Raw genomic sequence first — 54,706 nt, 5'->3', positions numbered from 1 at the left:
TTAATTGTCACAATAATTTATTCGGTTTGGAATGACGTTCCTACCGAGACCAGCAAGAAACTCGGCGGTTGCTCTTTTCAAATGGCAATTGGAGCCGCGCATATTGTTGGAACGAGTAAAATCCACGCTTTTATATCGTGCAACTGAAACTTTCATGCCTTATTTATTCCTCTTGGGGCTGGAATTTTCAAAAATCATGAAACGCGTATTCGTTAATTTTTAACTCACAAATGAAGTTAGGGAGTTATGATGAAAGAGATCAACACACATACAACAGCTCCAACCATAAAACCCGACTGCGATCGTCTTAATAAACGCTGAAATGTTAGAGTAAAATTGTTTTTCTGTCGCTTGGTATATTTTAATATTGCAGTACATATACATTTATGAGCTTAGAATTTTATCCTCTTTCATTTGACATCCCACTCGATACAATAGCAAAAAAAATTGTTTGGAGACCCCCACTTTTTTAATGTAACATCCGTTAGGTCAATTTTTTTCGTATAAAGTGTAGCCTATGTGGTCTTTACGACGAATCGATTGACACCTCATTCATCAAAAACCCGCCCAGTAGTTTAGGCGCTACGGCGGAACACACACAATCTGGATACATACATACATACCCACATGCATACATGCATACGTTTCCTTTTGGCTTTGCCGCAGTCGGGTAAAAATTGAGCCCGGCTATCGCAATACAGATTCAGATGTACAATTATCCATTTTGCTTAATGTACGCGCTGAATGGCGTAGACTTGAAGAGGCTTTTACCTGCTGTACCTACCTGACAAAGGGGTACCATTTTACCACCAATCCCTGGTAGATTTTACCTTTCAGTCTATATACGTTTGTTTGTTACCTTATGATCAACCCATTTCCGCCCCACTACTGAATACGGGTCTCCTCTCAGAATGAGAAGGGTTTAGGCCATAGTCTGCCACGCTGGCCCAATGCGGATTGGCAGACTTCACACACCTTTGAGAACATGGAGAACTCTCAGGCATGCAGGTTTCCTCACGATGTTTTCCTTCGCCGTTAAAGCAAGTGATATTTAATTGCTTGAAACGCACATAACTGAAAAGTTAGTGGTGCGTGCCCGGGATCGAACCCCCGACCTCCGATTAGGAGGCGGACGTTCTAACCACTAGGCTATCACAGACGCGGACGTTCTTGTTGTTACCTCGTAACTTGTAAACTACTCAAACTACAACTTCCTGACAAAGAGGTACAATTGTAACACCTATATGACGAACGGGTATCATTTTTAACCCCCGACCCAAAAAGAGGAGTGTTATAAGTTTGACGTATGTATCTGTGTATCTGTCTGTGGCATTGTAGCTCCTAATTTATCAACACTATATATTTTACAATTCTGACCATCGAAAGGAGTACAATAGTATCTACTTTGAATAAATGGTTTAAAGAGTTTGAATACAAATTATAAAACGTCCACACATTAGACCCAGCAAAGCAAACGAGTATGCACTCAGAATTTGATACTTTCAAAGAAAAATTTGGAATGGCCAAATTGGAATTTAAAAAAGCAAACCATTCCAATTCCAGGAAGTTGGCTCCGTTGAACAAGCGGGAACGAATTTGACTTGCAAATTCTGATAGATTCCAAGCGCTTTTTCTTATTTCTATTAGTTCAAAGAGGTTGAGTTCAAAGTTTAAAAAAAAAAAGTAGGACAGCCTCCAATCTCACTTAAAAGTGAGAAACTATCAAGTGCTATGAAGATAAAAGACATGTTCCGAGTTAAAACTGCACCCCTTCTTTGACTCGATGACTAGCGTGCGCCCGCGACTTCGCCCGCGTGAACTACACGAAATTTCAAATCCCTATTTTACCCCCTTAGGGTTTAAATTTTCAAATATCCTTTCTCAATGGACGTGCATGTCATAATAGTTAGCCGTATCCCAAATTATAATCCGATCCATCCAGTAGTTTGAGTTGTGCGTTGATCTATTAGTTAGCTTTTCGTTTTATATATTAGGGAAGAAACAGAGTAACGAGTGTAAATTTAAAATTTATAACACCCCCGACAAGTGAAGGTTACAGTAACTAGAAAAGAGCTGATAACTTTCAAACGGCTGAACCGATTTTCTTGGACTATAGCTAAGAACACTCTCGATCGAGCCACCTTTCCAACAACAAAAAACTAAATTATAATCAGTTCATTAGTTTAGGAGTTACAATGCCACAGATAGATACACAGATACACACGTCAAACTTATAACACCCCTCTTTTTGGGTCGGGGGTTAAAATGGTATGTTTTTATTCTCCTTATCCGGGATCTAGGATCTACATCCGCGTGGATCTAGGTTTTTAAAAATTCCGTGACAACTCTGGGATATAAATAAGCCTATATTCATATAGGAGACAGACAGATAGAAAGACAGGTCGAAAGACAGATAAACTTTTACATTTATAACATTAGTAAGAACCATCGTTTACAGAGATTAAATATTCATTATTTCAGTCCAATATGATATTAACATGAGCAAATATAGGTATATGTATAAAGAAAACCAATTTTCTTATGATAACATAATTTGTATGCTTCAAAAACAAACATAGCCGCGGGTGACTCAGCGACATTCCTTTTCTCTCGATTTTTATCACAAAATTGGAGTTATGTTTATATTATATTTCTTAATCAAGTTGAGAAAAAGTTTGTCAGTCAGTCAGTTTATCCGTACTTATCCATATCACACTAATATTATAAAGGCGAAAGTTTGTATGTGTGTGTGTGTGTGTGTGTGTGTGTGTGTGTGTGTATGTTTGTTACTCCTTCACGCAAAAACCACTGGACGGATTTTGCTGAAATTCGGAATGGAGATAGATAATATCCTGGATTAGCACATAGGCTACTTTTTATCCCGGAAAACCAAAGAGTTCTCCCGGGATTTTGAAAAACCTAAATCCACGCGGACGAAGTCGTGGGCGTCAGCTAGTTAATATTATAAATGAGACAGTGTGTTTGTTTGTCTGTCTGTCTACTAGCTTTTCACGGCCTAACAGTTTAACCGATTTCGATGAAATTTTGGTACGGAGTTAGCTTACGGGACGGACATAGGCTATTCCGGTAAATCAAAGAGTTGCCACGGGATTCTTAAAGACCCATTCATATGAAAGGAATTGAGGCAACTTGTGTTCTGAATATCAACATAGACTACTTTTTATCTCGAAAAATCAAAGGGATCTCATAGGATTTTTAAAAACGTTAACAACGGGAACGAGGTCGCGGGCATCAGTTAGTTATATAAAAAGGAAAAACTGACTGACTGACTGATCTATCAACGCACAGCTCAAACTACTTGACTGGATGGATAAAGGTGTAATTTAGCACGCAGATAGCTATTATGGCGTATACATCCACTGAGGAAGATTTTTTGAAAATTCAACCCCTAAGCGGATAAAATAGGGGTTTGAAATTTCTGTAGTGCTGCGCGAACGAAGTCGTGGGCATAAGGTAGTATTTTTATGTTACTAGATCTTATCCGCGACTTCGTTCTACGAAGTCTTTACTTATAAAGAGCGATCGTAGCATTACTCTACGAAGTGTCTAAGCCATTCTCAGGGTGAGATCTATAGAGCGCGCTCTGCCTTTGCTTAGACTTAAGACAGAGTTAAAACGAGACAGAGCTATATCTCTCACATAAAGCTGTCTCGTTTTAACTCAATCTTAAGTCAGAGCAAAGTCAAAGTGCGCTTTATAGATTTCAGCCTTATAGAGCGCCTGTAGCATTATTCTACGAAGTCTCTACTCTTATATGACAATCGTAGCATTACTCTACGAGGCCTACAGTAATCTTAGCTTTACTTTACGAAGCTGCTACGCTTGTAGAGCGTCCGTAGCATTGCTCTACAAAGTCTATTACTCATATAAAGTGATCGTAGCATTACGAAGCCTCAGTCCACCCTTATAAAGTGATCTTAGCTTTTTACTTTACGAAGCCTCTACGCTTGTAGAGTGTGCGTAGCATTTCTCTACGGAGCATCTACGCTCAGATGGATGCTGTTATTAAAGACGCAAGAGCTCCTATTTAGACGTAATCGCAGCTGTAGACGCTTAGACGACAATATCCTTTGTTCGCCAAGCTATAACGAATGTGATAATCCATCTGAATCGTCCGTTTAAAATCGCTTAAAAGCCTACTTTTCACACAAAGATATCGCTGGCTCATCAAAAATGATAGAGAATTGATCATAAAGTCCAACACAGACGACCGATATAATAGTTGAGACGATAAAAGTGTGGAAAATAGGACACAGGTCACAGACCACACAAAAATTCTGCGAAATTTAAAAAAAAATTAACCCAAATATAGCTCTTTAAACTAAAACAAATTACTAAATAGGTTTAAAGACCTGCCTTACCTAACTAGGTAAAATTTGAAAAAATAACAATTTGTTCAAATTTTGCCAATATTTAGGGTTCAGTACCTCAAAAAGAAAAAGGAACCTTTGTAAGATCACTTCGTTGTCTGTCTGTCTGTCTGTCTGTCAAGAAACCTGTAGGGTACTTCCCGTTGAGCTAGAATCACGAAGTTTGGCATAAAGGTAGGTTTTAAACTGGCTGACTGACTGACTATAGTAGATTTTATGAAATTGTAAAATAGTAATAAGGAAGTATATTTATTTAATAACTAGCGACCCGCCCCGGCTTCGCACGGGTGGACATTTATTTTTTCTATTTTCGGGGATAAAATATAGCCTATACGGATTCGGAAGAATCCCTCTAAGTAATGGTAAAAGAAATTTTGAAATCGGTCCAGTAGTTTTTGAGCCTATTCAATACAAACATACAAAAATACAAAAATACAAAGGTTTCCTCTTTATAATATTAGTATAGTAATTAATGTTACAGATTAGGCTTAGAATAAAAGTGTAGAGCGCTAAGTAGAGCGAGATATATTGCATAAGGTTTTTTTTGTACTTTAAATAAATAAATTAAAAAAAAAACACTAGTAAAGAGAAAAATCCGAAAACAAAAAAAATGTCACGAAAACATTAATTTCTAAACCATATATAAATGGCGCAGTACGTCACTAACTAGTACTTAGGTAGTACTTAAGTTTTAGGCATATCCGGGTCACAGCTGAAAATCAGAGTCCTGCATTTCACACTATAATATGATAAAGGAGAAAGTTTGTATGTGTGTGTGTGTGTGTGTGTGTGTGTGTGTGTGTGTGTGTGTGTGTGTGTGTGTGTGTGTGTGTGTGTGTGTGTGTGTGTGTGTGTGTGTGTGTATGTTTGTTACTCCTTCACGCAAAAACTACTGGACAGATTGGGCTGAAATTTAGATTGGAGATAGATTATACCCTGGATTAGCACATAGGCTACTTCTTATCCCGGAAAATCAAAGAGTTCCCACGGGACTTTTAACAACCTACATCCACGCGAACGAAGTCGCGGGTATCAGCTAGTAATGCATATGATGCAGGATATAATGCTGAGCTGTACACCCATTTGTGGTGGTGTCACAGATGAAAATGTACATTTGTATACCAACAACAAATAAATGCATTTTCTTTCTTTCTTTCTTTTTTTTTTTCTATATCTTGTACGATAACTCGCACTTGACCGGGTTTTTTATGTACTTACCAACAATAATCTGCCGTCTGCGATTGGCGTAACAAGTGCCATTCAAATATGACATAATTAATATGAGTGAATGTCACCCATTCAAGTTATCAGGTCAACATTATCATTATCATCATTTTCAACCGATGGACTGTTGGACATAGGCCTCTTAACAGGGCTCTCTCCGTCACTCGCTTCATACAATCGTTGTTCCAATTTCATTTGAATATTAAGCAACCAAAGTCCATGAAATTTTGCAGACATATTCTAGAAACTAATATCTGTGTCTGTGGTGTTTTAGATTTTTCTAAAAATATGCAGTTTTAAAATTACAGGGGCTCAAAAATTTGTATGTAAATTTTTAAGACCGCGTAACTTTGAAACCGAATATTTTAAGAGAAACCTGGAAAACCACAGACATAGATATTAGTTTCTAGAATATGTCTGCCTTTCATGGACTTTGGTTGCTTAATATTCAAATGAAATTGGAACTACGTTTGTATGAAGCGAGTGACGGAGAGACCTCTCTTAAAGGGACTTTCACACGCCACGGGCTTACGCCGCCACCATTCAGCGGCTCCCGTAAACTTTTAAGGGATCCGTAACTCAAAACGAAAAACGGAACCCTTATATGATCACTTCGTTGTCTGTCTATCTATCTGTCTGTCTGTCAAGAAACCTAGGGCCTAGGCTTTAGGGTCCCGTTGACCTATAATCATGAAATTAGGCAAATAGGTAGATCTTATAGCACAAATAAAAGGAATAAATTCGAAAACCGTGATTTTGTGGTTACATCCTTAGAAAAAATTAAAATGTGTTTCAATTCTCAAAGTAAGATAACTATACCAAGTGGGGTATTATATGAAAGGGCTTTACCTGAAAAGTTGTTTATGTTAGTTTCAGGGATAAAGGCTATAAAATTTCATATAAATCAGTTTAACAGATGGGTCTTTGAGAATCCCGTGGGAACTCTTTGATTTTCAGGGATAAAAGTAGTCTATGTCCGTCCCCAGGATGTAAGCTAACTCTGTACCTTTCACTGTTGGGCCGTAAAAAACTAGCAGACAGACAGACAGACACACTTTAGCATTATAATATTAGTACGGATAGTAGATATAAACTCTACAACAGCTATCCTACTTCTGATAAACTCTCCCATTCATCTCATTCTCTTGGAGATTTGTTTTCTAAAGGATTCACTTCAACAGCGTCTTATACAAGATTTTCTTAGTGAATTTCCCTGAAATAAACGTAGTGTAAACCTGAAAACATCATAACGTAAAACCCACGTAAACATCCACGCTAAAATGGCGTACGGCGCACGTTAAATACTGAAAATGGACTTACTACCTTTTGACATGGACGGTCCCTCCGATACAGTGCACCGAACAAAGGAAATCGCTATACACGAACTTATGTCCTCTCCCAGTCACAAAAACCATTAAACCCAACCAAAAAAACCTCAAAACATACAAAAAAACACTAATCCAAACAGTTTTATGAACCACCAAACAAAAAATACGTGATTTCGTGCAAAAAACGCCACACTATGAAAAGACCACAATCTAATTTTAATTCTTAATTTAAATCGATTCGTTTTTTTTTTTTTAATTTAGATACAGGTGTTTTAGTGTTGAATTATAAACTCTTTTTTTTTTTTAATTGCAGGGCTTTGTTTTTTTTTTAATAATTAATAGAGACATACGCACCGTCTCTTATGGACTTTCGCGATACACTGAAAGCCTCTGCAGGCAAAGGCTATATGCATTGATTAGGCGTAGCTCACACAATCGCTTCGTCTCTTTCCAGCACACGGAGCTTCTATCCCTTTCGCTCAGCAGCCTATTCACTAGAGGAGCGAATTTTGGCTTCGCGAAAGCTCAATGGTCCTCAAATATTTGTGAATTTTATTACTACTAGATATTTTTGCGTTAAATCGATTTTTTAAGTGAATAACGTCGATTCCTACGATCTACAGTAAATATTGGCGTTTTAAATTGGTTTTTAAACTAGGTTACTATAAGTATCTGTACTGTATTTACTTCTAAATATATCAAAGTACAAGTGTAAATTAAAATTTTATAACACCCCCGACAAGTGAAGGTTACAGTAACTAGAAAAGAGCTGATAACTTTCAAACGGCTGAACCGATTTTCTGAGCTTATAGCTAAGAACACTCTCGATCAAGCCACCTTTCAAACAAAAAAAAACTAAATTAAAACGGTTCATAAGTTTAGGAGCTACGATGCCACAGACAGATACACAGATATACACGTCTATATAACATCCCTCTTTTTCGGTCGGGGATTAAAAATGCATGTATGGAATTTATAATTTGCTAACCAATTATTTATTAAAGATGAATAAAAGTCTTTTTATTTTTATTTTAGCTAATACAATAACTTTGGAAACCTCTGCCCCATGCACTGATTACTGTATAACATATTTTAATGACCGTCTACAAATCAGGCAAAGCCTGTATCCTACACTTGCATAGATATAATATATTATACTAACTGATGCCCGCCACTTCATCCGCGTGGATTTGGTTTATAAAAATAAATAAATACATAAAACTTTATTCAGCACAACAAAATCACAAACAAAAAATAAAATACAATTCATAAAAATTATCAACTAAACTTAAAATCAAAAATCTCGTGGGAATTCTTTTATTAATCCCCGACCCAAAAAGAGGGGTGTTATAAATTTGACGTGTGTATCTGTGTATCTGTCTGTGGCATTGTAGCGAATAAACGAATGAACCGATTTTAATTTAGTTTTTTTTTGTTTGAAAGGTGACTTGATCGAGAGTGTTCTTAGCTATCATCTAAGAAAATCGGTTCAGCCGTTTGAAAGTTATCAGCTTTTTTCTAGTTACTGTAACCTTCACTTGTTATAAATTTTTAATTTACACTTGTCTTCCGTGATAAAAAGTTACCTATGTCAGTTTCAGGGTCGCAGAGGAGGTAAACATACAAATCGGTTAAACGGATAGGTTTTTTAAAAATTCTTTTATTTTCCGGGATAAAAAGTAGCATATGTCCATCCCCAGAATGTAAGCTAACTCTGTTCCAAATCTCATCAAACTCGGTTAGACTATTGGGCCGTGAAAAGCTAGCAGACAGACAGACAGAGAGACAGACAGACACACTTTCGCATTTATAATATTAAGAATGGAAGTAAATGGAAGTATGGATTACTTTTATTGGGTACTAACTTTTACCCGCGACATCGTTCACATAATGACATTAATTTTTTTATTGAAAATATTACAATAAAACTCAAAGACTTATCTAATTACTATATAAATCATGCCCGCGTAGAATGGTGCCAAGAATACTGGCTGCATTTCCACGCTGGACAGCCAGGCTGATCCGTTGCGCAAAAAATGAAAATGAGGCTATTAAACCCGTTGAAATGACTCATAAATTTTTCATTATTCATGGCATATAACATTTGGGGATAATGTAGCTATCTTTCACTCAAAGAAATTTCAAAATTGGATCATTAGTTCCAGAGATTCCCTCCTACATCCAAACTTACAGACTTTTACTTCTTTATAATATACTATCTTATGCCCTTGACTTCGTCCACATGGACTAAACAAATTTCGAAACCTTATTTTACCCCCTAGGGGTTGAATTTTCAAAAATCGAAAGAAATACCATCATGTTTCAGTCACTTTGGTTCTCCTACGGGTCTCCTCTTAACTGAATTGATCACGTAGAGAAACGCCAAATTCAAATTCAAATTCAAATTCAAATTATTTTTATTCAATTAAACTTTTACAAGTGCTTTTGAATCGTCAAAATAATCTACCACTGGTTCGGAATGCTGTCTCCATTGCTCTCTCCATCGTCCGAGTGTCTCTGAATTTTTTTATGAGGCCCATAGTTAGCGAACATGTCTCGGATCCATATGTCATCGCTGACAACACGCACTGTTCGATACACTACGTTAATCCATCTGTTGGTGACGGAGGTTAACAAAAGGGACCTCTGCGTAGCAAATTCGTAGCATAGTGCTACGTACGCACTACGGCTACGACTACGCTACGCTGTTGCTACGATCACAGTAGCATACACGAAACCAACCATATTATATTGTATAGTTGATGCCCGCGACTTTGATTTCACCATCACCATCATTATTAACCGATAAACAAATACGTACGTACGTTTCTACGTTTCTTGTAAGGACATCCACAATCCACATGCCACGGCCTTATGTCGTATGAATCTAGCAATTGTTTTTTAAATACATGTACAAGTTAGTCCTTAACTGCTATCTCACCTGGTGGTAAGTGATGATGCAGTCTAAGATGGGAGCTGTCTGTGACTCGTTTAATGTTGTTAGTCCACCTCGTGGGTAGTCTTCCAACGCTGCATTTTCCGGTGCGAGTTCAACATTCTAGTATATTTGGACCGGTTAATATCGGTTAATAATGATGATGATGGTGAAATCCACGCGAACAAAGTCGCGGGCATCAGGTAGTATGTACATAGTTAAAGTTTGCGGAATTTTTCAAAGTGCCGTCCCAACCCAGTTTGCTCCAAAAGGCTGTATGTAATAGCCAAAGTTGTACAGTAATAGACTTGGCGAAGTTACTCCAAAGTGTCATTCTGGCTTAAGGGACAGCTGGCTTTCGGAGGAATTACGGAGCATGCATATGTACTCACAGTATATAAGTTTCGATACATCAGTGGTTTAGTTTATTTATTTATTTATTTATTATTATTATAAGGTACGCCCACAGCATGTTCACAAAACACTTAAAAATACAATAGTATAATAGTCTTATTCAGTGTGACACACCACTTACGGGCACACACAACTCATGCAGGTAACACAATGTATACATGACCGATCGCATAATATTAGTACACAATAAATTTGGAAAAAGTATATAGCTCCGAAGGATAATAAAACAAAAAAGTTACATAATTAATCTTTAACCCCCGACCCAAAAAGAAGGTTGTTATAAGTTTGACGTGTGTATGTGTGTATCTGTCTGTGGCATCGTAGATCCTTAACTAATGAACCGATTTTAGTTCAGTTTTTTTTTTTGTTTGAAAGGTGGTTTGATCGAGAGTGTTCTTAGCTATGATTCAAGAAAATCGGTTGAGCCGTTTGAAAGTTATCAGTTCTTTTCTAGTTACTGTAACCTTCACTTGTCGGGGGTGTTATAAATTTTTAATTTACACTTGTATAACTCACATAACTTTGAAGGGATCTTAAAAGATAGAGTTCGTAAACAAAATCATACAGAAGTACGCAGAAGCTCACTAAAATCGACTTTGGAGGCTGTGAAGTTACTAGATACAAGTGTAAATTAAAAATTTATAACACCCCCAACTAGTGAAGGTTAGTAACTAGAAAAGAGCTGATAACTTTCAAACGGATGAACCGATTTTCTTCGATTATATCAAAGAACACTCTCGATCAAGCCACCTTTCCAACAAAAAAAAAACTAAATAATTAAAATCGGTTCATTAGTGTAGGAGCTACGATGCCACAGACAGATACACACACGTCAAACTTATAACACCCCTCTTTTTGGGTCGGGGGTTAAAAAATAGACTAAGATAAGGTCCATAATTTCATACTTTCTTCGTCTAAGTAGTTACTGAATCTAGGTGAGTATAAGCTTAGATCAATTATTCCGTTTTGGTGTACGCGCGAAGATATTAGCGCACCGAACTAACTAATTGCTACATTAAATATTCAGTGGGAACCATAGACTCGGAATAGCTAGATGCCCCATGCTTGAAACAAGCTAATAATTTTTACCCGACTGCGGCGAAGCCAAAAGGAAGGGTTATGATTTTAGCAGTCTAAGTATGTATGTATATGTGTATGGTTGTATCTAGATTCTGTGTGTTCCACCTTGCCACCTGTCTGCCACCTCTTCACGGCCCAACAGTTTAACCAATTCTGACAAAATTTGGTACAAAGTTAGCTTATATCCCGGGGATGGACATAGGCTACTTTTTATCCCGGAAAATCAAAGAGTTCCCACGGGATTTCTACAGACCCATCCGCTCAACCGATTTGTATGAAATTTGTTACCGAGGTAGCTTGCGTCCATGTTAATGACATAGACAACTTTTTATGCCGGAAAACCAAGCAGTTCCCACGGGATCTTCAAAACCTAAATCCACGCGGACGAAGTCGCGGGCATCCTCTAGTTTAAATATAATTCGAAACTGGTTTGTGATTGATTGGTAACTCAAAATGGTTACCACCCACTGTGATTTTTGTCTCTATCATTTGTATAGCATTACGCGACAGAGAGAACGCTTTATTAACTTCTTTCCGTGGATAGAGTATAGGCTATTAAACGGGTGCGGTATCTAGCTACTCTAAATCCGTGGTAGGAACCTATTCTATGCTTATTATTAAACTACAACTATTTAATTTTGTACTCTAAAACTTTTAACTTAGAGTTGAAAATACTTTGACAAATAGATCGGTTGTTTAGGCTCGAAATTGTATGTAATTTTGAGTGTATAATGTTATGTAATTATTTTCATACTTAATTGAGTTATAATAAGATCTATTTATAATAATGACTAGCTGATGCCCGCGACTTCGTCCGCGTGGATTTAGGTTTTTAAAAACTCGTAGGAGCTCTTTGATTTTTGACAAAAAGTAGCCTATGTATGCCCTTCTGTGGGCATATGGGTAGTGATGTGGTGTAACTACAAGTGTAAATTAAAAATTTATAACACCCACGACAAGTGAAGGTTACAGTAACTAGAAAAGAGCTGGCAACTTTCAAACGGCTGAACCGATTTTCTTAGATTATAGCGAAGAACACTCGCAATCAAGCCACCTTTCAAACAAAAAAACTAAATTGAAATCGGTTCATTAGTTTAGGAGCTACGATGCCACAGACAGATACACAGTTACACAGATACACACGTCAAACTTATAACACCCCTCTTTTTGGGTCGGGGGTTAAAAACCGGTCAAGTGCGAGTCAGACTCGCCAACCGAGGGTTCCGTACTCAGGTAATTTTTCCGACATTTTGCACGATAAATCAAAAACTATTAGGCAAAAAAAAAAAAAAAAATATTTTTTTATTCTTTTGTTTGTAAAAAATGGAAATATAGGCTTAACTCGTAAAATCATAAAATAAATCGGCTTTTTTAATCGTAAAATCATAAAATAAATTAATCTTTTTTTCTTTTTGTCAGCCCTAGCACAGACTACGGTCTATTTGGGCTGCAAAATTCCAAACACCAGTCTGTTTTTTATCTAGTGCTTTGGTCTATAAAAAATGGTGAAAAATGTTTCTCTTTAAATTAAGTCTATTACTAAATTAAAAAAAAAAAAAAAAAAAAAAAAAAAAAAAAAACTGTTTTACAATGTGCAGGTAAAGCCCTTTCATATGATACCCCACTTAGTATAGTTATCTTACATTGAAAATTGAAACACATTTTAATTTTTTTTAATGACGTAACCACAAATTCACGGTTTTCGGATTTTTTCCGTTGCTTGTGCTATAAGACCTATCTGCCAAACATGATTCTAGGTCAACGCGAAGTACCCTATAGGATTTCTTGACAGACACGACAGACGGACAGACGGACAGACAGACAATGAAGTGATCCTATAAGGGTTCCGTTTTTCCTTTTGAGGCACGGAGCCCTATAACATTATTTTTCTTTCGTTTCCGCCATTCTATTATACCCGGGCTGTTAAATTAACCATTGTTATTTTTTAGCCATACTGTGTAATACACCTGGATTTACTTTTCATTATTTCCCGGGCGTGGTTATTGCGATAACTGTTTGGTTTTTATTAACTGACTTAAAAAGAACAGGAAAGTTCTCAAGAGACGGTTAAAATTCAAATTTAACAGGGCTCTCTCCGTCACTCGCTTCATACAATCGTAGACCTTAGTCTAGATAATTAGAATAAGCCATTCAAGTTTTCACAATAAACAGGATTCATAACATACTATTACATTTCCCGATCGAAACGTGCGTTAACAGAGCTCTCTCCGTCACTCGTTTCATACAATCGTAGTTCCAATTAAATTTGAATATTAAGCAACCAAAGTTCATGAAATTTTGCAGACATATTCTAGAAACTAATATCTGTGCCTGTGGTGTTTTAGATTTTTCTAAAAATATGTACTTAGTTTTAAAATTACAGGGGCTCAAAGATTTGTAAGTATGTAAATTTTTAAGACCGCGTAACTTTGAAACCGAATATTTTAACAGAAATCTGGAAAACCACAGACATAGATATTAGTTTCTAGAATATGTCTGCAAAATTTCATGGACTTTGGTTGCTTAATATTGAAATGAAATTGGAACTACGTTTGAATGAAGCGAGTGACGGAGAGACCCCTCTTAATTTGGTTTTTCGCAATTTGTAAACTAATAGTAAAAATAGTAAAAAGTAGGCTTATGGTATTATCTTCAAAGGTTTATACAAAAATCTTTACTTGAAACTGTTCAGTTTTTAACCCCCGACCCAAAAAGAGGGGTGTTATGAGTTTGACGTGTGTATCTGTGTATCTGTGTACGCAGATGTGTATCTGTCTGTGGCATCGTAGCTCCTAAACTAATGAACCGTTTTAATTTGTTTTTTTTTTTAAATCGGTTCAGCCGTTTGAAAGTTATCAGCTCTTTTCTAGTTATTACTGTAACCTTCACTTGTCGGGGGTGTTATACATTTTTAATTTACACTTGTAGAAAAAAATAATGAGTTTCACGTGTTCACAAGTTAGTCGATATTATAACTTTGGATTTCGCGGGCAGACCCGTCTCATGCACCTTAAGTAGGTATAGTATGTACCAGCTATACTTACGTATCGATATTGTACGGTCCATTATGTAAGCCCTTAGCCTAGCCCTTCTCAATTTTTAGGGTTCCGTACTTCAAAAGGTACCTGTACATTCTAAAACAGATTTTTATTTATTTTTATGCCTAATAGTTCGTGCAAAATGGCCCAAAAAAGATACCCGAGTACGGAACCCTCGGTGCGCGAGTCTGACACGCACTTGGTCGGTTATTTTTCATTCCATTACAAGTCAGCCCTTGTCTGCGATATCATCTGGTGGTAAGTGATGATGCAGTCTAAGATTGAAACGGGCTAACCCGTGAACGGGTATGGCAGTTTTATTAAACCCGTATCGGAATCGTACTGGAACGCTAAATCGCTCGGGTACATGGCTTTGCCGCTAAGGTGGTAACTAGCCACGGCCGTAGCCTACCACCGAACCAGACTAGAGACAATATAGAATTTCTAAACATACTTTCGCATTATTATACTATGGGTCACAGACAGATGAACAGACGGAATGCATGTAACTATGAAGGTTTTTTGTTTTACTACGGAACCCTAAAAACACAAATTGTCCCAGTTAAAAATCAAACCCGGGACCTCTAACTTTAAAAACAGCTCGCTTCGTCAGAGAGGTGCTTACAGAATCCCTTAACGCAACCACGTGTAAAAATCACTATATAATTATTTTGTTAAGGTGTAGTTCCCTGAGATAGTGCTGCCGTCATATAGCGGCCGTATAGTTATACTACCACACTTATACGAGTAAGTCGCATCGGCAGCATCGACAAAATTCGTTTGAGCAGAAAAGCGCTAAAACCGAATGTACACCAATAAAAAATGTGAGTGTGGGTGTAGATGTTTGTGTGTGTGTGTGTGTATTTTCGCGCCATTACATCGCAGGTACATCGGCATAACTTAGAAAAGTGTTCGTACCTTAACTCCCAACATACAACGGGCTCATACTATGCTCATGTGTGCGTGTATATGTATCACCATCATAATACGGCCGCTATGTGGCGGCTCCACTCTCCTAGGAAACTGTACCTTAACTCCCAACATACTATGCTCATGTGTGCGTGTATGTGTATCAACGTCATAATACGGCCGCTATGTGACGGCTCCACTCTCCTAGGAAACTGTACCTTAACTCCCAACATACGAAGGCCTCATACTATGCTCATGTCTGCGTATATGTGTATAACCGTCATAATACGGCCGCTAGGTGGCGGCTCCACTCTCCTAGGAAACTGCAGAGATGTGCTACCTGGAAACTGTACCTTAACTCCCAACATATTATGCTCATGTGTGCGTGTATGTGTATCAACGTCATAATACGGCCGCTATGTGACGGCTCCACTCTCCTAGGAAACTGTACCTTAACTCACAACATACAAAGGGCTCATACTATGCTCATGTGTGCGTGTCTGTGTATGTATGTAAACACACCTTGATTTCCCAAATGAATTGCTCAGTGCTAAACTTTGGTATGCTAGGACGGTTTCATACCATATAGAAACAAGTGTAAATTAAAAATTTATAACACCCCCGACAAGTGAAGTTACAGTAACTAGAAAAGACCGAAAATACCTGATAACTTTCAAACGGCTGAACCGATTTTCTTGGACTATTCCGCGCCTACGATCCAAAGTATCAGAGTTTTCCAAAACATCATTTTCAAATAAATAATTATGTATCAAGGCAACGTCCATCTTGACAGCATGACACTTGTCAATTGACATAATATTATGAACCTAACGGTTATGTAACCTTCTTTTCTACAAGAAAACTAGAAAAGAGCTGATAACTCTTAAACGGCTGAACCAATTTTTTTGGATTATAGCTAAGAACACTCTCGATCAAGCCACCTTTCAAACAAAAAAAACTAAATTAAAATCGGTTCATTCGTTTAGGCGCTACGATGCCACAGACAGATACACAGATACACAGATACACAGATACACAGATACACAGATACACAGACACACAGATACACAGATACACAGATACACACGTCAAACTTATAACACCCCTCTTTTTGGGTCGGGGGTTAAAAATACAAAAAATGAAAAACTTTTTTTAGAATTGAATGGAATTTTATCGTTTGTTTAAATCATTTAAAAGTAAACACTGCATGCAAATGCCGTACAAATACCAGAGTTACAAAGGGGATAATAATTAAAGAAAAGATTCCATAAAATGGCTAAATGTAGTATAGTGTAATAAAAATATTTTTTATCATAATCGCTCATCTGTGCAAACTATGAAATCAACTCGGTTATGAAAAATGGTGTTCCCACTAGATTACGACATGGGGTTATTCAAGGGGCGGACCAACTTCCTGAAAGGCCGGCAACGCATCGGCGGCTCCTCTTGTGCTGCAAATGTTTATGGGCGGCGGTAATCACTTAACATCAAGTGACCCATCCGCCCATTTGCCCGTTATTTTTCTTTAAAAAAAATCATAGTCATTTATTTATTTTACATATTACTTACATACATATTATTTATTACATACATACAAATACATACATACTTATTATTGCGGGAATTACATAATCACATATCCTGCCAAGTCATTTTTCAAGTATTATCCACAAAAATTGGTATTCAGATTCTCGTTAAAAATTTGATATAGTTACGTGTTTCAGGATTTTCGGAAGTTCCCCACATCCACCAATTTTTGAAAAATCAACCTGAGTGAAGCCGGAGCGTCACTCGCTCCATACAAACGTAGTTCGTCTCTCATTGGAATACTAACCAATCATAATCAATGGAATTTTGTAGAAACGTTCCGGGAACTAATATCTATGCCTGTGGATTTCCAGATTTCCGTTAAAATATTCGGTTTCAAAGTTATGCGGTCTTAAAAATTCACATACAAATCTTTGAGCCCCTGTAATTTTAAAACTACATATTTTCAGAAAAATCTAAAACACCACAGGCACAGACATTAGTTTCTAGAATATGTCTGCAAAATTTCGTGGACTTTGGTTGCTTAATATTCGGGATTACGATTGTATGTAGTAAGTGACGGAGAGAGCCCTGTTAAGTTGAAACTTGGATTGCTCCTGAAATTAACTTTAAAATTAATTTGTACTACAATTGTTCGTGGGATAAGTAATTATGACAGTCAAGATGGGAGTCTTAATAGACGGTTTAATGCTTTGTGAAGATGTTTAGATTGTCAGTTAATTACCAAGACAACTACAGACTAAAATTCAAGAGGTTTAATTATTGAAAACTAGCTGATGCCCGCAGCTTCGCCCGCGTGGATTGGTCAGATCCCCTGCAGCATCAGGATTGAGGAGTTGGACTCCAAATTTTTATGAAACAATGTCACAAAGTTCCTCTATCAATTAAAAAAGAAATGACGCAAATCGGTTCAGAAATCTCGGAGATTTCGGTGTACATAGGTAGAAAAACACAACTCCCTTTTCGAAAGTCGGTTAAAAAAGTAGCCTATGTTACTTCCTGGTCAATTCTCTACTTGTCTGTGAAAATCCCGTCAAAATCGGTTCAGCCGTTCCCAAGATTAGCCTTTTCAAACAGACAGACAGACAGACAGACAAAAATTTTAAAAACGTGTGATTCAGTCATAGTATCGTTCAAATAACCATATGACCTTAATATGCGGTAGTTATTTCGAAATTACAGACAGACACTCCAATTTTATTTATTAGTATAGATTAGAAAACGTGGTAAGTACATGTTTTAGAACCTCTATAAAGAACAACTTTGTCCGCGTGGACTACACAAATCTCAAACCCCTATTTGACCCCTTACGGATTGAATTTTCAAAAATCCTTACTTAGCTGGACATCCGCTACCTTAATAGCTACCTGCATACCTCAACCCGATCCGCCAAGTAGTTTCAGCTGTGCGTTGATAGCTCAGTCAGTCAGTCAGCTTATCTTTTATATATGTACTATAGTGCCCGCGACTTCGTCCGCGTGGATTTAGGTTTTTAAAGATCCCGTGGGAACTGTTTGATTTTCCAGGATAAAAGTTGTCTATGTCAATTACAGAGACGCAAGCTACCTCGGTAACAAATTTCATACAAATCGGTTAAGTGGATGGGTCTTTAGAACCCATAAGTCCCGCGGGAACTCTTTGATTTTCCGAAATAAAAAGTAGCCTATTTCCGTCCCCGGGATATAAGCTAACCCTGTACCAAATTTCGTCAGAATCGGTTACACTGTTGGGCCGTGAAATGGTAGCAGGCAGACAGACAGACAGACACACTTTCGCATTTATAATATTAGTATGTATATAGATAAGCTGACGCCCGCGACTTCATTCCGGTTAGGAACTCTTATTTTCCGGGATAAAAAGTAGCCTATGTGTTAATCCAGGGTATAATCTATCCTCATTCCGAATTTCAGCCAAATCCGTTCAGTAGTTTTTGCATGAAAGAGTAACAAACATACACACATACATACACACAAACTTTCACCTTTATACATAGAAAAAAATAGAATAGAATAGATTTTAATTCAAATAGACTTTTACAAGTGCTTTTGAATCGTCAAATGATTTACCACTGGTTCGGAATGCCGTTCCTACCGGGAAGAACCAGCAAGAAACTCGGCGGTTGCTCTTTGGGTATGGATTAGGGTAATCATTGTTCAGTAACGCATAGAGTCGTCCCAGCGTTACATGCGCCCACAAAGGCGTTACATATCGCGAAGTTACCGAATGCTCTGGAATTTAATGCGTTTATCGCTGTACTAGCTGATACCCGCGACTTCGTTCGCGTGGATGTAGGTTTTTTAAAATTCCCGTGGGAATTCTTTAATTTTCCGGGATAAAAAGTAGCCTATGTGCTAATCCAGGGTATAATCTATCTCTATTCTAAATTTCAGCCCAATCCGTCCAGTAGTTTTTGCGTGAAAGAGTAACAAACATACACACACACACACACATATACAAACTTTCTCCTTTATAATATTAGTGTGATTATGGTACCTACTTACTAATAACATTGTTCTAGAAACAGGTAAGTATCTAAACCCATACTTATAATATCACAATTGCGAAAGTGTGTCTGTCTGTCTGATAGCTTTTCACGGCCCAACAGTTTAACCGATTTTGATGAATTGTGGTACAGGGATGAATGCATCCCAGGTAAAGATATAAGCTACTTTTTATCCCGGAAAATCTAAGAGTTCCCACGGGATTTTTTAAAAACCTAAATCCATGCAGACGAAGTTGCGCGAATAAGCTAGTAACATATAAAAACAAAAGCTGTTCGTAGCGTTAGTTAACGCAATGAAGTATATATCACCACTACATCATTGTTTGACAATCAGAAAGTGTACAATTGTATCCAATTTGAGTAAATGACTTTGACTTTGACTGCCTGATCTATCAACGCACAGCTCAAACTACTGGACGGATCAGTAGTGAGCCGACGATGGGTTGATCATAGAGCTGCCACATACAACGTCTTGCATCAAAAATACGGGGTTCAGTTTTTTTACGGGCGACAGTGTTTTACATTTTTTTTTAATTCTTAATGTTCGTAGAAAAAGCTTTTAAAAGCTATTCATTTCGTGCAACAATTAATGTATAAAAATCTTTGCATGTTAAATTATTCCGCCTTAACAGTATCTATATTGGTCCACGCATTTGCGGACAGGAAAATATGCTTTCTACTGGACAAAACGTTAGGGTTTGGTTTAGGGTCAGCTCCGGCTGAATTTGTAACAAATACGGACGCTTCATTTACCCAGTATTTTATTTTCGCAGTTACGGGATTCTGTATTATAATACCCTGAAATACAGGGTAACCCGCAAAATACGGGGTAACCCGTAAAATACGGGGCATCTAGCAATCTGACTTGATCATGACGATGACGATGAAAAGGATTTTCAGTATGTTAATGAACCAGAAAATTTGAAAGAGGATTATTGCAAATATCTTTCGTCCAGCATCCGTGAGACATCTCGTATTGCCACCTGTTTTTAGTAGAAAACCCCCCTAAAGCTTGTTTTACACTAGAAGTGAATTATATTATCTGACTTGGTACTCTATATTTTGTGCGCGTGTGTGTGTGTCTTTGTGTATTTTGCATTCGTATGAACATTCATCTTTTTAAGATTCCGAGCCAAAATAATGGCAAGTCGTAATTAAAAAATTCACTTCTACTGTTCATTAAAATTAACAATTTGCAAATCGGTCCAAAAACCTCGAAAAAATCGGTGTACATACATGAACAAGTGTAAATTAAAAATTTATAACACCCCCGACAAGTGAAGGTTACAGTAACTAGAAAAGAGCTGATAACTTTCATTATAGCCAGTTACACTCTCGATCAAGCCACCTTTCAAACAAAAAAAAACTAAATTAAAATCGGTTCATTAGTTTAGGAGCTACGATGCCACGGACAGATACACAGATTAGATGACTTGTGATAGATGACTAACGTTTCAAAAATATGATAGATCAGTTTTCGCTTGGCTTGCAGTGGAGTTGCGTCCTAATTATTGGACGCGCTCCACAGAGTGGGGAGAGTAGGGTCAGAACGCAAACAATGGCTACAATCCCCAAAATGCCCATAAATAAAGACCGTATTACCACCGCGGTCCGTATGTAGCGTCCGCAAAAACATTCATTTGCCGAAATAATTAAACTTTTACAAAATTAAACAATTTTGATCTCATTACATTCAGTACACCAATCTAGGCTCGTATATTTTATTTTTTTAGCACTTTAGTTTAGTTAAATTAAAAAAAACACTAAAGAAACATATTTTTAGGTCAAAAATATAAATATTTAAATGCTAGTAATTAATGTAAGCAATATTTCTTTAAAATTAAAACGTACGAGCATAGTTATCCATCACACTAATATTATAAAGGCGAAAGTGTGTTCTGTATATATGTGTGTGTGTGTATGTGTGTATGTTTGTTACTCCTTCACGCAAAAACTACTAAACGGATTTGGCTGAAATTTTTAATGGAGATAGATAATATCCTGGATTAGCAAATAGGCTACTTTTTATCCCGGAAAATCAAAGAGTTCCTACGAGATTTCGAAAAACCTAAATCCACGCGGACGAAGTTGCGGGCATCGGCTAGTTATATATACAACATTTCTAAATATTGTGAAAAGTGGACTACATTTACGGCGAAATTATCGCGATAAATATGGCGTTGTTGGCCATTGACGTTAAACTTAATGTGGCCCGAAGTCACACATAACTTTAATTTAATTTCACAATCGACTTTAAGCCAAATATTGTTGAATAGAAGCAGGTGTCAGTTTGTAGAAGTCCACGATAATACAAGGTTCAACTACCAATAGCAAGATAAGCTGGTTCAACACATCTATGTCACAGACATTGGATTGAAACTATTAAAGCCGTAAAGTTTAAATGTAGCACAGTCATACCTGGTATAGAAACTTGTTACTCTTACCGCTAGATAAAAGTACATTTCAACTTAAAAACCTGGTTGGTGGAATGTGTCCGATTCTAATCAGGAAGAGACCGTCTGGTTGAATTGTTGAACAGATTGCAAGTTGGTGTCTTTAATAGCTTATCAGCTAATCCAAATTCTGACGGAGCTTGCAATCTGTTTAGATGGTTACAGGGTACCTAAGTAACTTGTGGAATTTGTATGATAGGATAGAATTGTAGGATAAGATAGGGTACAATGAGGCTGACATGCATAAATATAAAAGCCTACAAATAAAGGATATTAAAAAAAAACTTAAAAACCGGTCAAGTGCGAGTTGGACTTACACGCGAAGGATTCCGTATTATCGTACAAGATAGGTAGACACTTTTACGTAAAACACTGCAAGTTAATGACCGACTACGCCATCTATATGTGATTTAGAAAGTAATTTTTCCATGAACATATTTTAATTTTTTTTGCCGATTGTACCCAGTAATAGTGACAATCTGTATGTCTATTATTAAATACATTCCATTCCACCCCTGCCTCCTCTTTATATACATCCCTAAGACTTTACTAATAAGGTGCATTTTCATGAAAATTACTTCCTGTGATAACAAAGAATATTTAGTTCACTAGCTAAAGTTTGCGACTTTGCCCGTATAGTATAAGTTTTGGACATCGAACTGAATATATTGCTTTCAAAATAAGTATCTTTTATTTCGTGAGGAAACTCCATCATGGATACCACGGGGGAGCACAGTGGTTATGTCAGACTCCTAAACAGCGCCAGCTGTTAACAGGGCTCTCTCCGTCACTCGCTTCATACAATCGTAGTTCCAATTTCATTTGAATATTAAGCAACCAAAGTCCATGAAATTTTGCAGACATATTCTAGAAACTAATATCTGTGTCTGTGGTGTTTTAGATTTTTCTAAAAATATGTAGTTTCAAAATTACAGGGGCTCAAAGATTTGTATGTAAATTTTAACAGAAATCTGGAAAACCACAGTCATAGATATTAAATTCTAGAATATGTCTGCAAAATTACATGGACTTTGGTTGCTTAATATTCAAATGAAATTGGAACTACGTTTGTATGAAACGAGTGACGGAGAGAGCCCTGTTAACATTCATGAGAAATTACGTTAGAAATAGTGTTACCCATTAATAGCTCGTTCACACAGGCTGCGTAAGCGTAGACGCAGCGCGTACCATTGCCTTGTAATGTATGGAACTGTATGAAACATGGCACACCGCTTGCGTTAAGCGTGCACGTATGCGTAACCCGGTGTGCTAGGGGTTTACGCGCGTCACTACGCACGTGTCACGTGTACGTGCTTGGTGTGAATCGGCCTTAAAATGAAATATTTCTTGAGGACTGTATAATTTTTATTTTTTTATTATTTTTCTTTTTGTTCGATTTGTATTATTTTGTTAGGTTGAGAATTTCTTGTTTTGATTTCATGTACCTACTTAGATTATAATGGGGCTGACATAATATTATACTTGGATATGATAGTCTCTAAATAAATTTTAAAAAAAAAGAAATGATTTCGTTTCTTCATAATATTTATCTAATTTTAGTAATTTTCGTTCAAGAACAGGAAATAACTGAAATTATACCTACACAAGTTTCAGTTTCTAATAAATATGTAGCCGTTTTTGACATCTCGTCGAATTCAAGAGGGGTCTCTCCGTCACTCTCTCCATACAAATGTAGTTCGTCTCTCATTGGAATACTAACCTATCATACTCAATAAAATTTTGTAGAAACAGTCCGGGAACATATATCTATGCCTGTGGTTTTCCAGATTTCCGTTAAAATATTCGGACGGACGAACAGACAGACAACAAAGTGATCCTATAAGGCTCCCGTTTTTCCTTTTGAGGTACGCAAGCCTAAAAGCGTTGAATATAATTGTAAAAAATGCCTGTTATAGATTCCTTTGTGTAAAAAGACTTGAAAATGAAAGCGAAAATTGTTAACAAAAAATTATATAAACAGCATGGTTGCGAAGTTTCGAGGGAAAGTAATGAAAAGCAAATAGGTACCTACCTACTACAAAGCGGGGTCGAAAAATATAGAGTGATGTAATTTTTCGTTACAATCAGAGTGAGCTAGGGTGAGAAAGCTCTCGGTTTTGATCCTGAATCGATCTCTGTCAAAATATATCAAAGGTGACTTGAAATCGAGACTTAATTAATTATCACCACTACTTATATCGTACAATTTTAACAATTCCGACCATCAAAAGGAGTACAATTGTACCTACTTTGAATAAATGATTTTGACTTTGACTTTGACTTTGACGTGTTCTCTCTGTTCTGTGGTAGAACAATGAAGGAGGAACAAGATAGATAGAGAAAAAAGTTTTTATGGATACAAAATAACAAAAAAAAAACAACCAAGTGCGCACTGAGGGTTCCAATAAATCAAAAACAATTATCCATACAAATAAATAAAAATCTGTTTTAGAATGTACAGGTAAAGCCCTTTCATATGATACCCCACTTGATATAGTTATCTTAATTAGATTTTTTTAAATGATGTGACCACAAATTCGCGGTTTTCGGATTTTTCCTTCACTTGTGCTATAAGACCTATTTACCTGCCTTTCATGATTCTAGGTTAACAGAAAGTACCCTATAGGTTTTCTTGACAGACACAACAGACGAGGTCACAACCCTCAGTAATAAGGCACTAACGCAGAGAGGGACAAGTATAGTAAAGCTAGACTGAATAGCGCAGGTAAGGCTGAAATTTCAATCTGAATTAATATAAATAAGATGCAGTGAGCCGGGCGAGCTGCTGTTTGAGCTCCTTTAGTGATGTGCTGTAGGACTATCAATAATTATATCGATAATTCGACATCATCCTCCTCTCAGCAAAGGTTGCCTGGTAGAGATTGCTCCAAGCAATAAGGCCGCCTTTGCACACAATTGTTTTTTTTTTCTGTTTTCTTCTTACTGTGTTGTTATCCTTTACATGTGTTTTTGTGTGCAATAAAGTGTTTCTATCTATCTATCTATCATCATCATCAGCCTGTGAATGTCCACTGCTGGACATATGCCTTCCCTATAGAGCGCCACCACACCCGGTCCTCAGCCTTCCTCATCCAGCCATTTCCCGCCAGCCGCTTTATATCGTCGGTCCATCGTGCTGGAGGGCGTCCCACATTACGCTTGCTTAAACGCGGTCTCCACTCAAGGATGTTCCGGCTCCAATTCGACAAGGAGGTGTAAAAATCGTCAATTTACACCATAGACAAACTAGAAGTCGTAATAGGATCGCAGTTTTGTAAACCAAACAGGACATATTATTATTGTAATCGATACGGGTGTAAAACCACTAAAATTTCAGTATGCATAATTTTTAACCATGCATTTTTAGATTTACACCTTAATATAAATAAAACTGCATAAAAATGTTATTTTGTTTATTTATAAGCCTAATAGTCTCCTTGTCAACTTTTTCTTATTTGCTTTAGTAGTTTACTTTGTAGTCAACTAAAAGCTTGTTTCCTTTATGTGAAATGAAAGACTACAATTCAATAAGTAAATACAAATAATGTAATTTTTCGCTTTGCTTTTTACACAAATTGCAAATAAAACAATGATAGTTAAGAAGCATAAGAAGTCAGTTTTCTAATTGGGAGTTCTAACTTTTCGGAGTTATGTACGTTTTAGGCTGGAGTTCGCCGAAAGCTACATAAACAACGGTTGCTAAATCAGCTGGTTATTTCGAAACCGTCGTTTAAACAACCGTTTTAATATTTACTGTTCATCACGAAAACGTGTAGCATGGTTACTAAATCGGCGGGACACCATCTGTTCTCAGCTACGCTGCTGCTACGAACGAACGCTAAAACGCAACGCGTTAGCGAAGACACATTGTCATTACTATTCAACACAACAAACTGTGACGCCTAAATTCAGGAGCATAAAATAAAATACTTTCAACTGGAAAAGTACAAAGACGCTATGGGTATAATAAACTACATTATTGTTCTAAATTTTACCAGGTAGTAACCGGCCCAAATTTACAACTTCGGGGCCCCGACGTCACAGTCGTGATCATGTGTCCTGCACGTGTGGGACTATTGATTTTTTGCTGTCGTGTTGTCGTAATTATTTGTGCGTGCATTTAAAGATGATTTTAAGAGATTCTAGTGTTTAAAATAATTTCAATATTAAAATGGAGGGCCAAAAATGTGTAAAAGTGATTTTTCAAGTGACGACAAGCGCATCAGTTCGGAGTTGGTTTTAAAATATCAAAATATAATGGAAAGTAAGATAAGTAATTATTTCCAACCATTACATTAAACACATAAACGCAAAGACAAATCAAAATAATCTAAATTGATCTGTACACAAGGGCACAACAGATGTAAAAATGTGGAAACCCCGGTTAAACGACCCTTCCGAGCTCGGTTAGGTAAAACGGCCGTTTTAGGGCTGCAAACCTCGGTTAGGTGCTGGTGAACAGTAAAAATCACTTAATCAGCCGGTTTTCTAATAATCAGCCGTTTTAAAAGTCGGCGAACTCCACCCTTAATATCACTTGCTTTAACGGTGAAGGAAAACATAGTGAAGAAACCTGCATGCCTGAGCGTTCTTCATAATGTTCTCAAAGGTGTGTGAAGTCGCACTGAGCCACCGTGGCAGACTATGGCCTAAACTTTGAAATTTTGAAAGGAAACCCGTGTTCAGTAGTGAGCTATTAACTATTATTTAGTTAGTAACACTTACATTCGATAAGAAGTTTAGCTTCAATAAAACTATTTTATCGACATCGATAAAATTTTCCTCGCACATCACTATCCTATTTGAACTTTGCGTTAACTATCTCTTTAGTACGTACATCACTTACCTCTGACATCGTTGCAAGCCTTTCAAACGAACTTCAGCTCTATAATATTAGCAATAGAGTCCAAAATGTAACACAAAATATTCAATATCGTGTGGTAATGAATTATATTCAAATATTTGGTTCACACCATTTTCGGTCTTATGGTAAATGTCGTTAGAGTGGTTATCCTTTGTACTTTATACAGTAATGTTTGTATTATAAAATATTACTATTCAACTAATCTTGATACAAAGTTGGTCTATACTCTATTAACCTAGGTATAGACTATATGGAGTAATCTTGGTTATTTAAACCACTTTTCGAAAAAGAAAAGTGTTCAAATTACTCAAAATTATCATCATTGAATGTTTGAAATAATAACCGCCAAAGTTTTTAGCAAGTAGCATAGAGCGGAAACCTACCTTTTATTTTATTAACCCCCGACCCAAAAAGAGGGGTGTTATAAGTTTGACGTGTGTATCTGTGTATCTGTCTGTGGCATCGTAGGCTACGATGCCAACGTAGCTCCAAAACGAATAAACCGATTTTAATTTAGTTTTTTTTTGTTTGAAAGGTGGCTTGATCGAGAGTGTTCTTAGCTATAATCCAAGAAAATCGGTTCAGCCGTTTGAAAGTTATCAGGTCTTTTCTAGTTACTGTAACCTTCACTTGTCCGGGGTGTTATAAATTTTTAATTTACACTTGTTATCAACCTGCTTCTATACAAGATTAACTTCTACTTGGTGTCCGACATCTCACTTTTTTTAAACCACCAAAAATAAATTCAGTAGTAAATATAAATAATAATTGAAAGTCGTTAAAATTTTTAAAAGTAGAAAAAAAAATATTAGTTTCGATGAAGTTGGGGAAAACTTAGCATTGTGTATCAAGCCTGGATGGTGGCTGGATTTAAAGCGCCTATACACATGCCAACTTTCATGTCCAACTTAGGTCGACAGCCAACATTTTCTCAATCCTTATTTCGTCGACATTCCCATCTACACGCACGAAACTTTTTGCGTCATTCCTCATACGTATGGCTAAAGTTTGGAATTCTCTTCTGCGATCTGTGTTTCCTACCAATTACAATCCGGGTATCTTTAAAACAAGAGTGAATAGGTATCTTCTAGGTAAGCGCGTTCCATCTAAGCCCACGTTATCACTTTCCATCAGGTGTGATAGAAAAAAAACCTATACACATGCCAAATTTTATGTCCAACTTAGATCAACATCCAACATTTTCTCATGTCTCAAATACGCTATCCATCGAATAAGTGTATGTATTCCCTAATTTTATGTTTAGTTGTTATTTAGTCTTAACACATTTTTATTTTTATTCTTTTGTTGAGCTAAATAAACTTTTATTTATTTATTTATTAACTAGAGGATGCCCGCGACTTCGTCCGCGTGGATTTAGATTTTTAAAGATCCCGTGGGAACTGTTTGATTTTTGGGGATAAAAAGTTGCCTTGTCCGCCCCGGGATATAAGCAGATAGACAGACACACTTTCGCATTTATAATATTAGTATGGAATTAGTATGGATATGAGTATCTTCAAGTCAACAGTGAATAGGCAACTTCTAGTTAAGCGCGCTCCATCTTAGGCTGCATCATCACTTGCCAGCCCAGCGCTTGTCTCTGTCTCAGGTTGCAGGTACGTTGGAGCGACAAGTCGGGGCATCTGTACAGGCGTTATGTACAGACTGAGCGTCTGTTTGTTAACAGCTTGACCTGGTTCAGTTCGGGAGCATATTTTCGCTAACTTTCTAAAGAACTGACCACTCAGACTTAGTCACAGCGCTATAGTGCTAGCCTACTTCCGTAATACTACACTGAATATTAGGGTTCCGTACCTTAAAAAGAAAAACGGAACCCTTATAGGATCTCTCTGTTGTCTGTCTGTCTGTCTGTCCGTCGTGTCTGTCAAGAAACCTATAGGGTACTTCCCGGTGACCTAGAATCATGAAATTTGGTAGGTAGGTAGGTAGAGCACAAGTACAGGAATAAATCTGAAAACCGCGAATTTGTGGTTACATCATTTAAAAAAAAAATTAAAATCTGTTTCAATTTTCAAAATAAGATAACTATACCAAGTGGTGTATCATATGAAAGGGCTTTACCTCCTAAAACAGATCCTAAAACAGATTTTTATTAATTTTTATGTATAAATAGTTTTTGATTTATCGTGCAAAATGTTGGAAAAATACCCGAGTACGGAACCCTCAGTGCGAGAGTCTGACTCGCACTTGGCCGGTTGGGGGGGAGGGGCACTGTGCGTGCTCCTCCCCGCCGAAGTCTTCACTCCAGCCATCCAAGCTCGCTCCAGAAGCCGAGTAGACCGCCCAGGTTGCCGAGGGCTTCTTGAAGGAAGATGAGATCAAACGAGTCTTCGTGAGCCGCTAGATAGCGGCGGCGCAAGACCATGGCGTGAGAAAGTCCCTACAAGATACCTATGTCCAGCTGTGGACGTCCATCGGATGATGATGATGATGATTATGATAATTAAATAGGTACTAAAGTCTAGAATCTAGACAATTACCTTTCGGTGCTGTCATCGTAGCAGCGCCATTGCTGACTGCTATTACCGGGGTGACCTGCAACAGACAGACATACATATTTTAGAGGTTGACATCTTCCACAACACACTACCAAAATTCAAGAAACAAATAATAGAATTGTTAATTGATTGTTAAGGTCATAAATCGGTTCATATTACACATTAATTATTACTTGTAGTCAATTTTCACCATTTGTTCATTTCAAATTCAAATTCAAATTCAAAATGTTTTTATTCAATTAGACTTTTACAAGTTCTTTCGAATCGTCAAAAGCATCTACCACTGGTTCGGAATGCCTTTCCTACCGAGAAGAACCAGCAAGAAACTCGGCGGTTGCTCTTTTCAAAGATTTGATATACAATATTATGCCATGTATAAAAGCATTAATAACTAGTTAGTATTTTTATTTTACTTTATTTTAGGGCATACATTTTGTACATTGTAAGCTTTTTTATTGTTTAATAATAATTATTTTGTATTTCTTTTGGCACAAGTTGTGACACCTAATTAATAAGTTATATATTTAATAATGTGTGTGCGTATTCTATAGATTTAAGAATGTATTAATATTATAATTTTCTGGTGTCCTAATAAATAAATAAATAAATATTTATATTAATATGATCTTGCTACCAACTACGAAGTAGGTGTAGTACGCGACAAGTCGAGATGGCAATCGGGGTATGAGGCGGGGGACCCCGTACACCCGTAGCCTGCGCTATCCTGCACCGAGTTAGCGCGGGTGAGCGTGGCGTCTCCACCCCGGTTGTCATCTCGACCCGTCGACCGTACTATATACATATAACCTGCATGCCAATTTTCAGCTCGATTCGGCCAGTAGTTTGAGCTGTGCGTTGATTGATCAGTCAGTCAGTCAGTCAGCTTTTCCTTTTATATTATACGTAACTTAGTCCATGTGCATTTATATTTTTGAAAATCCCGTGGGAACTCTTTGATTTTCCGGGATAAAAGTTTGTCTATGTTTATTTCCGGGACGTAAGTTACCTCTGAACTCATTTTTTTTTATAAATGATAGAAGAATATAATAAGAATAATAGAATTTATGAATGTTAGATTAGGTTTACTAAAAATCTCGTGGGAACTATTTGATTTTCCGGGATAAAAAGTAGCCTAAGTATGTCCTTCCCCGGGATGTAAGCTAACTCTTTACTAAACATCAAAATCGGCTAAACTGTAGAGCCACGAATAGCTTGCTGACAGACAGACAAACTTTCGCATTTATAATATTAGTAGGATAGTAGGATTTAGATTATTTCAGTTCAATAATAAGATCTGTCTGTCAGTTATCATTGATATAGTTGAAGAGAGCTATTACAGAGAGGAATGCTCTCTCGGGAAATTTTCAAAATATCGATTTTCAGTCACTCTCTATGCCACTAGTGGATTTAGAATTTGTACTTAATAGAAATAGAAATAGACAAGCTGTTTACCTAGTCAAAGTAATCCTCCATATTTATATTATAAATGCGAAAGTGTGTCTTTCTGTCTGTTTGCTAGGTTTTCACAGCCCAAGAGTTTAACCGATTTGTATGTGGTACAGAGTTAGCTTACATCCCGGGGAAGGGCATAGGCAAATTTATCCCGGAAAATCAAAGAATTCCCACGGGATTCCCACGGGAACATTCGATATCTGTATTCGTGGTTTTTCGTTTTTTCAGATTTATGTAAAAATGTGTAATTTCATAGATATGACACCAGCAAAAAGATCTGGAAAACGATATTTTTTTTTGGACCTTTTCTATGAAATTTCATTGAGTAGTTGGTTAACAGGGCTCTCTCCGTCACTCGTTTCATACAATCGTAGTTCCAATTTCATTTGAATATTAAGCAACCAAAGTCCATGAAATTTTGCAGACATATTCTAGAAACTAATATCTGTGTCTGTGGTGTTTTAGATTTTTCTAAAAATACGTAGTTTTAAAATAACAGGGGCTCAAATATATTGTATGAAAATTTTTAAAACCGCGTAACTTTGAAACCGAATATTTTTACAGAAATCTGGAAAACCACAGACATAGATATTAGTTTCTAGAATATGTCTGCAAAATTTCATGGACTTTGGTTGCTTAATATTCAAATGAAATTGGAACTACGATTGTATGAAACAAGTGACGGAGAGAGCCCTCTTAAGGATAGCTAAAGCTACGTTTGTATGAAAAGCGCTGAGAAGCGCACCAGGTGTACTTCTCTTAACGTACTCTACAAAGCTCGGGTGAGTTAAAGAACAGCTTTTGAAATTATTAAAGTCCTTTCTAGCTAGAAACAGGTCAGGTTTCCGTGAAGTAGGTCACAGCCGAGCGTTTCATTGCCTAGGTAATAGGTATCGAAGTTAGTCCTCTTACCTTTCATTATATTTAGGGTTCCGTTGCAAAATGGTTCTTGTTTTAACTGTGAAGGAAAACATCGTGAAGCAACCTGCATGCGGTATAAATCGTCGTATCCGACGAATAACGCCACAACGCCCGGCCGTGTATAAACTAACCCTGTACCAAATTTCGTCAATACCCGAGTACGGAACCCTCAGTGCGCGAGTTTGTCTCGCACTTGGCCGGTTTTTTAATGGTGTATAATTATATTATTGTTCTAAGGCGACCCGTCCATTATCTTGTTGGGTGCATCTGTACACTCTTTTTTTGGAGAGTGGCTAGTTTTTTTTCATGGCTTGTCTCACTTGATTATTATTGTCATTATCTGTAATGTGTGTTTAATAAGCGAAAATCGCACTATCACACTTCACACTAATCACACTAATATTATAAAGGCGAAAGTTTGTGTGTATGTGTGTGTGTGTATGTTTGTTACTCCTTCACGCAAAAACTACTTGACGGATTTGGCTGAAATTTGGAATGGAGATAGATAATATCCTGGATTAGCACATAGGCTACTTTTTATCCGGGAAAATCAAAGAGTTCCCACGGGATTTTAAAAAACTAAATCCACGCGGGTGAAGTCGCGGGCATCGGCTAGTAAAAAAATAAAATCATCACTTACTACCAGGTGAGATTGCAGTCAAGGGCTAACTTGTATCTGGATTAAAGATGCCGCCAGGCGATTTAGCGTTCCGGTACGATGCCATGTAGAAACCAAAGGGGTATGGGATTCTTATTCTGAGAGGCGACCCTTACTAAGGGCTTGCGACTCCTACGCTCCGCCTTAGGAAGGTCCAAAAGTCATTTGTGGAAATGGGTATAATATTTTATAACAATTTTTTTTTTAAACTTGCCTTTACAAAGGTTCAAAAATTCTATTAAAACTATGCTCCTGAGATAAACATATCATACAATAGAGGATTATATCACACTAATATTATAAAGGCGAAAGTTTGTATGTGTGTGTGTGTGTGTGTGTGTGTGTGTATGTTTGTTACTCCTTCACGCAAAAACTACTGGACAGATTGGGCTGAAATTTAGAATGGAGATAGATTATATCCTGGATTAGCACATAGGCTACCTTTTATCCCGGAAAATCAAAAAGTTCCCACGGGATTTTTAAAAAACTACATCGACGCGAACGAAGTCGCGGGCATCAGCTAGTAAATAATAAAAGAGCCTGGATTTGACCTGCAGCTCGCTCCAGCAATACACGGGACTTCAATTACTTTTATACATGGCATAATATTGTATATCAAATCTTTGAAAAGAGCAACCGCCGAGTTTCTTGCTGGTTCTTTTCCGTCGATGGATGCTTTTGACGATTCAAAAGAACTTGTAAAAGTCAAATTGAATAAAAAAAATTGGATGTCTGTAAAGTCGGTTTACTGACGATAGTTGAACGTGACAACAAAGGCCGATTGTGCTTCTTTGTCGCTCGTTCCGCGCTCTCGCTTGCACTTCAAGCCTTACATGGAACGCCTCAGAGCGAGGTAACGCCGCATGAGTCATGTTTTTTCGTGCGTGCAGCCGGCTCTATCGAATTATAAGACGTTGTCACGTCAATATTTTGAATTTGAATTTAAGTAGTGCCATCATGAAATAAGTAAGAACCAACACGTGTAAGTAAGGGTAACTTAATACTTACCTTGTCTTGAGGTTAGAGCCCGCCCGGGGGGTACAACTGACTAATTACGCGCCTAGATACCGCGCGGAGTCGCTGGGCGTGTATCCGTTGTCGTACGACACGGGGAAATTGACGTACGACACTTTAGACCTTAATTCATTCATTTACTAGCTGATGCCCGCGTGGATTTAGGCTTTTCGAAATCCCGTGGGAACTTTTTGTTTTTCCGGGATAAAAATAGCCTATCTGCTAATCCAGGATATTATTTATCTATATTTCAAATTTCAGCCAAATTCGTTCAGTAGTTTCTGCGTGAAGGAGTAACAAACGTATACACACACACACGCACACACATACATACACACACACACACACACACAAACACATACACACACACACGTGTGTATGTGTGTGTTTTGAAGTCGGTTAATAAAACTCGTCCACTTGTAACAACGGTCGCCCTCCCGCACCGGTCCACTACCGCGGGAGCCTACTCAGTTATGTATACCTATACTTTAAACTCGTCCGTCATATTTAAGGGCAATGGAAACGTGCACCCCTCGGGCGAACACGGTACCATAATAAGCATTGTTTAATTTTATAGAAGACCTCTAATATTACGGCTCGGTGTACGTCCAACTTGCCACAGTTAAGAGGGGTCTCTCCGTCACTCGCTCCATACAAACGTAGTTCGTCTCTCATTGGACTACTAACCAATCATACTCAATGGAATTTTGTAGAAACGTTCCGGGAACCAATATCTATCTATGCCTGTGGTTTTCCAGGTTTCCGTTAAAATATTCGGTTTCAAAGTTGCGCGGTCTTAAAAATTCACATACAAATCTTTGAGCCCCTGTAATTTTAAAACTACATATTTTTAGAAAAATCTAAAACACCACAGGCACAGATATTCGTTTCTAGAATATGTCTGCAAAATTTCATGGGCTTTGGTTGCTTAATATTCAAATGAAATTGGGACTACGATTGTATGGAGTAAGTGACGGAGAGAGCCCTGTTAAGTACCTTGATATACCAAGGTATGTACCGCGTTCATATCACGTCTTCTATTCTGAAAATAAGCATTCCAGCATCTTGAGATCCCAACGTCTTTCGGTTTTTAGGGTTCCGTACCTCAAAAGGAAAAACGGAACCCATTATAGTCCCACTTTGTTGTCTGTTTGTCTGTCTGTATGTCTGTCCGTCCGTCGTGTCTGTCAAGAAAACCTATAGGGTACTTCCCGTTGACCTATAATTATGAAATTTTGGTAGTAGATAAGTATTATAGCACGAGTAATGGAATAAATCCGAAAACCGTGAATTTGTGGTTACGTCATTAAAAAAAAATTAAATGTGTTTTAATTAAATTAAATTAAATGTGTGTGTATGTGTGTATGTGTATATATATGTATATATATATGTGTATATATATATACATATATATGTATATGTATGTATATATATATATGTGTGTGTATATATATATGTATATACAATAAATGATAATATATATATAATATCTTTTCTACCCTACTAATAATTCTTTTTTCTTTTTTGGTTGCTTTTTATATCTGTGATTAAATCTAATATGCACTGTTTCGTTGTCAGGTCGTGACATCAGGGCTCTGCCTGAAAATCAGCGCTGCAGTAGTCAAATACTGCAGCATCTTGCTGAGGCAGAGCCCTTTTAGCTCACAGACACAGCAATAGGATAATGGTGTTTTCTAGTTTTGAGTTTGATTTATATTCGAGTTTGATTATATCTTTGTTGTTATTCTTGTTCTTTTTTTTTGTTTTTGTGTGTGATTCTGTATATGAGAGCTGAATAAACCTTTATTTATTTATTTATTTATTTAATTTTTAAAGTAAGATAACTATACCAAGTGGGGTGTCATATGAAAGGGCTTTACCTGTACATTCTAAAACAGATTTTTATGTATAATTATACATAATAGTTGTTAATTTATCAGACAGACAACAAAGTGATCCTGTAAGGGTTCCGTTTTTCCTTCTGAGGTACGGGACCCAAATTAAATAAAATAAAACAGGTTAAAAAATAATTTAAAACCCTCAGTTTTCTTCATCAAAGTCGCGTAACAAGTGTAAATTAAAAATTTATAACACCCCCGACAAGCCACTTTTCAAACAAAAAAAACTAAATTAAAATTGGTTCATTAGTTTAGGAGCTACGATGCCACAGACAGATACACAGATACACAGACACACACGTCAAACTTATAACACCCCTCTTTTTGGGTCGGGGGTTAAAAAATAGCAAACAAAACACCTCTGAAATAGCCCTGTGTATTCGCTAAAAATAGCAAGCCATCTCTTTGACAGAAGGTACAGCATGTTTGCCCCAGATACATAAGAAACAAAAACTTTGCTGCAAAGAAAAGTAACTACCCTACTTAGGAAATATTGGTTCCCTTGTCTAAGGTCGCGGATTCGAATACTTGTACGTCTATGATATTGAACATAAAAAAAAATCCGCAATCAATTTTGGACTATCGATAAATTGAGAGCTATCCCGTGGCCGATTTTATGATCGAACTTGACCAAATCACATATTCACAGTAAACTGTTACCTCTTTCTAAGCCGAGACTACCTCTAAACAAAAAAAAAACGATTTGTTTAAAATTTAAGCGTTAAGAAATTTCTCCCTTGTGCTATTATTTTATCGTTTTTTTAGCTAATTTTCAACTTATTTTAAAGTTTTGTACATCATTAGATAGCTGAGAATGTGTAGAAGCTTTGCAAATAATTTGCAGGCCAAAAATTTCTGTAACTTTAAAAAAAATAGCTTTTTTGGCAAAGTAACCCAATAGAAATTATGAAACTGGTACAGTCTTGGATCCCTAACCGGGGAACCTACAAAGATTATTTTTATTTTAATATTCACAATTATTAATTGAGATGTCTAGTACTTAGAAATTAAATAAAAAGTCGGCAACATGCCTTACTTTTTTTTTTAATGAATTTTAAAAGAAACAAATACGTATTTTTCTGAAAACGATCAATAACTCAAAAACGGGCGGTTTTCGCCCATAAGTGTTTAGAGGTCATTTGTAGCATTTGACCTCCTCTACAACTTCTCAAAGAGAAGTTAGCGTTTTTCTGGACTTCATGTATAAATATCGCACATATGGATAAAAAAATACTAAAAATTATTTCCCCGCTTCAAAACGTTTCTGATTTTAAATAATGTATAAAAACCAAGAATTAAAAAAAAACATCAAAATCGGAGCTGTTTCCGAGGACTTCCGACGAAAATGCTTCGTTTACTCCACTATTCCTCGAAAAACAATGTTCACGTCGTCGCTTCAAAGTTCTATGGTCACCGTACTTTCCTAAAAGGCATAACTTGACTTACTTGAACTACTGCCATCTTTTAGTAAAGCGTGGAACAAAAAACCGTGCCCTCTAATGGAAAAGCGTGGAAACACGAAGAAATCTCGGGAAGAAAAAACGGCCTGTAACTACGTTCGACAGAAAATGCACAACTTAGTTCATGAAAATGTCAAGAGATGGCGTTACTGGTATTTTTTTAAGGTATGGTTCCAGAACCAAATATTTTTTAGAAACCTAGAACTGTAAATTTCACAAGTGTCAATAAAAATTTATAATACCCCCGTCAAGTGAAGGTTACAGCTAGAAAAGAACTTTCAAACGGCTGAACTGATTTTCTTGGATTATAGCTAAGAACACTCTCGATCAAGCCACCTTTCAGACAAAAAAAAACTAAACTAAAATCGGTTCATTAGTTTAGGAGCTACGATGCCACAGACAGATACACAGATACACAAATACCCAGATACACACGTCAAACTTAAAACACCCCTCTTTTTGGGTCGGGGGTTATAAATATATATACTTACTAAATGTAAAAATGTCTGTCGGTCCGTCTGTCGTGTCTGTCAAGAAAACTTATAGGGTACTTCTTGTTGACCTAGAATCATAAAAGGCAGGTAATCAGGTTTTATAGCACAAGTACAGGAATAAATCCGAAAACAGTGAATTTGCGGTTACATCATTTAAAAAAATGTGTTTCAATTTTCAAAGTAAGATAACTATACCAAGTGGGGTATCATATGAAAGGGCTTTACCTGTACATTCTAAAACAGATTTTTATTTATTTTTATGCATATAACTACTAGCTATAGAAACTTATAACACCCCTCTTTTTGGGTTGGAGGTTAAAACGCACATGACTCCGAAAAGTTATCACGCTTTTCTATTGCCTACCTTTTCAAGTATAATTCCATTGTATTAATGACTCCATAATTTCCATTGTTCCGCCATACAATAGGCAAAGCATATCTCTTATGGCTTAAGTTTTCACAAGTGTTAGACATTTTGTGAAAAAACTTTAAAATAAAGTTTATTTAATTGAATATTCATAAATCAATTTAAACAAAATTCATTACGGATTAAAATATTTGCGTAAAAACAAAAACAAAAAACAATAACTTAAATTAATATTGGGAGAAAATAAGTGAATAAAATCAGTAATTTAACTTTAATTAAATGAGTTTTTAAATCATATAGTTAGTTATTACTTACTAAAAACATTTATATTTTGTTTAAATGACCTTAAAAATATTTGTCTAGCAATCATGAAATACTGCTTCTATTTTATACTAATAAAACACATGTTACTAATCAAATGTTCACATATCGATAAAAATAATACCGATATATTCATAACGTATTCCGGTCACAGTGACTTAGAGAGACCGGTACCGAAACCGGTATTAAAAACGGTATCAGAAAAACCGGTTACAGAACAAAAGAAAGAACCGGTAAAAGAAATCACAGTAGAAGATATGACAGAGGGAATTATTTTCATACCAAATGATAAACCGGTTTTTAGGAATGAAGATGTTTTTCATAATGATGGTGGGCATATTAGTGATGTCATGGATAGTAGAAGGGTAGGGAGTTTGGCGAGAGGCGATAAAATACGTGTTAATGAATATGGTAAGTAAAAAACAAAAAAAAAACCAAATCGGTCCAGGGGTCTTTGAGTAATCGGGGAACATACTCGTACATAAAAAAAAAAGATTCCGACGAATTGAGAACCTCCTCATTTTTTGGAAGTCGGTTAAAAAAAGGCGTACGTAAATATACAGGTAACCAGAAAACTAGAAAAAACGAAAAAAGGTGATAGTACTAATGATTACTGATATCATAAAAAAAAAGGAAAAAATCCTGTATTTTTTTAAAAATTCACAATATATTGCAAATAAGACATCTGACTAACGCTAGAGGTCAACGAACGTTCCGTAAATAGGGCACTCGAAGTCATTAAACCAGTTTTTTTTATATTAAACATTTAATTACAGAATCACCAAACACAGACATTCTATTCGTATCTGGTAAAAACAAGGAAAACATCGAGAAACCCGCGCAATACGCCAAGAAACAAGAAAGGCAAGACTCGAAAGTCGTCAAGAAAACAAAAATAAACAAGAATAGATTGAACTGTACTAACATAAACTGCAATAACACAGTCAATTCTGTGTGTGGTGGGAAAGAAGAGAACAAGAAAATAAAATACCGGTTATTTCTAAATGACTGTTTCTTTAGAAAAGTCAACTGTGGTTTTCAAAATGCTGTTAATCGTAAGTTGATAATACTCTATTGGTACTTTCAAACAGAGGTCGAGTAGGTGAGCTGAATGAAGGAATGATGAAGCGAGTCTTCCAGCGCTGGTATCCCATTAAAAGCTTGATCTTTAGTCATCATTATTATCATTATCATCTCTAACATACCGTCCCCATCCCTTTTACTCGTCCTCTAGCTTCCTCTTCACTCCTCAATAGCGCATAACACAATCTATCTTGTGTGTGTTGGGAAAGAAGAGAATAAGAAGATGAAATACCGGTTATTTCTAAATGACTGCTTCTTCAGAAAAGTTAACTGTGGTTTTCAAAATGCTGTTAATCGTAGGTTTTGATTAATTGTTTATTCATCATAATCCTTTTCTCCTTTCTCTTCTCCTTCCTTCTCCTCCTCATCCCCTTTCTCCCCTTACCATACCCTTTCTTCCCCTCCCGATCTTCAGTTACAGTTCACAGAATTACAAAAACTATCATCATCATCAGCCGGTGGATAACCACTTTTTAAGACATAGGCCTTCCCTAAAGAGCGCCACTACGCTTGCTTATACACAGTTTCCACTCAAGGACTTTCCGGCTCCAACGGCTATCGCTTCTACGACTGGCATGGCCTGCCCACTGCCACTTCAGCTTGCTAATAGTTTGGGCTATGTCAGTGACCTTGGTTCTCCTGCGGATCTCCCCATTTCGGATCTTATCCCTCAGGAAAACTCCTAACATAGCCCTCACCATAGCTCGATGAGCAACTTTGAATTTGTGAAGACCGTTTTTCAGCCGCAAAAACTATACCTGTTATTCATTGCTGTTATTCATTTACTACTAGACGATGCCCGCGTCTTCGTCCGCGTAGATAAATATGTTTGAAAATCCCGAGGTAACCATGGATAATTACATTACATTACACTATTACACTAATATTATAAAGGTGAAAGTTTGTATGTGTGTGTGTGTGTATGTTTGTTACTCCTTCACGCAAAAACTACTGGACGGATTTGGCTGAAATTTGGAATGGAGATAGATAATATCCTGGATTAGCACATAGGCTACTTTGTATCCCAGAAAACCAAAGAGTTCCCACGGGATTTCAAAAAACCTAAATCCACGCGAATGAAGTCACGGGCGTCAGCTAGTTACGGAATAAAAATAAAAATGTATTTGATGCAAGGTGTAATCTATTCCAAATTTCAGGAAAATCTGTTCAGTAGTTTTTGCGTGAAAGATTAACAAACATACACACACACACACACATACAAACTTTCACTTTTATAATATTAGTTTGATTTTAGGATACGATGTAGTACCAATAGAAAATTGCAAGGATGTCGGGGCGCATTATTTGACAAGGCCTTACGTTTTCAAACCTATACCACTACCAGTCCAGAAAGAAGTAGTAAATATCGAGACTAGAAGAAGCTTCTCTTCTAGAAGGTATTTTATATTACTACGCTACTTTAATCTGTAAATATTCAAAATCCGAATATTCATAAATTGAATATTCATACATTCAATCCATACATTTGTCCCACAAAAAAAAATTTAAATTCCATCCAAGCCAAGCTGGGACTGTGTATATGTTTGTATTTGCACAACCTACCACAGAAGCCACAAAAACTTTGTGTTTTAGCTAAGCTTTAATTTATCTTACAATAAAGTCATATTTTCATAACAAAATCTATGGTCATCATCATTAGTCTGGAATTTTGTGTTTTTGTTCTCTGTACAGATTTATTAGGTGCACAATAAAAATGTATCAGTCATTCGATATTCAAATAATGAATATTCAAAAAGTGAATATTCACAAATACCCATAATTTTACCAGGTCTCTAAACATGGGTGTAGACGGCAGTTTCTGTGGCCACGCGTGCCCAGCCTCCTGTACAAAAGACTACGACCCTCAGTGCGCTGTGTCCAACAGTGGACAACGCAAGATGTTTCTGAACCACTGTAAACTGGACCAAAACTCTTGTCTGTACAAAGTTGGTATGTATTTCTTCAAAGTCAAAGTCAAAGTCAAAATCATTTATTCAAAGTACGTACAATTGTACTCCTTTTGATGGTCGAAATTATTACATTTGTACGATATAGTGGTGATAATTAATTACGTAACTCAAAACTAAAGCTACGAGGGTTCCAAACGCGCCCAAGTCTGAGAAGAGCCCACAACAAACTCAGCCGGGTATTCTTTTTTTGTTATTATCACCACTTACAAAATCACAAACTTATTAGAACTATCAAAACTGATTGGCAACTCATTCCCAAGCTTTCGTATCGTCTTTATCGTCTCAACTGATGGAAGTCCACTGCTGGACATAATTTTGACTATTGATTAAATAACTACAGTGCCACTTATGCTGAGATCTATAGAGAACACTTTGACTTTGTTCAACCTTAAGACAGTGTTAAAACGAGACAACGTTATACCGCTGGCATAAATCTGTCTCGTTTTAACTGAAACTTAAGTCTCAAGCAAAGTCAAAGTGCACTCTATAGATTTCAACCTTAGAGCTTTATCGCCGTAAACTATGTCTAAATAGGTAGATATAGAAATAGATTTTATCTTCAAACCACATCACACTATCGCACTAATATTATAAAGGCGAAAGTTTTTGTGTATGTGTGTGTGTGTGTGTATGTTTGTCACTCCTTCACGCAAAAACTACCAGACGGATTTGACTGAAATTTAGAACGGAGATAGATAAAGTCCTAGATTAGCATATTAGGCAACTTTTTATCCCGGAAAATCAAAGAGTTCCCACGGGATTTCGCAAAACCTAAATCCACGCAGGCGAAGCCGTGAGCATCGGCTAGTTAAAAATAGTTTACTAGCCAATCGAAAAACCTAAATCCACGCGGGCGAAGCCGCGAGCATCGGCTAGTTAAAAATAGTTTACTAGTTGGCTAGTAAACTATTTTTAACTAGCCGATGCTCGCGGCTTCGCCCGCGTGGATTTAGGTTTTTCGAAATCCCGTGGGAACTCTTTGATTTTCCGGGATAAAAAGTAGCCTATGTGCTAACTGCTAATCTAGGATATTATCTATCTCCATTCTAAATATCAGCCAAATCCGTCTGGTAGTTTTTGCGTGAAGGAGTAACAAACATACACACACACACACACACACACACACACACATACAAACTTTTGGCTTTATAATATTAGTGTGATGCTTTCTAATAATAAGTTTAATGTAGGTATGAATCCTAAATGGATGAACCAGTTTTGATTAGATTTTTTTTATTACAGTGTGGCACAGACGTCCGTTATCAGAATGCGTGGGAGGCAGAAAGGCGGATATGACACAAAACAGAGGATTTATCGGATGGATGCAACGCGTGGGCATTGTGGATGGAAAGGGGAAATTAGTGTTATCATAATGATAGATGTATTCTATTTAAACTTTATTCTATGTTTAATTCATATTTATTTATTGCTCTACAAAAGAAAAAAATTGAAAACTAAAACCCGGCTGCGATCGTCTTAATAAACGCTGAAATATTTGTTTTGTTTGTATTGTGAATTTGTTTTTCTGTCGCTTGGTATATTTTAATGTTGTTGTACATTTATATTTGTGAATTCAGAGGATTTTCTCCTCTTTATAATCATACTCATACTAATATTATAAAAGAGAAAGTTTGTATGTGTATGTGTGTGTGTGTGTGTGTGTGTGTGTGTGTGTATGTTTGTATGTTTGTTACTCCTTCACGCCAAAACTACTGGACGGATTGGGCTGAAATTTAGAATGGAGATAGATTATACCCTGGATTAGCACATAGGCTACTTTTCATCCCAGAAAATCAAAGAGTTCCCACGGGATTTTTAAAAAACCTACATCCACGCGAACGAAGTCGCGGGCATCAGCTAGTAAAAAATAAAATAATAAGTGAGAGTCGCAATAATCGATAGTCGTGAAGTATTGTAGTCCATTGTATTATATTGTAGTGCCGATGCTTCAAATTACATTCGCTCGTTCCAGTTTACAACAATAGTACAACTTGTGATTGCAGATTAAAAAACCTACATCCACGCGAACGAAGTCGCGGGTATCAGCTAGTAATAAATATTAAATAATAAAATATCTATATTTTCAGACAGTTTTAACAATGTCGTTTGCTTGTGGTCTTCACACTAGGTAACCTTTCATTTGACATCACACTCGATACAATAGCAAAAAAATTAATTTTGGAGACGTTTACTTTCTTTGATGTAATATCCGTTAGGTAATTTTTTTTCATATAAAACATATCTTATGTCACTCGGACCTTTACGACGAATCGATTGACACCTCATTCATCAAATTCGGCCCAGTAGTTTTAAATATGGATACCTAACCTAAGTTAACCGCAATTTCAGTATTGGACTATACAATAAACTAGGTAGGTACCTATAATATGTAGGTTTAAGATATAACTTATCATTGACACTGTAGGTCTTCCTTACACTTAGGCAACCTCTAAAAGCTAGTAAATTGATGTCCTGTTACCTAATAGACACTAAAAGCAGGCTTTTAGCTCGATATTCATTCTAGGCCATGTCTAGACTTTAGACATCCTTGAAAGACTAGCCGCTACTGGCTTAATCTACACTAATATTATAAAGAGATAAAGTTTGTTTGTATGAAGTAATCTCTGGAACTATTGAACCAATTTTGAAAATCCTTTCACCAGAAGAAAGTTACATTATACCTACGTGATATTTTTTTTCTATATAGATATAGAAAAATCAGAAAAGTGCGAGCCAGACTGGCGCACCAAGGGTTCCGTACTCGGGTATTTTTCCGACATTTTGCCCGATACATCTAAAACTATTATTACAAAATGAAATGTGTTCATGAACAAATAATAAGTATTTTGCAAATTTTCAAGGTAAGATGACTATACCAAGTGGGGTATCATATGAAAGGGCTTTACCTGTACATTCTAAAACAGATTTTTATTTATTTTTATGCATAATAGTTTTCAATGTCGGAAAAATATCCCAGTACGGAACCCTCGGTGCGCGAGTCTGACTCGCCTTTGACTTTGCCAGTTTTTTCTCTCAAAGTATACAGTAATAAGATAACAGATAGACAGCGGTTTTTCACTAATGAATATTTAAAGCGCCCATGAATATTCAATTTCGTTACGCTCCTTCGAAAAGTCGGAAAAAATGGGAGGGGGGAAGAGGGGGGGAAGTTAAACAATGTACTTTTGTTTCGGACTTATGTTAGGCGTCAAGGATTTTTTTTGTAGAAAATATCTTGAGAGTGAATGAGGATCGTTTTGGTCTAGTGGTAAAAGGATGAAAAACCGGTCAAGTGTGAGTCGGGCCTCGCTCTTTTAGGGTTCCGTACATAATTATGAACATCATAATTTGGGTGTATGAAATATTTATTTTCCGAACTAGAACATCGCAATACTACGCAAACTTATACGCAAACTAGAAACTGTAATAGGCTCGCATATTCTACGCTCCGCCTCAGGAAAGTGGGAAAGTCATTTGTGGGAATGAATGTGATATTTTATAATAAAATTCCACAGTCAATTTTAGACTTGCCTTTTATATCAAGTTTAAAAAATCTATTAAAAGTATTCTCCTAAAAAAAGCTTATTATACAATCGAAGATTATGTAAATGACAAAAAAGCTTGGATCTGACTCGCTCCAGCAATACACGGCGCTGCAATTGCTTGTATACAGTATGGCATAGTATTGTAAATTGAATACTTGAAAAGAGCAAGTTTCTTGCTGGTTCTTCTCGGTAGGAACGGCATTCCGAACCAGTGGTAGATTATTTTGACGATTCAAAAGCACTTGTAAAAGTTTAATTGAATAAAAATATTTTGAATTTTGAATAAACCGTAAAAGAAACCCTAAAAAATGTTCGTTTGTGTTTGGTCACAGCTTACAAACTATTTAACAAATCGTTGTTTTCAGTATTATGTTACTGAAATACAGTATATGGTTTATAATATATATTAAATATATTTGGTTTTAGGTCATCGTTTTACACCAAATTACTAAAATTTCAGCTATGTGACTCATTTAGTCTATAAGCTAGAGACTTGTGAGACGCAGACACGCAGATGGTCAGACAAACGGACAGACAGACAACGAAGTGATCCTATAAAGGCTCTTTTTCCCCTTTTAAGATACGGAACCTAAAACCCGGGTACGGCAAGGTATAATTTCAAAAACAATACAGTTAAGGGCCCTTACTTTCTTTAAATTATTTGTCTGCGCGCCACCCTAGCGAGTTTACATTTAAATGAGGTTATGCTATAACCCGCGATTCTCCCTCGGAGCCGTATCTCTCACACTTTGCTAATCCTTGGTACTGAATTTACATAATTATTGCATCACTCCAAGGCAGTATTCAAAAAATCTACACATCTCTACAATAAAATCAACAAAATTCTTAATAACAAGAAAAAACGTAAGACGAAACAGAATTGACTGCTTTCTTACTTGATGGTAAGTGATGATGGAGTCTAAGATGGAAGCGGACTTCTTGCAAAGGGTATGGCAGTTACATTAAAACCATACCCTTGATTGGTTTCTACACGGGATCGTACCGGAACGCTGAATCGCTTGGTGGTACGTCTTTACTAGTGGGGTGGTAAATCCCACCAGACCAGACCAGAGACAATACTTGAAATATTTGAAATTTTTACTACACATTTCACCGCGATTAATAGCCTCTTCGGATGACAGAAGGGATGGCTCATTTTTTGCGCAACGGGTCAGCCTGGCTGTCCAGCGTGGAAATGCAGCCAGTATTCTTGGCACCATTCCACACGGGTGTGATTTATATAGTAATAAGGCTAGCTTTAAGTTTTATTGTAATACTAGCTGATGCCCGCGACTTCGTTCGCGTGGATGTAGGTTTTTTAAAATTCCCGTGGGAATTCCTTGATTTTACGGGATAAAAAGTAGCCTATGTGCTAATCCAGGGTATAATCTATCTCCATTCTAAATTTCAGACCAATCTGTCCAGTAGTTTTTGCGTGAAGGAGTAACAAACGTACACACACACACACACACACACACACACACACACACACATACAAACTTTCTCCTTTATAATATTAGTGTGATTTTCAATTAAAAAAAAATTGAATTAATTTCAAACTTCGTTTGTATGGAGTCCTCTCGGAAGTCCTAACGCAAACATTCGAAAGCTTCACTTCAAGACTTTTCTTTCTTTCATAAAGCCAACATATACCCTTTCAAGCATAAAGCACCATACATACATAATTTAATTTTTGCGTTCGACATTAATGTACCCGCGCGGAATTTATGGGCACTTCAAGTAAGGGCGGGAGTTAATTTATATCGAAGAACACCCCAAGCCAAAACCAAAGTGCTTTCAGCGTGAAGGCATGGATTTTTGTATACAGATTTCTACGTTCCAAAATTTTTAGGATTCCGTTCCTTAAGAGGAAAAAGGAACCTTTATAGCGTCGCTTCGTTGTCTGTCTGTCCGTCTGTTATATATGTCGAGAAAACCTACAGGGTACTTCCTGTTGACCTAGAATCACAAAATTTGGCAAGTAGGTAGGTCTTATAGCACAAGTAAAGGGAGAAATCCGAAAACCGAGAACCGAGAATTTTTGGTTACATCACAAAAAAAATTAAAATGTGTTCATGAACAAATAATTAAGTACTATTTTCAATTTTTAAAGTAAGATACCAAGTGGGGTATTTATTATATGGGAGGGCTTTACTTGCACATTCTAAAACAGATTTTTATTAATTTTTATGCATAATACTTATTGATACATCGTGCCAAATTTCGAAAAAAATATCCCAGTACGGAACCCTCAGAGCGCGAGTCTGACTCACACTTGACCGGTTATTTTCTAAATTCTATTAGGTTTAAGTTAGCCCTTGACTGCAATTTCACCTAGCGGTAAGTGATAATGCAGTCTAACATGAAAGTGGGCTAAATTGGAAGATGTATGGCAGTTTAATTTTATTAAACTCATACTAATTAGACTACATCTTCAGTTCACTTACCAACAGAGACTAATCTGTAATGGGATAAAAACACCTTTTATCAGTTCCGGCTTTGCTCCGGAACGCTAAGGGCGGTTCCGCACTCATCCGATCCAAATCCGTGAAAATTAGACTTGCAACGAATAGTATATTCGGCAGTATACCGAATACCGAATATTCGGCGAGGCCCCTGACCGAATAGCCGAATATTCGGCAAAAGTATTCGGCCGGATTTTAGCGCCAAAAACTTGTACAGACGTGATTGTTTCGCGCCCCTTTGTTTTGTTCTAATGTACTCATCGCTCTGAAGTTGGGATGGTCTACGAGAAAAAAAGAAGTAAACTACTTCCTAAAAATGCAGAAAAGTTAGTCTTTCTGCACCATAACCTTCCCTTCTAAATTTTGATATGAAAATAATTCAAATGCATAGAAAAATTCTTAACTTGTTTAATACAGAAAATGATTAAATTATGTACCTGTTTTATGTACCAATGACTACTTAATAAATGATTATAAAAGAAATGAGATCCTTACCCTTCTAAATTTTGATTACCACAATAATTCAAATACATAGAATCCTCCATTTTTCCAATTCAGAAGATGATTATGTACCTGTGTTATGCACCAATGACTACTTAAATGAATATAACAGAAATGAAAATATGAATATATACGTAATCAATCGATTTTAATTTTTCATTTTACCAATTATTTCTCTACGACAAAATATATTATTTAAGTATTCGGTATTCGGCCGAATAATATGTAGATATTCGGTATTCGGCCGAATATAATAAAAGCAGCCGAATAGGCCGAATACCGAATAGTAACCGAATATTCGTTGCAAGTCTAGTGAAAATACGTTCCGAAGTAGTCATAGAACTATTTGTATGGCAGCTTACGCACTAGCTCCGACTTCCGTCATCCGAGTTCTCTCCGACATCCGTGAGAATATCTCGGATGTGCCTCGGATTCAAATCGGATGTATGACGTAGATATGTCAAAGATGTTCACTTGGATTTGGATCAGAGATCGGATTAGTGCGTAAGCAATATCCGAGTTTTTTATAGGTATCCGTATTTTCACGGAATCGGATCGGATGAGTGCGTAACCGCTCTTACCCCGTTGGCGGCACGGCTTTTCCGGTAGAGTGGTAACTAGCCGGACGAAATCATGGAAAGCATCATCTAGTTCTGGTTGAAAGGTTGCCTGGTAGAGATTGCTCCAAGCAATAAGGCCGCCTTTGCACACAATTTTTTTTTTCTGTTTTCTTCTTTCTGTGTTGTGTTCCTTTACATGTGTGCAATAAAGTGTGTGTTGACTTTGGAATGAGGCATTGTAAGATCTACATCTCCTGAGGATGCCCCGGTGTCGGGGCGAAACGCGCGTCGAGTGGTGTTGGGATTTGTGTGGTGCTGCGTACCATACAGATTTCGTTGGTTTGGCGGATTATAATATCATCCTTGTATATCATGGACTTCCGCAAAATAAGGCCTGCTTCTATAATATGTGTAATTAGCCGATGCCCGCGACTTTGCCCGCGTGGATTTAGGTTTTTCGAAATCCCGTGGGAACTCTTTGATTTTCCGGGATAAAAAGTAGCCTATGTGCTAATCCAGAGTTTAATCTATCTCCATTCTAAATTTCAGCCCAATCTGTCCAGTAGTTTTTGCGTGAAGGAGTAACAAACATACACACACACACACACACACACACACACACACACACACATACAAACTTTCGCCTTTATAATATTAGTGTGATATGTGCAATAAAGTGTTCTAACTATCTATCTATACCTATCTAGTTCTGTATATATTTCGTATTATCGCGTAAAAAATATAACTAATGATGAAAGAGAGATGATTTTCATCTCCTAACAGAGAAAATTAGTTAATTTCGTGTAAAATGTCCGCCATTATCAATGTTTCTTTCAACCCGCGAGCGTCTCAGACCCTTGCTCCAGCGAGCAATTTGACTCCAGATTTGTAGAGCGCTCAAATAGAGTTGATACTTGGGCCCATTTTGTAAATAGTCAAAGGTCAATAGATTAAAAAAAAAAAAGTCTTTCCACTCCAACTAAGCGTCAGGCTTGTGCTAGGAGTAGGTACGACAATAGTGCAACGGGCGAGGTTTGAACCGTCGACCTTTCGGTTTTTCAGTCCACTCCTTTACCGAACTGAGCTATTGAGGCTCAAATAGATATGTCAATTGATCTGGAAACAGACTAATTTAGCAGATGCAAAATGGGTCTGCAACGATGCAGAGCGCTGCAGCCTGCTGCAGCATTATGCTGAGTGTGAGACCTATATTTGTATATTTGAAACTTTATTTAGTATATTTTGACTTAAAAGTATCATATTATGTAGATTAACTCAATTCGTTTTAAGATATATTGCAGCTATAGTGATCAAAAAAGTTTTCTTTCTTTTAATTTTCCACCGAATCAAAGTCTTCGTTGCCCCCTAACTCGATCCTCCAAGCTCTACCGCTCGATACGGAAGAAGTAGCCACATTTTTCACGCGTTTTTCACCCCCGACCCAAAAAGAGCGGTGTTGTAAGTTTGACGTGTGTATCTGTGTGTCTGTGTATCTGTCTGTGGCATCGTAGCGCCTAAACGAATGAACCGATTTTACAGCTGTCTACAACAGCTATAAAACAGGTAGCCACATTTTTCGCGCGTTTTGTCGATACGATAGTCTAAAGCATCAAGATCGTCCAGGCGAAGTATTTTCGCGAGGGCGCGTCCTTATCGCGGCTTGTAGCATGAATTTTAATATTTAATTAAAAACTTAAGCTGCAGGGCTGTGCTCCTTCACGCTTATATCCTGCCCGAGATCACTGCGAGGGAGATATTGTTAGGATATCACAATGTTATTATGATTTACTTTATTTTTAACCCCCGACCCAAAAAGAGGGGTGTTATAAGTTTGACGTGTATATCTGTGTGTCTGTGTATCTGTGTGTCTGTGTATCTGTGTATCTGTGTATCTGTGTATCTGTGTATCTGTCTGTGGCATCGTAGCGCCTAAACGAATGAACCGATTTTAATTTAGTTTTTTTTTGTTTGAAAGGTGGCTTGATCGAGAGTGTTCTTAGCTATAATCTAAAAAAATTGGTTCAGCCGTTTAAAAGTTATCAGCTCTTTTCTAGTTTTCTTGTAGAAAAGAAGGTTAGATAACCGTTAGGTTCATAATATTATGTCAATAGACAAATGTCAAGCTGTCAAGATGGATGTTGCCTAAATACATAATTATTTATTTGAAAATGATGTTTTGGAACACTCAAATACTTTGGATCGTCGGGGGTGTTATAAATTTTTAATTTACACTTGTATTTATTCAGGTCCAAACAGTTTACGCCTAAAGTTAGAAATATAAGATACTAGATGATGCCCGCCTAAATCGACTAAATCGTCTAAAAAGACTAAATCGTCCGCGTCGATTTAGTCTTTTTTAGGGTTCCATACCTTAAAAGAAATAAAGGAGCCCTTATAGGATCACTTTGTTGTCTGTCTGTCTGTCCGTCCGTCCGTCGTGTCTGTCAAGAAAACCTATAGGGTACTTTCCGTTGACCTATAGAATCATGAAAGGCAGGTAGGCAGGTCTTATAGCATAAGTACAGGAATAAATCTGAAAACCACGAATGATTCCAGGTCAACAGGAAGTACCTCATAGGTTTTCTTGACAGACACGACGGACGGACGGACGGACAGACAGACAGGCAACAAAGTAATCCTATAAGGGTTCCGTTTTTCCTTTTGAGGTACGGAACTCTAAAAAGTCTTTCAATTAGGAATAGTTTTTATAGTATGCTAGAAACAGAACCCACGCCCCATCTATTATCTTTGAATCAAACAGAAACAACATGGCGTCAGCCCTGCAATTAGAGATCTTAATTAAAAATAAGCTGGAATTTGTCGAGCGATTGAAACCCGGCCGAGCGCGAAATTAAGCATTTAGAATATTAGTTCTTACTCCCCCCCTCCCTTCCACTAGGGAACACTTTATCTTATTCGCTCATTTCTCAGGGTCGTTGCCTCTTCCAGAAGGAATCGATCGCACTTTAAGAGGGGTCTCTCCGTCACTCGCTACATACAAACGTAGTTCGTCTCTCATTTGAATACTAACCAATCACACTCAATGGAATTTTGTAGAAACATCCCGGGATCTATGTCTGTGGTTTTCCAGATTTCCGTTAAAATATTCGGTTTCAAAGTTACGCGGTCTTAAAAATTCACATACAAATCTTTGAGCCCTTGTAATTTTAAAACTAGATATTTTTAGAAAAATCTAAAACACTACAGGCACAGATATTCGTTTCTAGAATATGTCTGCAAAATTTCATGGACTTTGGTTGCTTAATATTCAAATGAAATTGGGACTACGATTGTATGGAGTAAGTGACGGAGAGAGCCCTGTTAAGCATTTAAATATCACTTGTTTTCAAGCGGTGAAGGAAAACATCGTGAGGAAACCTGCATGCCTGTAGAGTTCTCCATAAATAAAATAAAATAAAAAATAAAAGTGGCTTTATTTCCCTCTCTTATAGTTTTAGTATACATACTTATCCTAAATTTTTAAAGTTACAATATGTCATCTTATTTTATTAACCCCCGACCCAAAAAGAGGGGTGTTATAAGTTTGACGTGTGTATCTGTGTATCTGTCTGTGGCATCGTAGCGCCTAAACGAATGAACCGATTTTAATTTACTTTTTTTGTTTGAAAGGTGGGCTTGATCGAGAGTGTTCTTAACTATAATCCAAAAAAATTGGTACAGCCGTTTAAAAGTTATCAGCTCTTTTCTAGTTTTCTTGTAGAAAAGAAGGTTAGATAACCCTTAGGTTCATAATATTCAAGTGTCAATTGACAAATGTCAAGCTGTCAAGATGGACGTTGCCTAGATATACATAATTATTTATTTGAAAATGATGTTTTGGAAAATTCAGATACTTTGGATCGTAGGCGCGGAATAGTCCAAGAAAATCGGTTCAGCCGTTTGAAAGTTATCAGCTCTTTTCTAGTTACTGTAACCTTCACTGGTCGGGGGTGTTGAAAATTTTTAATTTACACTTGTTAATAACTAAGTCGCTGATGCCCGCGACTTCGTTCACGTGGATATAAGTTTTTTTTAAGCCTGTAGGAACTCTTTACTTTTCCGGGGCAAAAAGTAGCCTATGTGTTAATCAAGGATATAATCTATCTCCATTCCAAATTTCAGCCAAATCTGTTCAGTGGTTTTAGCGTGAAAGAGTAACAAACATACATACAAACTTTCGCCTTCATAATATTTGTGTGATAGTGTGAAGTATGATAGCAATCACCGAGTTACTTGTTGGTTCTTGTCAGTAGTGCAAGTGATCCGAACCAGAGGTGGTATCATTCTATTTCTCTACCTATACATAAATGTTTTTTTAAAGAAATTTAGTCATTTTAATCATGACTAACATTCCCCTTTCCCCTCCAACTAAACGTAAAGCTTGTGCTAGGAGTGGTTACAACAGTGCAACGGGTGAGGTTTGAACCGGCGACCTTTTGGATTTCAGTCCACTCTAACCGATAAGCTATTGAGGCTATTGAGTTTGAGAACTCTATCATGATTCTATTTAAGTTTCCAAACTACCCCCAAAGATCTTTGATGTGTGGCTAACAGGTTGTGAATGGCAGATGAAAGCAGGTGCGACCCCCATGCTAACCCCCACACCCCCAACACCCCCCGAGCACAAAGGGAACACCGCGGGCTAAACCAACCCCTTTGTCGTCCGAATTAATATTTAAACAAGATATGAGAGGGGTTGCGATTAGAAGTTATTATTATCGATATATCGATAAAGTGTGCTTTTTTTTTATTCAGATACAAGTTAGCCCTTGACTGCAATCTCACCTGGTGGTAAGTGATGATGCAGTCTAAGATGGAAGCGGGATAACCTGGAAGGGGTATAACAGTTTTCATTAAACCCATACCCCTTTGGTTTCTATACGGTATCGTACCGGTGCGCTAAATCGCTTGGTGGCACAGGTTCGCCGGTAGCGTGGTAACAAACCACGGCCGAAGCCTCCCACCAGACCAGACCAGAGACAATTTAGCCATGCTAGTTGCTAAAACTATGGACTTGACCAGTCAATAATGTCTCTCCGACCGAATTTCGGCCATAGCGGCCATTCTCCACAGAGAGCCAACTGCGCGGCAGATATTATAGTGCACAAATATATGCGCTAACACGACTCTCTGTTCCTTCACTCTCTAAGCCTAATGGGACGTAAATCCAACACGACCAAAGAAAGATCAGTGGCAGAACCTCGTCATCTGCAATCAAACATGCTAACCACTAGTTATCTTAACCAGTTATTACTTGTACTATCGACATGCTGGGGCGAGCGGGAACCCATCCCTACCTCGCCTCAGGCGTCGACGCGTTCCAATTAGCCAACGCAAACACACGGGATAATATTTTCACTGCGTCTCCTAACCGTTAGCGGTTACCTTATGATTGCGATCCTATACATATAACAGGATAAACTGACTGACATAACATTTTGCCTAATTCTATTGTAGGTACTTACCTAAAGTCTACAATCTCTAATCTAAAATTTAAATTCAACGACCTCCTTGGCTCAGTGGTAAACGCTATTGATCTTATCAGTGGGAGGTCCCGGGTTTGATTCCCGGGCGGGGTTTGGAAATTTATAATTTCTAAATTTCTGGTCTGGTGGGAGGCTTCGGCCGTGGCTAGTTACCACCCTACCGGCAAAACCATGTCGCCAAGCGATTTAGCGTTCCGATAAGATGCCCTGTAGAAACCAAAGGGGTTTAATAAAAACTGCCGTACCCCTTCCAGGTTAGCAGGCTTCCATCTCACTTACCTTATTATTATTCCTCGCGATATTTAATTGCTTAAAACGCACACATACTTCGAAAAGTTAAAGGTGCGTGCGCGAAGCTTTCCGTATATACAGAGTGTTTGGTAATTAGTATATAAAGACGACACGTACCCATGCTACTTTGATCTGATAAATACAATGCCGAAGTATAATGACGAAATAAAATTATAAAAATTTCTATACAAAATTAAAAAAAAAAATTATGACAAAGTTTTCATGACCCTAACGTGCCTTACCTCACTGAGATCGTTGGCCTTGGCCTATCTAAAGACGGCCAACGATCTCAGTGAATTAGGGCACGTTAGGGCCATGAAAACTTGGACATAAAAAAAAAAAAAAAATTTGTATGGAAATTTTTATAGTTTTATTTCATCATTTTACTTCAGCATTGTATTTATCAGATCAAAGAAGCATGGGTACGTGTCGTCTTTATATACTCATTACCAAACACCCTGTATAAACTACAACCTACTCATAAACTAAAACAGCTTACTTAGCTTCTTGTTAGACGGACGGTATTTACTCAAAAGTCAAAACAAGATAAAGTTGAAAACTAAAACCCGACTGCGATCGTCTTAAGAGGGGTCTCTCCGTCACTCGCTACATACAAACGTAGTTCGTCTCTCATTGGAATACTAACCAATCATACTCAATGGAATTTTGTAGAAACGTTCCGGGAACTTATATCTATGCCTGTGGTTTCCAGATTTCCGTTAAAATATTCGGTTTCAAAGTTACGCGGTCTTAAAAATTCACATACAAATCTTTGAGCCTCTGTAATTTTAAAACTACATATTTTTAGAAAAATCTAAAACACCACAGGCACAGATATTAGTTTCTAGAATATGTCTGCAAAATTTCATGGACTTTGGTTGCTTAATATTCAAATGAATTTGGGACTACGATTGTATGGAGTAAGTGACAGAGAGAGCCCTGTTAATAAACGCTGAAATATTATAGTAAAATTGTTTTTCTGTCGCTTGGTATAAGTATTTTAATGTTGTGGTA

At 37.1% G+C, this 54,706-nt stretch overlaps 1 protein-coding gene across 2 annotated transcripts; it reads left to right on the top strand.

The window, feature by feature from the left end:
• The first annotated feature begins 37,556 nt into the window (after positions 1 to 37,556).
• Positions 37,557 to 42,237, top strand: LOC123879335. 2 transcript variants are annotated; one of them, XM_045926983.1, is made up of 6 exons: positions 37,557 to 37,601; positions 37,946 to 38,202; positions 38,568 to 38,846; positions 40,130 to 40,271; positions 40,664 to 40,824; positions 42,087 to 42,237. In XM_045926983.1, exons 2-6 carry the CDS (start codon positions 38,049 to 38,051, stop codon positions 42,215 to 42,217), a joined length of 867 nt encoding a protein of 288 aa, XP_045782939.1. In that variant the 5' UTR covers positions 37,557 to 37,601; positions 37,946 to 38,048; the 3' UTR covers positions 42,218 to 42,237. The 2 variants fall into 2 exon arrangements, with proteins under 2 accessions (XP_045782939.1, XP_045782938.1); XM_045926982.1 differs by lacking the exon at positions 37,557 to 37,601 and having other exon boundaries at positions 37,816 to 38,202.
• Positions 42,238 to 54,706: the final 12,469 nt, after the last annotated feature.

This window comes from Maniola jurtina, chromosome 28 (genome assembly GCF_905333055.1).
Source record: "Maniola jurtina chromosome 28, ilManJurt1.1, whole genome shotgun sequence".
Taxonomy (NCBI): Eukaryota; Metazoa; Arthropoda; class Insecta; order Lepidoptera; family Nymphalidae; genus Maniola; species Maniola jurtina.
Note: the sequence above shows the minus strand (reverse complement) of the source record. Positions and strands in the feature narration are given on the sequence as shown.

Coding starts and splice junctions, on each gene's coding strand:
- LOC123879335 (XM_045926982.1), top strand. CDS start 37,839: ATGAAATACTGCTTCTATTTTATACTAATAAAACACATGTTACTAATC. Junction 38,203..38,567: donor AATACGTGTTAATGAATATG/GTAAGTAAAAAA, acceptor ATTTAATTACAG/AATCACCAAACACAGACATT. Junction 38,847..40,129: donor TTTTCAAAATGCTGTTAATC/GTAAGTTGATAA, acceptor GTTTGATTTTAG/GATACGATGTAGTACCAATA.